The sequence below is a fragment of the Lactuca sativa genome, chromosome 9, assembly GCF_002870075.4.
Source record: "Lactuca sativa cultivar Salinas chromosome 9, Lsat_Salinas_v11, whole genome shotgun sequence".
Taxonomy (NCBI): domain Eukaryota; kingdom Viridiplantae; phylum Streptophyta; class Magnoliopsida; order Asterales; family Asteraceae; genus Lactuca; species Lactuca sativa.
In genome coordinates this window covers 40,413,463-40,485,551 of record NC_056631.2, presented here as the reverse complement: position 1 = coordinate 40,485,551, position 72,089 = coordinate 40,413,463, and the positions used below count along the sequence as shown (strand labels likewise).

Sequence of the window (72,089 nt, the reverse complement as noted above, 5' to 3'; positions counted from 1 at the left end):
GGCCTCGCCCCTACCCCGGGCCTCGCCCGATACAACGGCCCCGCCGCTCCAGGCCCCTCCTGGCTTTGAGCCCCGCTCGGATACAGATCTGTTTCACTTAGGCCTCGCCTGTCACAGGGCCTCGCCCGCTAACATATAATAGCACATAAACACATCACATACCATTACATAAACTAAACATATACTAACAACTCTTGCTCTAAGGCCTCGCCTATCTCTGGGCCCCGCCCGTGTCCTGCTACTGGTGAGTCATGGAACTTCGTCCATACTCCTGCTGATAGTGAGATACGGGCCCAACCCACCCTCACTCCTTTCCTAACTTGGGCCTCGCCCCTGCTCTGCTGCTACTGAGATGTGGAACACCATCCACACTCTGCTATTGGTGAGATACGGGACCTCGCCCTCACTCACCTCCCTACCAGGCACATACAAGTATCACACAGACAACAAGTATAAACTATCACATAAACCATTCCTTGGGCACCCGCCCTCTATCATTGGACCTCGTCCGAATATCATACTAGCATACTGTGCCTAGGGCTAACCCCCGGGTCTTCTACTCATAACTACATGGGCCGGCATTGTGGCCGTAGACCCATTCATACAAAGGGAAACTCACCTGATACTGCTGAACTGCTGCTGCTAACCCTTTTGACCGCTACCTGACCACTGACTCCGAATTGCTGCTCCGCTAGCTCCCCGAGCTACCAATATCAACATAACACTTAGTCTAACTGACCTTCAAAGGTCAACCAAGTCAACTCTGGTCAAAGTCAACGTCCTGGTCAAAGTCAACCTTCCAGGTCAACCCTACTCGTCGAGTCACCCTACTGACTCGCCGATTTCATAATTCCAGAGTCCTTCCACTTGCGACTCTACTCGCCGAGTCAGTCCCTGACTCGCCGAGTCTACTGGTTCCCGATTCCTGTCCTGTCCAACTCACTGAGTCCTGGCTCGACTCGCTGACTCGAGACTTAACTCGAAGGGTTTGGGACCACGCGACCTGACTCGCCGAGTCTAAGAAAAGACTCGCCGAGCACACGGCAACCTTCATCCAACTCGCTGAGTTGTTCATCCAACTCACCGAGTTCATGCTCATCTTCATCCGACTCGACGAGCTGTTCATCCCACTCGTCGAGTTCCTCCTCATCTTCAAGCTACTCGCCGAGTCCACTTGAAGGACTCGCCTAGTCCAATAAGATCCACTTACATGCAGAGGACTTCCGAGTCATGCATGAGCTCCAAACTGTAGATCTACCCTTCCTAAGCCTATTCCCCACGTAAAGTTGCAAACTTTACGTGTAGAGAGGGAGATCTAGGCAAAATGCACTAATAACTAGGGTTTAAGACCAAGAGGCTCCAAAATCCACCCAATGGCTGATACTTTACGGGATTCCAAACCAAAACAAGCATGGATCTGAGGTAGCAACCTCAGATCTGGACCTCAAGTTCAAGATTGATCTTAAACATGGCTTAAAAGCCCCAAAACTCATAACCAAGGAAAATCTGGAGGAAAGAAACGACTTAATACCTTCAAATACTCTGAAATGCTCCCCAAACTTCGGATCCAAGACCACTCCTTGATGCTTCAAAGATTCCCACTCCTTCTTCTTCCTTAAAACCACTCAAAAAAGGCTAAAAGCTTGAATGAACACAATGGAGGCTTAGGGTGCGGCGTTCTGGGGGTGGGAGACAGTAAAGGAGCCCTAGGAAGAAGATTGAGACGTTTAAATAGGCTCCAAGCCCCGGATTTAGGGTTTTCCTCGCACAGACCAGACTCGCCGAGTCCACTTGGCCGACTCGCCGAGTTGGTCACTTACTCCTCGACCCGGATCCCGCTCCGACTCGCCGAGTCCTTCCTTGGACTCGCCGAGTCCCTCTTAAATTTAGGATTTCCTTTACTTTCTTGGCTTTCAAAATCTTGGGTGTTACAGTTATTATGTTTCTAATGTGAGAAGAAAGTGTTCTTGAAGATTTATAAAACATAAGTGAACGAAATAGGGTTCTCAGTCCTTCTACTCATACCGAATAGGCCCTAAGGCAATCTCTCTCTCTCTCTCTCTCTCTCTCTCTCTATATATATATATATATATATATATATATATATATATATATATATATATATACGAACCAAGTTGGACACCAACATGCATTACATAAACCGTGTCGAGGTGTCCATTTTGACTTTGTTTGACTATAGGCTTAAGAGGCAAGTGAAGTCATTTTATTTTCAAACCTTCCAATGTTTATAGAGGTATTCTTAGGTGTGAAATGATGTAACTAAGTCCCTAATTTGGTGTAATAAACTAGGAATCAAAAGGGAAAAACAAGATTGATCTTCCTTTATCTTAGATTGAAGGTAATCACTTACAAATATCTACATTTCAATGATAGAATTAATGAATAATGAGAACTTTTCTATGAACCCTGGATTTGGTACTGGTGGTGCATATTAGAATTGACTATGAATTTTGATGGAATGAATTTTATAAACATGTTTTCTTTCAGTGTGAACATGTTTTGAATTATGATTTTTTGTTATCTTGTGAAAATGTCAAGAATCACTAAAATTGAGTAAATGGATTATGAAATGATATAATTGATGAAAGAACAATGTTATTGATAGAGTTTGTTTATCATTATCATGAATGTTGTAATGAATGATGAAGCATATATGAGGACTTTACTTAATTTAGTTTGTTAATATGGGTATGTGATAAATTGTAGTTTGGATAGTTCATGTTAAGGAAAAAGATAAACATCAACAAGTTTACCAAGTTGAGTAAAATGTCATTCTAAATTCTTACTTATACAATAAATCAGATATAACTGAACAAACTTATAGGTATGATTACCATAATTATGGTAAGTAGAGGTTGAGGGACAAGATACAAATGGGAAAATGTAGATTTTCTAGTAAGGAGGTCATATATAATTTGAATCCTACATGGAAGAAGTACATAAATAGCTATCAACCTTTACAAACAAGTTGTATCGATGAAGTCATATATGGTCGAAGTACATATATGGACTGTAATGTATATAGAAGAATTATACACACACACACACACACACACACACATATATATATATATATATATATATATATATATATATATATATATACTAGGTGTGAGACCTATATATTATACGGGTTGATTAAAATAATATGTTAATATAAATGATTAAATGGAAAATTTATTTGAATTTGAAAATTGAGATAACTGAAAATTATGAGAAAAAAACATGAAAAAAATAAATAAATTAAAATTATGTGTTTAGTTATCAAATTTGTGTACTAAACGGGTAAATTATAACAAAATGCTAAACACAAAGGTTTAAACTGTAAATTTATTTGAAATTAAAATTTAAATTTAAAATTTAAAATTTGAAATTTGAAATTAATAGTTATTATGGTAGGTTTAATTTATGGAAGATATATCTCTATACTAATAAAAGAGTAGCTCTTTTGCTATGTGTCACCATATTAGACATTTTAATTAATGTATTGCCACTTGTCAATCTATTAGTTTTCCATTTTAAATTTATTAAACTTCCTCATTAATGTGATTCAATTTTAAATTTTAAATTATTGTTTTCATTAATTCACAAATAAAAAATATCTAATATATATTAAAAATTAATTTTATATATTTATTTGAATCAATGATTATAATTTCACATAACTAATAAAAAATATCTCTTAAATTAATAATTTATTTAAAATAACTTATTAATAATTTTGAGTTTTTAATATAAAAGTTTGATCAATTTTATAACCGTGGTTCCCACGGGTTATAAACTAGTTAATGATATATTGGAAATAAAAAATGAAGTAAATGACAAGTGGAAAATAAATATATCTCAAAATTATGACAAAATGACATGTGGCCAATTGAATGAGAGAATGACATGTGGTAAAAATTATTCTTATTTATTAGGGTAGATGAGAAAGCTTAGTTAGATTTAGTGTATGCATAAAGTTCTTTAGAACCATTTTCTTAGACTTAAATGAATCTTTTCACAAGAAAGAGTTAGTAACGGAATTTCAAAATCGTTTTACCAAATTATGAGTAGAATGGTTTTATGATAATTATATAATTCTTATTAACTGTTTACTTTTGAAAGTATCAACTTTCTAGGTTCAATCTCTAATAATAAAGGCAAGGAAAATGGTTTAGTCAAAACATATTTTGGATAAATATTTTGTTAACTTAAATTTGGATACAATGTCTTTGGATACATTTGATAAGTATCTTGTACATATTAACTTATACCTTGAATGTGGCATGGATATTAGTAGCACAAACTTATCTTTTGTAATTAGATTTAAGAAGTAATGTTTGCTAGTATAATGGTGTTATGCAACTTGTTTTAAAAATAATAATGTACTTTCAATATAAATACAAATTTTATATTAATAAATAACAAAAAACTCTTTATTTAGTTATTATTTTACTTCGTAAATAATAATATATTATATAGATTTATTATTTATTTTCAAATCCTTTTGTGGCTATTAGTGTGTACTCTGTAGTGTTACACATAATCATTAGAATAGTAAATTATTGGTATCTTGCATATAATTTCCAACAAATTCCCACTTATACCAGGGACAAAAAAAGTCAACTATATAGATAATGTTAAACTATAACATGTCAGTTACCTAGATCATATATGTGTATGTGTTTCCAAAAATCTTTCATTAACTATTAATGGTGAATGCATCGACGTATTTATTTCCCTTTATCTAATACAACTGAACATGAGGCATGAATTTAATCATTCACATATAGGTTTTATATGGGTTTCTCGATCTTCAAATTTAGATAAGATAATAGACTTTGTTTTACTATTAATATTGATTAGTATGGGTATACACTTACATTTGTTTGATTCTACCTAGGTACCCAGCCAATATAACATTCCACTAACTAGTGGGATAAATCCTACTATTGACTATATATGTCCTAAATAAGCTTCATATCACATATGATCGTAGCCTTTATATCTGCATTGATTAGACCATTATTGAACATACATCAATACATTACACTACATCTACTTAGGAGACAACATATATCAAAATTCGAAGGATTGTGTCTTATGTATTATTCTCCTGCTAAGGTAAGACACATGAATATAGTTTTCTTTGGATTCTTTCGTTGGATCCATCATGTATGTCATGTCATATACTAGACCAAATGTCTCATATGCTTTGAGCAGGACTAGTAGATATCAACAGCAGCCTGATGAATATCATTGGATTACTAAACTAATATTATATAATACTTATGAAGGATTGAAGATATACTCTTAGTTTATGGAGGTTTGGTGAGGATATCGTCTTAAAGTGCTATACTAATGTGAGCTTCCAAACTAATCAGGAGATTCTCGATCCATTTCGAATTATGTATCATTATGAATAAAGAAACAACTTACTGGAATAGCTTATGATAGATCATGTTAGTATAGTTTATAAATGAGTCAAAATCATATGAGGAAACTACATAAGTTATCTGGATTTGGAATTACATTGTTTAACTTGACATACTACCAGACATTAGAATACCTATAGAGATTTACTATGACAATTTTGGAACCTTGGTACCTGCAAAGGAAATAAGAATTACTGATGGTAGTCGAAACATTTGACGAGGATTTCATTTTATCCATTACAAATAAAGTTAATGTTCCTAAAGGTCATACAAATAAAACTATCTAAACGGATTATAAACACATGCCTCATGCAAAGATGATGATCATTCCATAGGTGTTGGACTTCTTTATGTTTAGGGATGGCAAAAAACCCCATACCCAATGGGGAACCCGAAACCCGCACCCATTTTGATTGGGGAATCCCCGAATAAAAAAGTGGGGATAGGGATACCCCTAATCCCCAACCCTGGACCCGTCCCCGATATATATATATATATATATATATATATATATATATATATATATATATATATATATATATATATATATATATATAAGTAATATAAAACATATATTTATAGCACAATTTACAATACATACAATTTGATCCAAGTAATATAACTCATTAGCAATTACTTGGTTGAAATTATACTTTTTCTTTTTCTTTTATCTAATTAAAATTCATGTATAATTTTTTTTTATCTAGTTTATCTATTTTACCTCAAATATTAGTATGATGTTTTTTTTACTTTATTTTTCATGTATTTATTTAAATTTGGTAGAAAATTAGTTTATATTTTTATGCAATGTATGACTATTTTTATATTTTTGTAAATTATTTAACTTATGCTGGTAAAATTAAAATTTAGAGTTTTTCTTTATGTAAAAGTTTTCAAATTAAAAGAGAAAAAGAAATCCCCGATTCCCCGCTGGGGATCCCCAGTCCCCGTTGGGGGTGGGGATAGGGGTTTATTTATATTCCCCGATGGGGACGGTGATTGCAATGAGAATTCGGGGATGGGGATGGGGATTGGGGTCCCCAGTATTCCCGCCTCCATTGCCATCTCTATTTATGTTACTAGATCATTTCAATTTTCAAAACATTAAGCAGTTTTGATGTGGGCCCTACCATGGATGATCGATTCATAATGTTTCTAGAGGCCCGTGATCGAGTGACAAAAAAGACTTCATGAAAATGGCCTTAACTAGCCCAAATGAGTTGAAGAGTCTTCATAATTGGCTTATTAAATGCTTCCATAATAGGTCTTTATTTTTTGGAACGGCAAATTTATTAAAAAGCATCCCCCTATCAAGGAGCTAAAGGGAGCCAAAGTTACAAAACATAAAATATTACACAAAATAGAAAGGAGATTTAATCCATTCCCCCCATATAAAGTTTCCTTTCCCATATCTATGCTTGATCCAAACATGAACCATTGATCTAACTCCTTCAAACACCAATTCCGGGGAGATGAATTTTGAGTTAAAGATTCTATCGTTCCTTGCGCGCCATATACCCCAAATTGCACCATAAATGATTGAGAGTAAGATTGACCTGCGTTTTGGGCATTGCCCATACCTGTTGGAATAATTTAACATCTCCTTTATACTAGAGAACATCATTGGTGGAATACCACACCAATCCCAAATCCGGTTCCAAAGATCGACAACAAACGGGCATTTATGTAACAAGTGATCCGATGTTTCCATTCTGGAGACACACACACTACATTGTGTAGAATGGACCTGTACCCCCCTTTGATCAAGAGCAACCGCAGATGGAATCTGGTCCATTCTTGCTCGCCATACAAAACAATTGACTTTGATTGGAATCCATTTGCTCCATTGAAATACACCATCCGGAATCATATGGGTCTTTATTAGTTTAATAATGAGTATTTAATAGTTCTTGAATTACTTTAGACTTTTTATTTTTCCATGAGTTTGTTCTTAGCCCTATGCTTCATGATGTACTTGCAAATAATCTTTCTTTTAAATAATAAACTTCATTTTCCTCCAAAAATTATATGTGTTCGAAACAAGATTTTGAAGCCCACTTTCATGGTATTCATAGAATCAACATGGCTTGGCAGAGATTATCTTGGGTATTTCGTAAGAATCAGCAAGTCCACTGTTATTTCATTTGTATGTTGCATAAATTTTTGTTTAAGTTATGAATTAATATAATTGGTATGCTTGTTTTCGTAAATATTATTGTTTTCTATATTAGTATGTTTAATCCATGAGTAATAGTTGGTGATTTTAAACCTCCATAATCTATCATATTGTGTGAATAACTATGAACTAAGAATAATATAAATGTTAGAAAATATTAATAGTTGATGAATAAGATTTTTTTTTAAAAGCCAAAATTTACATGTATTCACCGGTGGTGAATATTAGATAGACCTGGTCTCAAAATGCCACATTATAGATCAACACCACTGGATAAATCTTGAACATGATTGTGTCTATATATCCTTCGACTTGAGATATATGTTCAATTTGTTAATAAGTGACTCATTATATTTTTTAAAGTAATTAAACAGTGTTGTAAATATGACAAATATTAATGAAACTATAAGATATATTGTGAAGCTTAAATTAAAGGCATATAATCAAGAAGGTGTAATGTTGGAATGTGATATCAATAGGCCTCTTAATGAGTCGAACAAATACGAGTGTTTGATACACCCAAAAGATACTGACAAGTTGGTCAATTAAGTATAATAATCTTATTTGAGTTTACAAATCAAGAAACATATACTAAACTAATATGAGAATGATATGGTCTATATCGCATGTTCAATGATATTAGAACAATAGGACATAAGGGACAAGTCATTTAACATTACAAGTTAAAGTATATTTTGTTGAGACAAATATTCATGTCATTTTGAGGAGTAGTGTGTTGCTACATGTTTAACTTTGGATATATATATATATATATATATATATATATATATATATATATATATATATATATATATATATATATATATATATATATATATATATATATATATATATATATATATATAATTCTTTTTGTTATGTGCATAAGTATGGAGTCTCTTGGATTTATGTGTAATAATTAAATATTTCGATATATTTTTAATTAGATATGAATCTATAGGGTCACCTACATATAGCAATAAAACATCAAATGAATAATATTTAAGTATTACCGTTACCAATCAAAATAAGTAATTAAATAATATGTTTATTTATTATATATTAAATTAGTAAAAAAAATAAGTTTATTTATTAAAATAAATAAAATATTTATCTATCTATTATTTAAAAGAGTTTATGTAATATGTTTAACTAATTTGTTAATTAAGTTGATTAGTTATGGACTTTGAGTATTAACTATTAACGTTTTTAAAGGGAAATTGAGTAATCTAATCATTTTTTGTTTTTTTTTAAAACATTTTTTTGGCATAATAACCACTTTGTCCGGTATCGGTTGTTGCAAACCCGATTTCAAATTCGGATAAACGGATAGTAATTCGGACCCAGTAATCTGGTTCACATATAAATATCATTTAATCCGTTTCGGACTACACTTCGACATCCTTTGTTTCAGACTAAACTTTGACATTCCATTCCGGACACCTTTACAACTGAGAATGTCTTCCGATAGCAGTGAAGAAATGCAATTTTTATTTGTAAGTTTCAAATTTGTTTCTAATTAAATGCATTTATTTGTGATTATACGTTAAAAATGTTTAGTTTGCACAATTATATAGGTATTATAGAGTTTTCTGTGATTTAATCCAGAATCTGAAAAACAAGTCTGGAATGTGAAAATCATGTCTGGAATACAATGAGTTGGGTCCGAAACTTTTGTCTAGATTTTGGTCCGAAATTTATGGTCCAAAATACTGTACCATATTTTCAGATTTTGGAACATACATACAAAAATTCTAATTCTGGAATACAATAAAAACCCTAATTCCGGAATACAATCAAAAACCCTAATTCCACTCTGGAACATACATACACAAATCCCTAACTAATAATTCTTTTGATTGTAGCACAATAGAACATACATAGCGGTTGTTACTACAACCTGCAGACCTAAACTTGGGCACGAAATCATGACGCGCTTACAAAACCGAACAGTTTGCGTGGCAATGTTTAGGCAATCATGTTTTGGTGATTACTTGCATATACCGACGGGTGTCGAATGTCACCCTTTACTATATCACTATCTTAGGTGTCGAATGTCACCCTTTACTATGTCACTATCTTATGTAAAACGACTTCTATTTCCGGTTGGCGACTATCCAGTTTTCTTTGACAAGAAAGCATTCTACTTGGTCACCGGCCTGCAGTTCGGGGATTATTTCCATCCCAAATATGATTTTTCAGCATTTAGAGAACGTGTGTTTCCATTTGTGCCACTTTCACGTTCAGTGAGTATGGATGACCTTACGAATGTGTTCAATAACTCACTTCATCAATTAAGCAATGAAGACGTGGTGAAAGTCTCACTGTTGTATATTCTAGAGCAAGGATTTATGTGTAACCTGGACTTGGAAGCAACCAACGTAACTAACCCATTGAAGTTGATATCACCGGTTATATCTACACCAAAGCATGTGTAATCAAGAACAAGATACTACATATATCCGTAGATACGCTGTCATTGCCCTCCATTAGAAAATGGAACTCGGAAAAAAACCCGTATACGTACTCATTCCGAAACGTTTTTTAAAAGTATCGAATACACAAATATATTAATAACACAAATGTATTGCATATTTGGAAGAAAAACATAGAAAAACCCTAATTTTATCTCTCTGAAACGCCACTCCGGAATGTATGGCCGTTCCGGATGTCAATCTAGAATACGCTTTTCCAGTACGGAAGGTACAGAGTGTCGGATTCCGGACCTCATCCCCACCAACTGGAAACCCCTCTGGAACAATATCATAAATACTCCGGAATATCTTGTTCCGGATCACACATCCGGAACAAAACACCGTACTTCGAAATGCTATGTTCAGGAGCAAGTGGTCATTTTACCAAAAAAAATGTTGGTTATTTTTGTTAAAATTGTCGTTTATAAGGGTTAGATTACTCAATTTCCCTCTTTTAAATGACTTCATGGATTAAAAGTCACCCATGGAAACTAAGTACATAAGAATTCCTTTTAAGGGATGAGGGTGACATTGTAAACAACTCTAATCGCACTCCATTCATTCCTCCCTCCATCTAGTCACACCTTCAGCACCCAAGACCCAATCAGTTTGTGATTTTCTTTAAGCAAGGGTGATCAAGAATGTGGCTTTGCTTATTGACAGGGTCGATCTAAATATATAGTGGACCCAAGGCGAAAAGAAAAAAGGCCCCCAAAGTCATAAATATAATAAAAATTAAATTGAAAATAAACACACCGTTACAAAATTCACTATTATTAAAAAACACAAATGGTCAAAACGTTACAAAAACAACTAATTTAAATAAAATTACTTCTAACAACATTTTTAGATAAGTTAGTTTTTTTCTCTGTATGATTATACCATATACTGTAGGAATTTTGAGCCCCATAGAGACATGGGCCTTGGGCGACCGCCCGGGTTGCCCACCGTCAGGGTTGGGTCTGCTTATTGAGTGGAAGGGACAAACATCATTGGTGTTGTTTTTTGTGTTTATTGAAAACATCCAATTATGGTATTAATACATTAACTTGAGGGAAATTGAGTAATCTAACTATTTTTTGGTGTACTTTTGAAAAAAAAAATCTATAAATTAATTTTTGCAAAATAACCATCGTTTTCGAAATGGGTCATTCCAGAGTCCATATCGAATTGTATTCATAGGCTGGTCGATCAAAGACCTTTCGGAATGCCCATTCCGGATTAATCCCATTTGTTATGGATTTCGATTTACCAAACCATTATTCAACATTTTATTCTGATACATTGTGGATCTCGATTTACAAACCCATTCTGATATATTTCGGGCACTCCTACACATTTCAGAGTTAAGATATGGAACACGATCAGGATAACATGGGTTTTTATGGGTAAGTCCTTTACTTTTACATTTTTAGTAGTTTAATTTTAAGATGTTTGTTCTTAGTAACTTAGTCTGGAAGACAAAGAACATATCCAAAATGCACAGGACATATTTCAGACTTGCAATACATGTTAACATTACATTTAGGACCAACCCAAAACTAGTTTAATAAATATATTAGGGTATTATACATCGAAAATGTGTATTCTGGAACAAAAAACAAAAAAAACCATTCCGGAATGCAAGGAACAAGTCTGGAACCCGAACAACATTCTGAAATGTGAAGAAAATGTCCGGAATGTTCATCACGTTTCATTCCGAAACATGATTTAAACTTATGACAAATTTTATATTTGCAGCATGACAAGAGTTTTGATGCATCAATTACATTGGCTTGTAAACCCGCAATCACTGAGGATATTCTTGTGGCACTCAAAGAGAGACCGACATCGAGACTATGTTCTGAAATACATGTTTTGGGAGGGGATTAAATATTATTGCGGTAGATGGGGATCCTTTACCTCTACATCACATGTTTTTCCACAAAATTATCACCGACCCTCGAAGCAAAGTAGATGAAATGGTTTTTGAGATTGTGGGTTATGAGTTGCATTTCGGGATGAAAGAATTTTATCTTCTTAACGGCTTCCACTTTGGTGACTATTTTCCTGCATCTGTGTCCGGCGCTGCCTTTTGATCCTATGTATTTCCTATGATTGAGAGGAATCTCTCCGTGAAATTGGAACAAGTGGTTGATGTGTTTGAAAATTTGTTTAATTAGTTATTGGACGAGGATGCAGTCCGTATATGTCTTCTATATACATTAGAGAAGGGTTTTAGTGGGCGGTTGTATCGTCAGCCTATGATAGAGGATTATTTCGCGTTGCTATCCAACATTGATGAATTCAACAAGTAGTCATCAATTTATAGTTATCATTACTAATCCTTATTTATATTGGATTTAATTGTGAAATTTTTATGTTGAAGATATCCATGCGAGAGGATAATTTGGGATCAATTATACTCTCACCTACTCACTGTATTCAATAAGGTTGAGTATCTTATACATCCAGTGGTACCAAAACCCAAAAAACCTCAAACAATGACGTACACCCTAAAGAGCAGATAAGAGTCATGTTGAATGGCAGACTTTTAGCTCAGCATGGATTGAGCTCCCAGCTTTAGCTACCATAAAATTTCATAGGCACCTTCTCTAACACCATCACCCCTATAGTCGTCTACCCCTGATCCTTGATAAAAGAATGTATGAATAGATGTTGTGAAAGATTCAAATGCATCTGACCCACCATCACCACCACTACCTACTGTACAATCAACTGATAAGGATTCAACTATTAACGAGTTGCAAAATGATGTTAGTGAATGTTGCGAGCAGTTGAGGGCATATGAGATGCGTTTTGTAGAACTTGAAGCTACGATAGCCATGCTTCTAAAACTTAATAATAAGGTTGATGGAGATGATGCTGGTACTACAAAAGGGGTGTAACATCCTAAAAAAATCATAATATTTTTTAAAAACAACCCATTAACCATAAAGCGTTAACAAAAAAGCCATTGTTCAAAAGTATAACCATAATCAGAATATCCTAAGATCTAATGTCATAAAAATAAGAAGACGTGCACGACCACGCCTTCGCTTTCACACGATCCTATGAAGTACCTGAAACAATAAACTAAAACTGTAAGCCAAAGCTTAGTGAGTTCCCACAAAGTACCATCATACAACATAACAAAAAACAACAAGCAAATATGAGTCTTCGGCCTGACTGGACCACCTCTTAAGGCCTACAACTTATTTGGATCGCTCGATGGGCCTTTGTCCTGACGAGACCGCCTTGCAGGGCCTATAGCTTATTCGGACCGCCCTGGGTGTCTTCGCCTTCAACACAAAGCAGGACCGCCTCAACCCAACCACAATATGTCGACATATACAACAAATAAAAATAAACACATATCAAGAAAATACAGGTAATTGTAAAGATCTACCAATGTATCATATAACCAACATAACATCATCCTATATACCCGGATACAGAATCTCGTGGGCTGGTATTGGTGCCTTTGCCCCACAAGTATAATAAGGAAAACTCACCTCTCAGTTTGAAAACATCGTTGAATAGGACACTGCTCCGAATATTAGCTCCACCGGTTACCTATTTATCAAATAGTGACCAATCTCAAATACAACTCAAAATACCCAAAATACCCTTAGGTCAAACTTGATTAAACCCGGTCAAAGTCAAAATCAATCCATACTCAAAAGTCCCACAATCCACTAGTCATGTCGTGATCCCTAATGGTCACATCGTGACCTAATAAGTCCAAAACAGTCAAGGAATGCAATCCTCATGTTGTGAAACCCTTGTGCTTACGTCGTGAGAACACTCATCAGATGTTCTTAATAAAACTCTTAATCTCATTTTGGCCAAGCAAACAAACGCTCCCTAGTGTTTTATTTACTCCATAACATCATAAAAATCGTGGCTTTTGGACATGCATGTCCTAAACACTAACAAGGGCACAAAAGAAGAAGATGGCACAAAATATCATGGAAGAGTCTTAAAACTCAATCATATTCCAGATATAGAAACTATACTTCTCAAGGGATACTAGAGATCCATAAATTTGGCAACTTTATAGGTTTCAACTACTACATCATCTTAAATATGAAGGATCAAGCATAAAAATTTAGATCTAAGCTTATTGACTCATAAAGCAATGAACTTGAAAATCACAAAAGGTCCAGAAGGTGTGAGAGTGCTTGATGGAGAGACTTGAATGAAGAAATGATGGAGCAGATGCTCTTCCTCTTCTTCTCCTTAGCTAGAATCACCACAAACAAGCTCTAGATCAAATATGGATGCTAGGGGTTCAAAAGGGGAGTGCAAGGAGGTAATGGAGGCTGGGAGTGGGATAACCCTAGCCCTCACTTCCTTTAAATACCGAGTAAAACCCCCAAAATTAGGGGTTTTCTCTCATGATGGTCTCACGTTGTGAGCCATATGTGCTCACAACGTTAGCCTAAATATGATGTGTGTGTTCATTAATCTCATCACGACGTGAGATACATATCTCACGTCATGAGTAGGGAAAAAGCTTTGAATTTTTAATTGACAATTGATCACCTGAACTGAATGTTACAATTCTCCATCACTTGATCTAGACTTCGGCCTCGAAGTCTGTTTATGTGAATAACTCAAGGTAATGCTCCCACATCTCCGACTCGGTTTCCCACGTCTATTCAGAACCTTTCTGATGCTGCCACTGAACCTTGACCAAAGACACCACCTTGTTGCGCAAGCCCTTCGTCTTCCGATCCAAGATTGCCACTGGTCTCTCAATATAACTCAGATGATCATCAACCTAAACATCATTCAAAAGAACAACCGTTGAATCATCAGCCACATACTTCCAAAGCTACGAAACATGGATGGTGATGTGGATTTGATTGAGCTCCTCAGGCAAATCCAACTTGTAAGCTACTTTGCCGACCCTGGAAATTACTCGGAAGTGCCCAATATATCAGGGCACCAACTTTCCCCTCTTCCAACAACGTATTACACCCTTCCAGGGAGATACTTTCAACAAAACCATGTCGCCGACCTGGAAACCCAACTCAGATCGACGTTGGTCGGCACAATTCTTCTGCTAGCTCTGAGCTGTCTGTAGCCACTTCCTGATCCACTGAATAAGCTCTACCGTCTGAAGGGCCATTTCAGTCCTTTCCATAACCCTGTGACTGACAGACTGGAGTATACTATTTCCCCAACAGACTGGAGTATACCATTTCCTCCCATATAGAAGCTCATTCGACGATGCACCGATACTGGAGTGACAACTGTTGTTATACGAGAACTCAACTAAGGGAAGGTAGGAATCCCAACTCCCACCGAAATCTATGACACAAGCTCTCAACAAGTCCTCAAAGGTCTAAATGGAGTGATACCAAGTTCCTCATGGAATTTCTGCCAAAAAACGGGATGTGAACAAAACATCTCGATAAGATACACTGGAGAATGGAATATCATGCCGATCAACGATCTAGTGCACATATAAATCAGCTAGTTTCTCGGCCGAAGAGCTATCCCGAATGATTAAAAAGTGGGCGCTCTTAGTCAGACGATCCACTATAACCCATATTGCGTTGAATCCCTTAGCTGTCTGAGGTAACTTGGTGATGAAGTCCATATTAATATGTTCTTATTTCCATATGGGAACCTCCAATGGTTGCAGCTTTCCATGTGGTCTCTGGTGCTCGACCTTGACCATTCGACAGGTCAAACACCTCTCAACATACCAGACTATCTCTCTCTTTCTCTCTCTCTCTCTCTCTCTCTCTCTCTCTCTCTCTTCATGCGACCACCAATAACTAAGTCTCAAATCCCGATACATCTTGGTGGCTCTAGGGTGTATCGAAAATCTCGGCTTGTGCGCCTCCTCCAACACCTTTTGATCGACTTTTAATTGGCTATCACATGTGATAGCAGGCCAAAGGGTTATGGTGAACACAAACAACAAGTTCGATGGTATATTGGGTACAAAAAAAGGACTAAATGAGAACAAACTCAACAGTTGGTTACCCTCTGATTCATTTTCCCCAAAAAATTAAATGAAAGTAAAGTTGCAAAAGTATTAAAAATTGCAACCTCCTTAGGCCATAACATACATGAAGAGCTTTTCGGAGGGGTAGCTTCGTCAAAACATGGTCTATACTATGCTTACTTTGGTTAGCTGTCAACAGCTCTCTGCAAAAGGATATGATTGTGTATGAAAGGTATATTTATCAGCATAAACGTTTACCTCAAAGTATATTATGGTGATGTGTCTACAAAAGCTGCATGATCTTGTACATATTGATGTTGTATCTTATCCTATGAATTCGATCTTAAAGCCAAGTAAACTCAAAAATCACAACACCTGTGATTCTACTTGTTTGTAGACTTGTACAAAATCCATAATACGATAAATTATTTGATTGGAAATGTAAATATAGTCATGAAATGCACCTGCTCAATCAAGATTCTCCTAATAAATATTCAAGTGCATTACAAAGTTGTACATGTATAGATAATTTTCTTTCGTGGGTTATGTTTTGAAAAGAAGCAAGAATGAATCTCATAAAATCGTTATTCATTAACATGAGTAGGAGATGACGTGCGATTTTCTATAAATGAGTAAAGGGAAAATGACTCGGGAGGGTAACCAACTGTTAAGTTTGTTTTCATTTGATCATTTTTTTATCTAATATATCATAAAACTTGTTGTTATGTTCACCATAGCCTTTTGACCGGCTATCACATGTAAAATACAATAAAGTTTTCACTCAACATTTATACTATTTTGACAAATTTATACTATTTTGACAAAAGAAATGATGTGATCCTAGTGCGAAACATAATCATCAACTATTGAATTCTTGGTGACACCTTAATTATTCATAAACACTCCAACTAATTTCATTATGATGATGTGAATATTTAACTTATTCAATAGTCGAACCAAGAGTATTACATATACTAATTTATAAATCGCAAATTTATACTTAGTTGAAAACTAAAGTCAGGGCCACCGACTTTGGTTTTTAGAAGATGTATAATTAGATCGACCAAGAAAAAAAAAAGTAGGATGCATATTAACAATCAATCTGCAAATATGATACCATCTCTCTTAACATTTCCAATATATATATAACAATTTACCTCCTACAAACTATATCATATAATTATAATATACTTAATCACAGTTAAAAAAAATTAAATCAGTAAATCCCAATCACAACCACAATCACAAATCACCAGCCATTAACTTATGTTGCATTTGAATTGAGAAAAAAATCTTCATCAGCCATTGAACAGGTTTCAAAAGGTGTGCTCTCTTCTTCCTCCAAAACCATATTGCAGCATTATACTGTTGATTCCGAATCACTTTTGTAGCTGCCCGCCAATCAAACTTCTCCATTTCCATTCGGGCAGCCTGCCCGATATCTTCCCGTAACTTAGCATCATGCAAGAGTGGAATCACTTTGTTTAAACAATCTTCAAGATCTCCAGGGGTGTAAAGGTACCCGGTTTTGCCCTCCTGATCTTCAGGTATAATGTCAGGAATACCCCCAGCTCGGGCAGCTACCACGGGCAGCCCGGATGACATGGCTTCAAGGACAACAAACCCTAGGGTTTCTGATTCTGAAGGCATTATAAACACATCACCACTTGCATATGCTTGAGATAACTCTTCACCTTGTAACATCCCTGTGAATACTACTGGTAACCCTATGAATATCTTCTCCAATTCCTCCCTAGCATAACAAAAACAAATATTATTTTATTTGTATTTGTTTTTATAAAGTTACCAATTTTGATTTCTTGATTTTGGAAGTTGGTAAAAAAGTGAATTATATAAATTTGTTTAGTTCATCTTTACCTAAATGGACCATCTCCAATGAAAGCTATCCTTGCTTCCGGGATCTTTTCCATGACACTATGAACAATTAAAAAAGAATTTATCTATTTTCGTGAAAATATATCAGTAATAATAATAATAATAATAATAAAGAATTAAAAAAGATACCTTTTAAGGAAATCTAAGCTCTTCTCGACACCAAGGCGTCCAACATGTACTATTAATGGCCGATGAGGTTCGCCATTTCTTTTTGACAAAATAAAAAATTGCATCAAAATAATGTATATTTTATAAAGATTTTTAAAGTTGAGTGACTAAATTGGAAATTAAGTGAGAGAATTAATGTTGATATTTGTTACAATTTGCAAAAGGTTATAATCATACGTGAGTCTAACTCGCATTTCATGGCAACGAAACTTAGGATGGAAGCTTTCTGAGTCAACGCCCTTATTCCACAGACGGATTTTATTAGCTGAAAAAGTAAAACAAACCCATTATAACACATTTGTTTAATAATTTAAATTCAAAATATTATATGAATTCAAATTCAAGAATCAAGATCTTTAGGGTTTATTTAGCCAAGGCTTACCGGCTGTTACTCTTGCTTGTCGAAGATCCTTTGCTATAGCAGCCGATGGCACTAACGTGAGATCCGCCGCCCTATGAAGAAACTCTGATAGGAGAAGGGTAAATCCGTCATTTCACAAGCCAAAACATTATAAAGACTCCAAAACATAAAGACCACATGACAAATCACAAAACAAACGGTCTCATACTGCATTTGGCATGCATTGGACTGGGACTAAGACAAATGTCTGCATTTGACATGCATTGGATTGAGACTGAGACAGATGTCAATCAGACAAAAAATGCAATTTTTAAGACTCGTTCTTGATCTCTCGTTTGTGCAAAAGACATAAATGCCCTCGTCATCGAAAATATGTAGCAAAAAGGAAGCACCATTACATACTTATAATCAACCACATTGGTTTGACAAGCCAGCTAAAAGTGTATCTTGGTATGTAACTGCATTATCAAAAGAGATTACTAAACATATGGAATGAAAGGTGTATTGAATCTTTGAGGAATGGATGTAGTTTTGCTTACACGGGTACATGTGTATGATAAGACATCACAATAGGAACACACAACATTTTGGCAATAATAAGTGCACCAAAAACCTATAATTCACAACAAAAATGTTATCAATGTAACAATTAACAAATGCTATAGGTTTCAAGAATTTGGAGATACAAGAGTGTGATATTACCATAATACCCGGGGAGGATGCATGGATGATATCCGGTTTAAATTGTTTAACCTCATTGATTATTCTTGGGCTCAATGCAAGAGAAAGTGGCACATTTTGATACCATGGGCAAGGGAAGCTAAATGAGAAAGAATCAAGATATAGTTAATGGGCGTTTCTATTTGTATTTGACTTAATACAGAAAGAATGTCTTAATATAGAAAGTCATAGAAATGAAGCTTTCTCAAATAGGTTTAAACATTATTTATTCGAATAGTACTTTATCCCAATAGCATGTAATGAAAATAAGAAAGAAACGGGGTCATTGAACATTGCAAAAGTTTTCATTTATCGATTCTTGAAGGGCATTTTAGACATCTTTTTAATGGTAAATAAAGTATTAAATGTGTTCTTAAGTGATAAAGTTCCTACCTTTAGCCTAAATTAACCATGAATTCTAACAAATAAAAAAATAAAATAAAATAAAAAATTGAAGGGAGTCAACCTTTTAGAGCCAACCAATTTGGCTCCATAGAACTCTTGAGGCACCCCTTCATGAGTAGTTACAACCATCACCTATACAAGTGAATTATATAAGTTTACTAATTGATTCAAAGCATATATATACTTTTGAAAGATGGTCGATATTTTTCTTTACTTATAGAATACATATTAATTACATCATGTTACTCAAATATTCAACTAAGGTTGCATTTGTCACACTGAAAAATTGTAATTTTCGTGTAACAAACTGGGCCTAACTGAATACCTAACAAAAAAGTTGCACAGGATTTTCGTGAAAAAGAAAGAAATTGACCTCAATCAAATAAAGTTTTAAAGTTACACTCAACTCCATAGAAAGCAAGGATTTTGATATTTTGATGATTTGTATTCTTAGCATTGAAATGTAACAAACAACATAATTTCATGATCTACATCTTACCTCATCCCCCATTTCACGGAGATATCTAATAAAGTTTTGGAATCGATTCTTGTACCCTGAAACATACCTGCAATCCAAAGAGATTAAATAGCTTGACAATATATCCATTAAGAGATGAAATACAGAATGAATTTGATATATAGGAAAAATCAAAACAATAAGAGAAATTGGCATCTACAAATATGATCGGGTTATCCACATTTACAGTTTCACCATTTTATCAAGTAACAATCAAAGCAGAGTACATTAATCAAAATTAATCAGTTCAAGAAACCAAAAACCCAAATTGGAAATATCAATATTTGTAAAATTTTAGAGAGACTCACGCAAACGGAGAGGGCTCAACAAAGAGAGCAATACGCCTAGGTTTAGAACTAATCTCCGATTCAACCTGAGAAGGAGGACCCTCTTCATCATCTTTTCTCAACTCTTCAATTGTACCTTTATTAGCTGAAGAAACTATAATCGGTGTTCTTGTTTGTCGTTTATAATGAAAAGACCGATTCTTGAAGGGGCTAAAGCAGATGGGTTTCGTTTCAAAGGTATTGAAACATGAAATTCTTGAAGTAGTAACAATGGAAGAACAAGATGAGGAAGAAGATGCAGAGGAGGATGGAAGAGAAAGAGAAGGGTGTAACGAGAGCGAATATGTTGGCATGATGGTGGCGAGTAGTAACTAGTGAGTAGACAAATTGGGGGTTTTATTTGGGCGAATTGGAAAGGAATCAAAGAGAATTTATCTGGAATGGATGAAGGGATATTCCTATCGGTAGTGATGGAGAGATTGGGCGAATAATAAGTTGGAAGGTTTAGAAACAGCATATGCTGTTGCAGCTGCTATTGCTAAGGGCTATGGCCCCATATGAAGATGGAGCTATGTATGAACTATCAATCAATCCCATACACGACGGGTTGCCATTGCGATCGATGATGACACATGTGTGTATGTGTGTGTTTTCTTATCGTGTGCAATCCGAACCAAGCCAAGCGGAACAAACGGAAAGGGGCGGAGAGATAGAAGAGTTGACGATATCGGGCTTCACTCATTTTGAAACAAAATATTCTTTTTACAAATTAAAAACAATTATTTCTTTATTTTGTGCATTTGGCTCTATTAGCAATAATAGGTAAAAAAATCAAAAAACCCACTTAACACATAGATGCCACATCAACTGTTCTCATTCTTCTTACATCCATTCATCCCAACCATCAACACATACGAATCCATCTCTCTCATCTGATACAATATGGTATAAAATATAAATATAGAAGCACAAGGTAGAAGTTGAGAGAAGAGAAAATGAAACACCTCTCTTTTGATTTAATTGATTTAAATCATTTCAAATGTTTTTAATTAGATTCAAAACATAATTTGTAGAATTATGATCCTTGTAGTTGCGTTTTATTTACTTTTTCATAATTTATTTAGCATATTTTCATTCATTTTTAGTTAAACCATCATACATAATTTATTGTATATCCTTTTATAGCCATATCGGGTGCTTTCAAGTATCTATGTTTAAATTGTAGATTTTTAGAAGACTCAAATAGAGTGGATGTCAATTGAGAGAGATGTGACATTCTTACGGGCTTAGAACAATTTATTTCAGCTTGGAGAAGTTGATGGAGATAATGGTGGGTATCTACAATTGGAGAAGTTGATGGAGATAATGGTGGGTATCTACAAGACTTGATGATTAATTGGGCTAAGGGATGTGATGATGGACTCTTTATGATGTTTAGGTTTACTTTTGAAGTGTTTTGGACTATATTTTTGGGATAAATTTCTGATCTTAATGATATATGGATGTGAGGACAAGGAATCAAGAAAGATCAAGATGAAATGGACCTCCGCATGCAAGTTAATGGATGGAAAAAATAAAACTTCACACGGTTACATGAGTTTTATGCCTTTATCCCACACGATCTATGTGGCTTAAAAAATGTATTTTTATCTTTTTTTTCTAGGAACAATAAGGGGTATGGTTGGTGTTATTTCTAAAGGATCTCAAACAAACCAGTAGGGGGATTGTTGATGACGGTTTTCTTAGACTTCTTAGAGCTTTGGGAGTCTCTTTATATATATATATATATATATATATATATATATATATATATATATATATATATATATATATATATATATATATATATATATATATATATATATATATATATATATATATATATATATTAAGTATTTATGTTTTGTACACTAATTCCTTTTTTTCTTTCTAAATCATGAGTGGCTAAGTTCTCCTTTAATAAAAATTGGATGTAATCCATAAACATTAGCTTGAATTTGAATATTTTATGAAATAGTGTTCTAGATCCATGAATGTAATTTCTTCTTAAAGTTCTATGTCTCTCTTATGTTTTTATTCAAGCATTCAAATATTTATATGATAATTAATTAGTTAGTTGTTTTTTATAAGCAACAGATCTTCAAAACAATTTGTAGGAAATGGTTTTTGCAGATGTTTTCATTTCATGTTAACACCATGAAGTTATGTTAATTATGTAAATGGTATTGTAAGTTTTTGACTTTTTTTGGATTTGATGATTCTTATATATTAAATCTACTCAATTCTTATGAACCAAATGCTCATATTATTCAAGACCTTGATAAAAAAAAATGTATGTTCAGAGCTTCTCTAGCCACCATATCAATTCAAAAGAATCTAGAGGATTCAAGTTTTAGTTTCTATAACAAAATTATATTAAGTCACAAGTATTACACCATAAATCATAACGATAAATTAGCTAATTTTTTATTTTTTATGTGATGAAATTTCAATGTTGATTACCCCATATTTATTGATTCATATCATTCATTACTTACCATGTTGCATCTTTTACTTGTTTTTTGTAAACTTAAATTTTTACAAAAACAAACCAAAATCCCCCTCTTTTAATTAATAATCATTACAAAATCTATAACGCCCGCAAATTCGGGTTAGATGTTTAAGGTATAATAATAACTATACATTTTATCGAACAATTAAAACTTTTGAATATAGTAATTGTTCTTCATACGCGTTACGAGCTAATAAATATCTATCGTATACATGTCATTTAAACAAATATTAAGATTATATAATATTTGTAGAAAACCATATTATAAAATTTATCGTTAAACAATAAAATAAAGTGTAAAAATAAAAGATTATTCAGGATAAATAATCAGAAAGACGTAGAGGCCGTAACCAAGAGCATGTGGATATAAATAACGCCCAAATCTGACTTCATATGAGTAAATTATGATTTATCTAAATTTTGTGTTCAACCCGATACGAAAATGTGCATCATATAAAGTGAACCAGAGATAGGTTTCTTTTTAGCCAAAGTAAAGTAAAGGAAAGTCGAAGTCCTCATGAATACTAGGTTGTTCATAAAAAGAACGCCTAAATCTGACTTCGTATGACAAAGTTCTGATTTTTCATAACGGCATAATATAGTAGTATGTGTCACAAAGTATGAAATAAAGATCGGTCACTCGTTAGACAAAACTATCTAAACAAAATTTGATATCTATGAAATTACGAATCCGTTGAGAAAACATCGAGAACGGAGCTCATATTCGAAAGATATGAGCGAAACTTGGTCCATACTCTTTAGGTGCGGCGAAATATGTACAAATTTGTAAATTTGAAATAGAATGTGAATTAGTTGACCAAGTCTAAAGGAAAGTTGTATTACTCGTCGATACAAATTCAAGGATATAAAGAACGTCAAAATACAGAGCTTGTATGCAGAAGATACGAGCGTAACTTGGGCGCTACTCCCAGGACGTGGTACGCCCTATGTCTAGAAGTCTATAAATAGTGAGCCAAGCCTCCCTCATTCCTTACTCATTCATGTTTCAGGTTTCTCTCTCTAAAAATTTGGCCTTTTGAGCCCCAAAGTATTCGTGACGAAGTGTTACAACGATGGAAAGAAAGAAGTGTTTGGTATCGTAGGTATGTCCGCGACTTTCCAAGTTTTTCACTAAACAACATGTAAGTTGAGTTATGCTTATCATAGTTTAAGTATAACTTATATTTATGTTCGCAATTGTTATTATAAACTTATACATAAGATTTATCAGTTATACTAATCGATTTACTTACATGAGTGATATCTAGGCTAGATATGTGAGGTGTTTAAAGTGGATTTTATAAACAGTGTATCTCTATATACGAAACGGATCCTACATCTGATACGATCCTATATGGTTGTTCCTTATCAACTATACATCAACATTCCTTTGGGATTATTGATATATATGATAAAAACACTATAACAGTTGAACTTTACAAATACAAATGAACACTATAGCTTAGTAATATTCGTATTTATGTCGTTTTAACGGGAAATCCGAAGTGTAAGTTAGAGAGTTGACTTTCCTGCTAGTCTTCCATCTAAATCAATAGAGTGCATAGTTACTTTCATGAACATGATTTTAGTACAAGTGTGTAACAGCCCAAAAACCAGGTAAATTTTTTCACTTTTGAAAATAGACATCCAAATATAATTAGTCATCCAAAAATCCATTACTTTATATTTTATCAAATATCAGAGTAAAAAATAGCTAAATGCGGAAAGTGCTGGAGAGTGAATGTTGCGCCATCATGTCGGACCCTTCCCTTTAGATCCAGAAGTACCTATTATGTCACAAAAAATCTCACATTCCATCACTATTATGTCACTGATCTGTTGCTAATACAATTGTATATAAACAAATTCGGGCTTTCTAGACGACACCGATCTTGTGTGGTTGCTCTCTCTGCACATATCCCTAACAGTTTGTATAATGCTTGGTATGCGACAATGTTTCTGCTTTCGGGTCGGTAAAGTTTGTGGAAGGTGTTTCCTAGCAAGATAACATTTTTTAAACCCTCTGGTCATTCGGTTCAAGCCAAAAGTGACTTTGGTATGGAGAACTAATGTTCTTATTTAAATGTGGAGACATTATATATATATATATATATATATATATATATATATATATATATATATATCATAAGGAGTTCTTTGCTTAGAGAGTTTCGGTCATATAATGTGGCATCCCCTAATTTCTCGGCCAGAAAAGACCGATTTAATTTATGCTTTTTTTTAAAATAAAAGTAGAGAAATCTTTTTAAAAGATGTTGCAGAATTGGTCCCCAAACAAAATATGATAAAAGTTTATCAAAACCCATCATCAAGAAGGTATATGTTTTCCATATATATATATATATATATATATATATATATATATATATATATATATATATATATATATATATATATATATATATATATATATATATATTAAAACCTCGGGATGTCATGTTCCGATACAGATCAAAAGCATAAACAAGACATTATAAGCCTTTCAACAGTTATTTACAACTACTGGCCTATAATCCAAAAATCTCTCGTTGTCCTCCGACTATGCTCGGGGTCCACTACCTGTAACATAAAAAGCTAAGTGGGTCAGGCTTGGGAGCCTGGTGAGCATATAGGGTTTTCAACCCACAATAATAATAAACTTACTAAGTTCATCAATCAAAAATAACTCTGATTACCCATTCCCGTTATCCTCACTTTATGTCCCTAAACACTTATCACAAGGGACTTAGCCTAAAGAATATCATCGGGATGGACACTATTGCTAAGGGGTTTCCTCAGCCATACATGTCCTAAAGGCAACCATGAGGGGGATGGAGTACAGTGAATGAACACTCTTAGTTCATTAACACCTACAGGTTGCGGACCTGCTAATGTTTCCCACTGGACTGTCTAGAAAGTCCGTGGTCGTCATCCAAACTCCGCTAGATGACTGGATCTCAAAACACATCGATGCCTCTCATCAATTTTATTTTATCACACATCACAATCTACCCATGTTCTACCCAACATATTTGTAGATAAAAATACTTATACAGTTTAAAACTTGTATAAAACATCAACACAACAATTACCTAAAATAAATAATTAATATATTTACACATAGCACGTATTATAAGGTAAATACTTCATATCTATGTGTAAAATGAAAGTGACTATACACTCACTTGATTTGATGATAATCGGGCAGCAATTCGTTTCCTAAAACGATCGTTTCTAATAATACCGGGAGTTTTATTGAGAAACCGAGCTTTGTAAAAGTCGGGCTTCGAAACCGAAAAGATAAATTTTCCGGGCTTCTCGGGCACTTCGTGGGGTATTCCGGGCTTTACAATCGATATCGGGGCTTTGCGGGATGTTAAGATGAAGAAAATATGGGTTTAGGGGTTAAAAGTGGCAATTTCTTAAAAATAACCGAGAAGGCTCGCAGCCTTCTATTTATAGGGGGAAGCTTCTGATCGGACAGTCAGGAGTCTTCTGATCCGACGGCTGAGAAGGCTCGCAGGCGAAGGCTCGCTTGGCTCGCACCTGCGAGGGCTCGCTGGCGGCTTCTAAGTGGACTGCGGCTTACTGGTGCACCTGCGAGGCTCGGACACACGCGGCAGCAGGGCGAAGCTTCGGCTGGGGAGCTGGCTGCTTCGGATTGGGCCTCCTCCTCGGTCGAATCAGAAGAGGACACGTGGCTTCGCATGACTCAGCAGCTTCGGTGACTCAGCAGCCTGATGACTCAGCAGCCTGGTGACTCAGTAGGACACGTGTCACATTCTAAGCGAGGGTGACGTGGCAAAGTGTGACTATGCGAAATTTCTCGGTTTTCGCGCCAAAACTTCTAAAATCCATAACTTTCGCATACGAGCTCCGTTTTTGACGTTCTTTATATGCATGCGTAGCTAAAATTACGATCTACAACTTCCGTTTAGACTTCGTCGGCTATATTTGACTTTAAATTTTATATTATTATTTTTAACAGATCGGGACAGGAAATCCGTTAAAAATTCATAACTTCTTCATCCGACGTCCGTTTTTGTCAGACTTTTTACCGTTGTGCTCCTAATGACGAGACCTGCAATTCTCATTTAGGTTGTGTCGGCTAAAAATCGCTCGATCTAAAATTCGAGTTTTTAGTTGTCTACTGCTACGCTGAAACTTTGAAAAATCATAACTTCCTCATACGAAGTCAGATTTGGGCGTTCTTTTTATCGAACTTCTCGGTTTAATGAATACTACGACTTTCGTTTAGATTATTAAGGCTAAAAAGTAGTTTATCGAAAACTCACTTTTTACGACATTCAGCACCGTGCCGGTTTTGTCGCGAAACTTCGACATGTCATAAATTCTTCGTTATAACTCGGATTTTGGTATTCTTTATATCCCCGAAATCCTTGTTTCGACCACTACAACTTTATGTAAAGATATCGGGCTTATCTCACACTTTAATTTTGACGCTTATTTTTATTCTTAATTAATTAAGCGTAATAATTAAGCATAAAACACATAATTCACATAATATTCACATAATATTCACATAATTCCTTTTCATTTCTTCAAATCGAGTTACAAAGGTTAACCTAGACTATCAACTCAATATAAATGCCTAGGCTAGAAACACGAGTGTTACAATTCTCTCCCCCTTAGGATGATTCCGTCCTCGGAATCACATATCACCAAACAACTGCGGGTAGCGACTCATCATGTCACTCTCCGTTTCCCAAGTGAGATTTGGTCCATTCGTATGTTTCCAACGCACAAGCACTAAATCGACCATCTTGTGTCGTAACTTCATAGTCTTACGGTCAACGATTGCCTCAGGTTCCTCGATCAACCTCTTGTTTTCATCCAACCTTAACTCAGAAATCGGAATTATGTTGGGCACATCTCCTGTGAAATTTCTCAAATAACACACATGAAAGGTGTTATGAATACCCTCTAGTTCTTTCGGTAACTCTAGCTTGTAAGCTTGATTCCTGATTCTCTGAAGAACTTTAAATGGTCCAATAAACCTTGGACTCAACTTCCCTCTCTTACCAAATCTTATAAGTCCCTTCCACGACGAGACTTTAAGTAAAACTGAATCTACAACATCGAAGGATATCGGTTGTCTTTTCTTGTCAGCATAACTCTTTTGTCGATCTTGAGCAGCTAACATCCTTTCCCTTATCACTTTCAACTTTTCAGCAGTCTCATGGACTATTTCAGGTCCCATAAACTGCTTTTCCCCAGCTTCCAGCCAACATGATGGCATTCGACACTTCTCCCCATACAAAGCATGATAAGGTGCCATCTTAATGCTTGAGTGGAAACTATTATTATAGGAGAATTCTACTAAAGGTAAGTGTTCATCCCATATACCTTGGAATTCTAGGGTACATGCTCTCAGCATATCCTCCAATGTTTGAATCGTTCGCTCGCTCTAACCATCGGTTTGCGGATGGTAAGCTGTACTCAAACACAACTTGGTACCCAATTCCTCTTGTAGACTCCTCCAAAACCTTGAGGTAAAACGGCTATCACGATCGGACACAATCGTTAACGGAACACCGTGAAGCCTCAAAATTTCCTTCACGTAAGAATTCGCAAGTTTATCCATAGACCATTTCTCTTTGGCCGCTATGAAATGCACACTCTTAGTGAAGCGATCAACGACCACCCAAATCATGTCGTGACCGTTCCTTGTTTTGGGCAGTTTAGTCACAAAATCCATGGTGATGTCTTCCCATTTACCCATGGGTACGGGTAAAGGTTCTAAACTCCCATACGGTTTCTGATGTTGTGCCTTAACCCTAGCACAAGTTACACACTCGGCCACATACTTAGCAACATCGAGCTTCATCGTCGGCCACCAATAATAGGGTTTTAGGCCCCTATAAATTTTTGTACTGCCGGGATGAATTGAGTACATGGTCTTGTGAGCTTCTTCCATCAGAAGATCTCTTATTCCGCCTATCTTAGGTACCCAAATTCTATCTTGAAATACCTTCAACCCTTGGTTGTTTGTGCCGAACACTAACGTTTTGCCCAAACGTTCTTCCTTTCGGTCATTTTTCTCTAAAGATTCCTCTTGAGCTTTCTTTATACTTTCCACAATTGTCGAGACAACTTCAATTCTCAACGCTCTTGGCCTTTTCTTTTCAAGGTTTACCTTCCGACTGAGAGCATCAGCAACCACATTTGCTTTACCAGGGTGGTAAAGTATCTCACAGTCGTAGTCCTTGAGTAACTCTAGCCAGCGTCGTTGCCTCATGTTCAATTCCTTCTAATTAAAGAGATACTGGAGACTCTTATGATCAGTGAAAAGTTTACACTTTGTGCCATAAAGATAATGCCTCCATATCTTTAGGGCGAATACTACCGCTGCCAACTCCAGATCATGAGTAGGGTAGTTCTTTTCATGTTCCTTCAATTGCCTCAATGCATACACTATCACTTTATCCCTTTGGGTTAGAACACAACCTAACCCAACTCCAGATGCATCGCTATAAACTGCGAAGTCATCAACTCCTTCGGGCAACGAAAGAATCGGTGCTTCACACAGTCTCTTCTTCAACTTCTCAAAGGCTTCCTTATGCTTCTCATTCCAAGCATAAGTGGCTCCTTTGTGGGTCAAAGCTGTTAATGGAGTAGCAATCGAAGAAAAGCCTTGGATAAACCATCGGTAATATCCAGCTAATCCTAAAAAGCTTCGAATCTCCGTAGGACTTTTTGGTTGTTCCCACTTCATTACAGCTTCAATCTTTGCTGGGTCAACCATTATTCCTTCTTGGTTAACCACATGACCTAAAAATTAGACTTCTTGAATCCAAAATTCATACTTGGAGAACTTTCCATATAGCTTCTCCTTTTCAGGACTTCTAGCACTTCACGTAGATGCTTTTCATGCTCCTACTTGCTTTTCGAATAAATCAAGATATCGTCTATGAATACTATCACGGATTTATCTAAGAATGGTTTACAAACCCTATTCATCAAATCCATGAAAGCTGCTGGGGCATTGGTTAGTCCGAACGACATAACCAAAAATTCATAATGTCCATATCTCGTTCTAAAAGCAGTCTTTTCGATATCCTGCTCTCTCACCTTTAGTTGATGGTATCCCGACCTAAGATCGATCTTCGAGAAATAGCTCGAACCCTGCAACTGGTCGAACAAGTCATCAATCCTTGGCAACGGGTACTTGTTCTTTAGCGTCACTTTGTTCAGCTCTCTGTAATCGATGCACATTCTCATGCTTCCATCTTTCTTCTTTACAAATAACATAGGGGATCCTCAGGGCGATGAACTAGGTCGAATGAAACCTTTGTCCAATAACTCCTGAAGTTGTGTCATAAGTTCTTTCATTTCGGTTGGCGCTAATCGATAAGGTGCTTTCGCTATCGTCGTTGTTCCTGGTAACAAGTCGATACGAAATTCTACTTGTCGATCAGGGGGCAATCCGGGAAGATCTTCGGGAAAGACTTCTGGATAATCACACACCACCGGAATATTCTGCACCTCCTTCTTTTCCATCTTGGCATCGATCACGAACGCTAGATATGATGTACATCCCTTGGCCAAACACTTTCTGGCTTTCATTAGGGAAATGATTCTAGAGTTTACTCTGCGTTTGTCTCCATACACCATAAATGACTCTAGCCCTGGAGGGTTTACTTTAACTATCTTCTTTCTACATAGTATTTCTGCATCATTGGCGCTAAGCCAATCCATTCCTAAAACTATGTCGAATCCATTTAACTCGATAGGCAATAATTCCTCTTGGAACTTATTCCCATCCAAGTCAATAAGGATGTTTTTCATACGATGGCTAACAGGTACAAACTTGCCACTAGCAATCTCGACTAATAAGGCATTAACTAGCCTATCTACAGGCAAATCTAGCTTTCTACCAAATTCATGCGATATAAAGGAGTAATTGGCTCCATAATCAAACAAAATTTGGGCAGGCAATTCGTTTACGAGAAAGGTACCTGAAGCGACATCGACTTCTTCTTTTGCAGATTCAAGAGTCATCTGAAAGGCTCTCGCCTTCGGCTTTGGTGGTAGATTGGGCTTTGCGGCATCCTTCCTCTTTGGACAGTCTTTAAGAACATGCCCTACTTCATGGCACTCAAAACATACCCTCTTGTTGGACGGACACACGTTGGCATAATGCCCAGTCTTTCCACATTTGAAGCAAGTCACCTCCTCACTACATCTCCCAGAGTGCTTTCTCTTGCACTTCTCACACCATTTCACTTCACCTCCTCCTCCTCCAAACTTCTTGGACTTAGAAAATTTGCTTTTCTTGTTGGAACCCGAAGTTCCTTCAAATTTTCTCTTTCCACAAACTTCTGCCCTCTCCAAACCCTTCTCTTTGATCTGAACCTCGACATTCTTAGCAGCCCAGATGGCGGCTTTCAAAGTGGTTTCTTGCTTAACCATCGCACCAAAGTCCGCTGGTAACCCGAGGGCAAACTTGTTGACCTTAGAGAGTTCAGTTGGAACTAGATGAGGAACTAGCTTCATCTTTTCCATAAAACTAGCAGCGTATTCAGTAACGCTCATCTTTCCTTTCTTTAAATTCTGAAACTCATTGTTGATTTCCAGAAGATCCTGCGCAGAGCAGTACTGCAATGTCAGTTGTACCACAAATTCTTCCCAAGACATCTTACTAGCTTCACCCTTGGGCATCGAATCAGCTAGTAACTTCCACCAGCTCAACACACCAGACTTTAACAGAGGAATCGCAAGTGCGGTCTTTTGTTTGTTGTTGCACTCGCAACTTTCAAACATCGTCTCCATTTCGGAGATCCAATTCATGACTTCCATCGATGTCGGACTTCCAGATAGACACGACAGTTTAGATGCCATGAAATCTTTGTATTTGCATCTGCGTCCATCAACTCCTCCATCCTGGTTGTTTTGTCTAACTATCGGTGGGTTGGCTTGACCAAGAGTCCCACTGTAGTTCCCTCCTACTGATTGCCCTTCATTGAATACGGGCTGTTCAACAGACATCGTAGTCTCTTCCCTATGTAGTTGTAGTAATCGCCTTGTCTCCTCCATTTGGCGATCTAACATCATTTGCACCATTGCTTGTACCCCTGTCATCGTCATTGGCTCAGGTGCAGCTCCTACAACAGGTACTTGCTCAACTACCTGAGGTTGAGGCTGTTGATCCCTGTTTCCTTTTGCATTTGCAGCTCCACTACGAGGTATGGCCATTACAATCTATATAACGAATAAGGCGAATTTAGGTCTTTATCCTTGTTAGACATTTCAATTCCCTTATCACTCCGAAACGTTTACATGTTAGTTCTAATCTTGTAATCATACGCTTAGAATCCTACACACATAAGGTTTCCAGATCCGGTCGGTAACAGACCATAGATCCGAACAAATAATGGCACACATGGCAAACACATAGCATTTAGCACATAAGGGCATTTTAGGCATCTTCCCTAAAATAAACTAGTGCTCGTGTCTAAAATATGGTAGACACTCATCTCACAATCATCACTTAGCATTCTAAGTTCAAGTCTAGAAATTCTACAATTTCTTAGTTCACTTAAACTAATGCTCTGATACCAACTGTGACATCCCCTAATTTCTCGGCCAGAAAAGACCGATTTAATTTATGCTTTTTAAAATAAAATTAGAGAAATCTTTTTAAAAGATGTTGCGGAATTGGTCCCCAAACAAAATATGATAAAAGTTTATCAAAACCCTTCATTAAGAAGGTATATGTTTTCCATATATATATATCAAAACCTCGGGATGTCATGTTCCGATACAGATCAAAAGCATAAACAAGACATTATAAGCCTTTCAATAGTTATTTACAACTACTGGCCTATAATCCAAAAATCTCTCGTTGTCCTCCGACTATGCTCGGGGTCCACTACCTGTAACATAAAAAGCTGAGTGGGTCAGGCTTGGGAGCCTGGTGAGCATATAGGGTTTTCAACCCACAATAATAATAAACTTACTAAGTTCATCAATCAACAATAACCCTGATTACACGTTCCCGTTATCCTCACTTTATGTCCCTAAACACTTATCACAAGGGACTTAGCCTAAAGAATATCATCGGGATGGGCACTACTGCTAAGGGGGTTCCTCAGCCATACATGTCCTAAAGGCAAACATGAGGGGGATGGAGTACAGCGAATGAACACTCTTAGTTCATTAACACCTACAGGTTGCAGACCTGCTAATGTTTCCCACTGGACTGTCTAGAAAGTCCGTGGTCGTCATCCAAACTCCGCTAGATGACTGGATCTCAAAACACATTGAGGCCTCTCATCAATTTTATTTTATCACACATCACAATCTACCCATGTTCTACCCAACATATTTGTAGATAAAAATACTTATACAGTTTAAAACTTGTATAAAACATCAACACAACAATTACCTCAAATAAATAATTAATATATTTACACATAGCACGTATTATAAGGTAAATACTTCAAATCTATGTGTAAAATGAAAGTGACTATACACTCACTTGATTTGATGATAATCGGGCAATAATTCGTTTCCTAAAACGATCGTTTCTAATAAAACCGGGAGTTTTATTGTGAAACCGGGCTTTGTAAAAGTCAGGCTTCGAAACCGAAAAGATAAAATTTCCGAGCTTCTCGGGCACTTCATGGGGTATTCCGGGCTTTACAATCGATATCGGGGCTTTGCGGGATGTTAAGATGAAGAAAATATGGGTTTAGGGGTTAAAAGTGGCAATTTCTTAAAAATATCCGAGAAGGCTCGCAGCCTTCTATTTATAGGGGGAAGCTTCTGATCGGACGGTCAGGAGTCTTCTGATCCGACGGCTGAGAAGGCTCGCATGACTCGCACATGGCTCGCACATGGCTCGCACATGCGAGGGCTCACTGGCGGCTTCTAAGTGGACCGCGGCTTACTGGTGCACCTACGAGGCTCGGAGTCAGGCTATGCGAGGCTCGGACACACGTGACAGCAGGGCGAAGTTTCGGCTGGGGAGCTGGCTGCTTCGGATTGGGCCTCCTCCTCGGTCGAATCAGAAGAGGACGCGTGGCTTCGCATGACTCAGCAGCTTCGGTGACTCAGCAGCCTGTTGACTTAGCAGGACACGTGTCACATTCTAAGCGAGGTTGACGTGGCAAAGTGTGACTATGCGAAATTTCTTGGTTTTCGCGCCAAAACTTCTAAAATCCATAACTTTCGCATACGAGCTCTGTTTTTGACGTTCTTTATATGCACGCGTAGCTAAAATTACGATCTACAACTTCTGTTTAGACTTCGTTGGCTAATTTTTAATTTAAATTTTATATTTTTATTTTTAACAGACCGGGACAGGAAATCCGTTAAAAATTCATAACTTCTTCATCCGACGTCCGTTTTCGTCAGACTTTTTACCATTGTGCTCCTAATGATGAGACCTTCAATTCTCGTTTAGGTTGTGTTGGCTAAAAATTGCTCGATCTAAAATTCGAGTTTTTAGTTGTTTACTGCTACGCTGAAACTTCGAAAAATCATAACTTCCTCATACGAAGTCAGATTTGGGCGTTCTTTTTATCGAACTTCTTGGTTTAACGAATACTACGACTTTCGTTTAGATTACTAAGGCTAAAAAGTAGTTTATCAACAACTCACTTTTTACGACATTGAGCACCGTGCCGGTTTTGTCGCGAAACTTCGACAGGTCATAACTTCTTCGTTATAACTCGGATTTTGGTATTCTTTATATCCCCGAAATCCTTGTTTCGACCACTACAACTTTATGTAAAGATATCAGGCTTATCGCACACTTTAATTTTGACGCTTATTTTTATTCTTAATTAATTAAGCGTAATAATTAAGCATAAAACACATAATTCACATAATATTCACATAATTCCTTTTCATTTCTTCAAAATGAGTTACAAAGGTTAACCTAGACTATTAACTCAAGATAAATGCCTAGGCTAGAAACACGAGTGTTACAAGTGGCTACTATACGATGAGTACAAGAAGGCAAAGGAGGAGAAATATAGGCAAAAGAGAAGAGGTTTCTATCAAAAGGAGGAGCCGGTGCAAGAGAAGAAAATGGACTTTGAAGACATGCTCTCACGATTTGTAACTGCATCCGAGAAAAGACACAATGAAACCGATGCGGAGATACGAGAATAATAGGCAATAATGAAAGAGCAACAAGCGTTAATGAGAAATCAACAATCCTCTATCCTCAACATTGAAAAACAACTAGGGCAGCCTGCAAAGCAAGTCAATGAGCAGACACCAGGCGAACTTCTTAGCGACACCGAGAAAAATTCGAGAAGTGCACACATAATTATTGTGACGACTAGGAGCGAAAAAGTAGTCACTCCTCTGACCCCAATCCCGAATGAAGATTCTAAGGAGGTGCTAGAAAAAGAGAAAGAAAACCTGAATTTGCAAACAGTCGACCAAACTCCACGAGTTCCAGAGAAGAAATCGATGAGTTCTGCGACTGAAAAGAAAAATAAACCTCCAATTGAACCGTATCAACCTCCATTTCCATTTCCAAGCAGAGATAGACAAGATAAGCAGAATGAAGACTATCAAAAGTTCCTGGAGTACATCAAAGCCCTTTAAATTAACATTCCTTTCATCGAGGTGGTTGCACAAATGCCTAAGTATGGCAAGTTCTTGAAGGACCTTCTCACAAATAGGAAAAATATGGAGGGGGCATCTAAAGTGGTCCTTAATGAGCATTGTTCAGCCGCAATGTTGAACAAATTGCCAAAAAAGATGGGTGACCCAGGTAGTTTAACTTTTCCATGCCAATTCGGGAATTTAGCTACTAGTTATGCATTGGCTGATTCGGGGACAAGTGTGAACCTTATGCCATATTCATTTTTTAAGAAGTTGAACCTTCCGGAGCCGAGACCGATTCGAATGGAAATTCATCTAGTAAACAAGACGGTGACATTTCCAAGGGGGATATGTGAGGACCTATTGGTGAAAGTTGATAAGTTTGTATTTCCTACGGATTTCATAGTGCTAGATATAGAAGAAGACCATCAAGTGTCGATCATTCTTGGAAAACCTTTCTTAAACACCACAAGCGCCATAGTGGACATAAGAGAATCCAAACTTACCCTTCGGGTGGGAGAAGATTCAGTTACTTTTGGAGTTGATCGAGCCATGAAGCATTCTAAGTTTAGTGATGACACGACCTTCTCGGTGGACATTTTGGAAGAATTAATGGAAGAATGGAAAGAAGACAAGTCAAACGATCCACCGTTACCTTTAAAGATGACTTTGATGTTGAAAGAGACCTAAAAGAGATAGGAAGATTACTCGAAGAAAGTGAATACGAAGAATTAATAAGAAGTTCTGAAAATTCAACTCAGCGAGTTGAAGAGATAAACTCGATGAGTTTGGATGAAAAGTCATGATCAGACGGGAAAACTGGGCACAACTCGACGAATTTGGTTTCAGGACTCGACGTGTTCAGTGTTCAAAACTCAAATTTAGAGCTGGAAACTTTTCCAGAGAACTTAAAATATGCATTTTTAGGAGAGGGTGATCAAAAACACGTGACCATAGCCTCTGATCTTACACAAACCGAAAAAGAAGAGTTAATGAAGGTTCTAAAGAAAAGGAAGAATGCCATAGCATGGAAAATTACCGATATAAAACGAATAAGCCCTTCTTATTGCTCTCACAAGATCAACCTTGAAGAAGGCACGAAGTCGGTAGTGCAACATCAAAGGCGGTTGAACCCGAACATGCAAGAGGTGGTCAAGAAGGAGGTTGTCAAGCTCTTAGATGCTGTGATCATATATTCGATTTCCGATAGTTCATGGGTTAGTCCAGTTCAAGTAGTGCCAAAGAAATGAGGGATGACAGTTGTGACGAACGAGAAGAACGAACTCATACCTACACGAACGGTAACCGGTTGGCGGGTGTGCATCGATTATCGAAAGCTAAACGATGCCACTTAACGACCACTTCCCTATTCCTTTTTATTAATAAAATGCTTGAGCGATTATCTAGCCATTTCTATTATTGTTTTTTAGATGGATTTTCATGTTATTTCCAGATTCCTATTGACCCAAATGATCAAGAAAAGACGACGTTCACTTGTCCAAGTGGAACATTCGCCTATCGATGCATGCCTTTTGGGTTATGTAATGCGCCAGCGACCTTTCAACGATGCATGACAACGATATTACACGGCATGGTGGAAAAATTATGGAAGTATTCATGGATGACTTTTCTGTTTTTGGCTCTTCTTTCAATGATTGTCTTACTAACCTTGATTTGATGCTTGCTAGGTGCAAAAAGACCAATTTAGTCTTAAATTGGGAAAAATGTCATTTCATGGTGAAGGAGGGCATTGTTTTAGGCCATAAAGTTTCCAAAGCGGGGATCGAGGTGGATTGGGCAAAAATTGATACTATTGCTAAATTACCCCCACCAACTAATGTGAAGGGTGTTAGGAGTTTTTTAGGTAATGCAGGTTTTTACCACTATTTTGTTAAAGGTTTTTCTAAAATAACTAGATATTTAACTCAACTACTTTTGAAAGATGCGCCTTTTATTTTTTCTAAAGAATGTTTGGATGCTTTTGAAAATTTGAAAGAAAAATTAACTAATGCCCAGATCATTATTGCCTCGAATTGGAACTTACCCTTTAAAATAATGTGCGATGCGAGAGATTTTGCCTTAGGAGTTGTACTTGGTCAAAGGGTTGACAAGTACATTCAACCGATTTACTATGCAAGAAAGACCTTAAATCTGACCCAAGAGAATTACACCACAACTGAAAAGGAATTATTGGCCGCGGTCTATGACTTTGACAAATTTTGTCCTTACCTTATTTTGTCTAAAACTACAGTTTTTACTGACCATTCTGCTATCAAGTATTTGTTTGCCAAGCAGGATGCAAAGCCTAGATTGATCCGATGGGTGCTTTTACTTCAAGAATTTGACATCGAGATCAAGGAAAAGAAAGAGATAAAGAATGTAGCTGCCGACCATCTATCTAGATTGGAAAATCTAGAAAGGGACAAGGTGGACAACAAGGGTATTAGGGATAGCTTCCCAGAGGAGTTCTTAATGGTGATCATGGGGGAAGAACCATGGTATGCTGACATTACAAACTTCTTTTCTGGCAACTTTCTTCCAGAAGGGCTCACTCACCAGTAGAAAAAGAAGCTCTTTTCATAAATCAAATATTATTTTTGGGATGAGCCCTATCTTTTTAGGAGTTGTGCAGATGGGATCATTAGTAGATGTGTATTTGGAAGAGAGACTTGTGACATTCTAGAGCATTGCCACAATGGGCCAGCAAGAGGACATAATGGGGTACAATACACAACTAAAAATGTGTTTTATGCAGGGTTTAATTGGCCCACTATCTTAAAGGATGATGCAACCTATGTGAGAGAGTGTGATGCTTGCGAGAGGTCGGGTAATATTTCTGCATGGAATGAAATGCCTCAAAGGAACATCCAAGTGTGTGAAGTATTTGATGTGTGGGGTATGGATTTCATGGGACCATTTCCATCATCTAGAGGACACATATACATACTTGTAGCGGTGGATTATGTTTCAAAGTGGCAGAAGCCCAAGCATTACCAACAAATAATGCAAGGGTCGTGGTGAATTGTTTCTAAAAAGGTTATTCTCTAGGTTTGGAGTTCCAAAGGAATTGATAAGTGATAGGGGAACCCATTTTGCTAATGATCAACTAGCAAAAGTGTTGCAAAGATGTGACATCCCCAAATTCACGGCCAGAAAAGACTGATTTAATTTATGCTTTTAAAATAATTCAGAGTAATCCTTTGATTAAAAGAGTTGAGAAATTTGTTCCCAAAACAAAATATGATAAAAATTTATCATAGCATTTCTTAAAGAAATGTATTTTCATTATATAACAAAATCTCGGGATGTCATATTCCAATACAGACCAAAAGCATAAACAATACAAAATAGACCTTACAACAGTTATTTACAACTACTGGTCTATAATCCAAAATATCTTGATAAGTCATCCAACTTATGCTCTGGTGCCGCTACCTGTAATATAAAGAAAACTGAGTGGGTCAGGCTTAGGAGCCTGGTGAGCATATAGGGTTTTCAACCCACAATAAATAATTATATTAATTTCATCAACCAACAATAACCCAATTACCCATTCCCGTTATCCTTACATTACGTCCCTAAAATAACTATCACAAGGGACCTAGCCTAAGGATTTTCATCAGGGTGACAACACTGCTTTGGGGGTTTCCTAGCAATTTATGTCAAATAAGGAAACCATGTGGGGGATGGAGTAAAACAATTGAACACCCAAGTTCAATAACACCTACAGGTGGCGAGCCTGCCAGCGTTCCACTGGACTGTCTAGAAGAGTCTGTGGTCGTCATTTAAACTCTGCTAGATGACTGAATCAACAACAACATCGAGACCTCTCATCATTTTATTTAATCACACATCAACTATCTACCCATATTTCACCCAACATATTTGTAGATAAAAATACATCTACAACGTAAAATGTGTATAAAACATTCATTCAACACTTATCTCAAATAAACAAATAATATATAAACACATATCACGCATTTTATAGAGAATACTTCGTATCTATGTGTTAGAAGAAAAATGAATATACACTCACTTGATAAGACGATGATCGGACAGCATTACAACTCGTAAAGTAATATTCTTCAATGAAACCAGGATGTTCTCTCAAAAACTGGGCTTCACGCGGGCAGAGTTTCGGCTCAAAATGTAACAGCCCAAAATCTCAAGTATTGCTAAATTGCATTTTGGGGTGTTTTAAAGGGGAGACTCGGCGAGTTGGAGCCAGACTCGCCGAGTAGGGTCGCAGAGTTGGTCGCGGGTTCGCGACTGGACTCGACGAGTCCAGGTATGGACTCGGCGAGTCGACGCTGTTCAGTGGAAAACCCTAGCCGTTCGGTTTGGGAAGTATTTAAGGGATCTTATGCCTCCATTGTTCGCCTTTTGGCCGACTGAGAAGGACCCTTAATCGTTGTGGACGTCTAGGGCAGGAGAGGGAGCTTTTAGAACCTTGAAGAATTTGTTAAGCAAGAAGAAGAAGAGTTTTGGCCAAAGGAATATCAAGAGGATCGAGTTCTGAGGTTTGGAGACACAGAGAGGGTATTATTCAGGTAATATTTCGAATTATCCTCTGCTATGTTGATGTGTTATGGAATTAGGGTTCATGAAACCCATTTGGTGATTTGATGGATTAGTATGTTGTTATACAAGAGTTTATACCCTAGTAATAGGATGATTAGAGGTCCAGAAGTCCCATGAGTGTGTATCTCGGGAAAAACGTATCTCAGGAAGCAGTTGGATCGACTGCATGGCGTGGACTCGCCGAGTCGGATGATCAGACTCGGCGAGTAGCTTGAAGATTCACTGGGACTCGCCGAGTTGTTCTTCAGACTCGGCGAGTGGAGTCGGGGTGGCCCCGCGATTCTTCCAGGAGTGACTCGTCGAGTCAAAGAGGATACTCGACGAGTAGAAGGGGAATCTCAGAGGATTGAAGGACGACCAGACTCGCCGAGTCGCCAGGGAACTCGCCGAGTCCAGTCGAGCTGACATTGGACTGTTGACCAGAGTTGACTGGTGTGATTCTTAGGGTCAGTTAACGTGGAAGATAGAAGTATTAAATAAGGGATATATGATGTTACAGGGAGCTTGTAGCTCGGAGGATCAAGTGCAAGAGGTTTCAGGAGTTGCTATCTTCCAGTGTCCGCGAGGTGAGTCTTCTCACTATACCTCACCCGGAAGGGTTTGATTGTGTGACCGGAAGGTCAAGTATGTTGTGTGTTATGTTTATATGCTATGAATGGAAAGTTAGCTGCTACGTGTGATATACATGCTTATATATGGGCCGGAAGGCAAGGTATTATGTGACAGAAAGGTCAGGTATGATATGTGATATATGTGCTTTATGTGTTAGAGTATTTGTATTATGTGTTATATATGTGTACGGGCCGGAAGGCGATTATCTTGTGGACCGAAAGGTCCGGGCCGGAAGGCAATGTTATGTGGATCGAAAGATCCGGGCCGGAAGGCGATGTTATGTGGATCGAAAGATCCGGGCCGGAAGGCAAAGTTATGTGGATCGAAAGATCCGGGCCGGAAGGCGATATTATGTGGATCGAAAGATCCGGGCCGGAAGGCGTATGTGCGTAAGGTATATTGGGGAACTCACTAAGCTTCGTGCTTACGTTGTTTATGTTACGTTGTTTCAGGTTCTCACAGTAACGCGGGATGGCAACGGTTCGATTGTACACACCGAAGAGAGAGTTGTGTTTTGGAGGATCCTGGTCTTCTATTATAATGAAAATGAAACCATGTTTTGTAATTCGAATGTGAATACGATTTTAAACAAGTGTTTTTAATATTAAATTGATTATTTAAATAAAAATTTTGTTTTTGGAAATCTGGGTGTTACAAATTGGTATCAGAGCCTTGGTTTGAGGGATTCGGACGCGCCTACGGGTAAATCTGGACTCAAACTGAGGAAGTAAGAAAAAGTTTTCCAAATAAATGGTTTTCTAAAAAGTGAAAAAGAGTTCAAAGAGAAAGCAAGAAAGAGCAGTGTGTACAATCAGCCAGAGCCAAACGGTGATTTCCCAAAATACCCTTACTTTTGTATTATGGAATATCTATTATGCACTTTATGAGACATTATTGCATGCTAGAGACAGGCTAGGTACTTCACATCTTAGGACTAGAGTGGCCTGATTTGTGATGCCTTAGTCTAGGGATTGCTGTTATATGTGCGTTATGCTTTTGTGTGTATGTGATGAGTGAGAGTATCTAGTTAGAACGCACAAGGGGTAAAGCTACGGAGTACAGAGGTACTTCCGAGGATGAGTCGAGAAGGTGGAGCTACCACAGATGGGGAGTCCTATGTATGCTTCAATGCTCGAATGCTGCTTGCTTTGTGCTTTGTGGAGTTATCGATGATGGGAGTCAGCTACCAAGTGAGTATGACGATACTCAGGAGGTAGAGGGCTGGCATCATTGGGAACTCTTCAGCAGCTGATAGCAAAGAAGTGGGAGGACAGCGGAAGGGACTAGGGAGTAAACCTAGCCAGATGAGTGCGCTGGTAGAGTAGAGGATTTCGCTGGAAAGCGAGCACGCGCGATGAGATTGGTGAAAGAGCAGGTTTATCAGCTACTTAGGAACTCTGGAATGGTCCGTGTGGAAAGTATGGGTAGATGTGGCAGGTAGTATGGGCCCGTACTACTGAAAGCAGAGGACCCATACTTGATACAGGGGGCATTCTGAAGGTCCTAAGGAACAGATTGAGGGGTGATGTTATGGTTCGGATACCATACATCGGAGCGGATACAGAGTGATGTTATGGTCAGGGCACCATACATCGGAACAGATTGAGATAGATGTTGTGGTTCGAGTGCTATACATTGGAGCAGGTTGAGGAATGGTGCTATGGTTCAGGTACCATACACCGAAGCATGTTGAGGAAGGATGTCATGGGATGAGTACCATGGTTCGTGGTGGATGATGCTTGTGGCTATCTTGTTATCCGGTTATCGATCGGACGAGCACGAGCGAGCGGGATGCGAGGATTCGCGAGATCCGGCGTGATGAGGTTGCTGCATTGTTGCGGGTTGAGTCGCCAGAATTGTTTGGGTCGATCAGGACCACTATGATTGAAGTAGTTTGATGAGCGATATGCGGCTTTCGCAGAGACGGCTGCCGCGGCGGTTACAGCGGCTGTAGCAACGGCAAAGAAAGGGACTAGTCGGGGTTTTCAGTATCGGGACTTCTATTATGCGAAGCCTCCCACATTCGATGGAGTTCAGGACTCGATTGTTGCTATGAGATGGTTACCAGACATGGAGGGGTGTTTCTCCACGAGTTTATGCCCTGCTAATCAGAGGGTGGGGTGTGCTCTGAACCTATTGAGGCTCGGGGCGAAGGATTGGTGGAGGTTGACCACGAGGTCATTTTCCGATGCGCAGAGGGCTGCGGTTTCATGGGATCAATTCAGAGGGATGTTCAGTACTCGCTATGTTCCGCGAGATGAAAAGGAGAGATTGGCTCGGGGATTCCTCGAGCTGAAGCAGGATTTGGAGTCGGTGACTGAGATCACCAGGATGTTTATTGGGAGGGCGATGTTTCGCCCTGAGTTCGCTCCGGAGCAGGCTCAGATGCCCGATATTCGAGTAAGCTCAAGGGGGTATCAGACAGTTCGTGTCTGCGTGGAGGTGCGAGACCCTGTTGGAGTTGCAGAAGGCCGCCATGTGGCGTGAGTTAGAGGTTAAGTTGCAGTTGCGTGAGCTGGGACAGGCCCCGATGCAGTCGCAGTCGGCGCCGAAACGGTTCAGGACCGTAGACGTTGAAATGGGGGATCGGAGCGGTCACACTTGTGGGAAGTGAGAGAGAGATGGCACCGGAGCTTGTTGGCCCAATGATGCATGCCGCGAGTGCGGAAAGGAGGGGCATGGTGCACGGGGTTGTCGGCAGTCAGTGCCAATTCGGGATTCCAGGATTTGTTATCAGTGTCGGCAGGTTGGACATTTGAGGGTCAAATGTCCACAGCTTCTGCAGAACCGGTGCAGGCTCTAGCACCGGCCACCTTGAGGAGTTCAGGAGGAGGACAGGATGGAGTGGAGCCCAAGGGCTCAGGGTTGTGCTTATCGGCTTGCGGCAGAGGGAGACGGAGCAGTGCCGGAGGCAGCTGCGGGTATGATGCTGTCTTGATGTCTTGATTAGCTTGCGTTGTTTGTGGCGTATTGTTTGTGCGGGTAGTGTGGATTTCGATGCGGTATTCGTTGTTTCGCGGGATTGGCATGGTTATGGATTGGTGCTTCAGGTTTCGCTTTGGCATTCGTTGTTCCCTGATGGTTTGGTATGGTTATAGCCTGGTGTTTTAGTGCCGATAGCTTTGTGCGGTTTACGATGTGGTGTCCATCCTTCGGCAGATTGCGGGTTTTGGTTACGGATTATTGTTGAGAATTTCGTTGGTTATCGTTGGTGGGGGTTGTTAGTGGAGATGCGGCACTGGGTTGAATGATGGGTAGCATCTGCAGTTGTGGAGTGGATAATTGAAAGATCGGATTCTTTTGAGCGGATTGATCAGGGAGGAGAGGTGTTTTGCTGAGGGTTGCTTATGCTTGTGGGAAGCAGTCAGAGGGTAAATGTTCTCTTTGTGCAGGATAGTTCTGAACGGTCGTTAATGACGATCGGTGGCAGTTAGTCAGTGCTTTAGTGGGGGAGAATTGTAAAATTCTCCGGGAGATCGATGAGTATGTGAGGGTGCTTAGCTGTTGGGATTCAGCAGTGTTTGTCAGCGCAAAGTATAGGCCGACGAGAGCGAGTGTTGGGTATGCGGGGCGAGATACAGACCTAGGGCATTTGATTGTGGAGGCCTGAAAGGAGGTCGGGATCAAGCTTGAGTAGGTAATCGGAATGTCGCGATCAGAGTATTGGTACGTTTGAGGTACGTGATGGGTGGTACTGCATTAATCCCACGGGATTATGTTGTGCATGTTTCTAGAGCTGGAACCGGAAGGTTCCCAGAGTTAGAACCTGAGGGTTCGCAGAGTTTGGGTGTACGGACCCACAGAGATATAGCCTCGAGTGGCTAGTATGTGTTATGAGAGTCGGTCCAGTCATACTGGAGACTCTGTTGGTATTGCTGGATTAGTTTGAGATTCGCGGATCGCGTATGTTACAGTGTGATTGCATTGGAAGGTCTGGCCCCGGGTTAGTGATTGTGGATAGCGGAGGCAGTGATTTTGATGAGTGGAGAGAGTGCATGGGATTGAGAGCCCCTGCAACGAGAACCAGAGTATGTGGATAGCGGTTACGCAAAAAGGGTGGTGTCGCTTGGGGCGAGCACCGTGGCACCGGTTGGGGTGGCATTATGGCCAAGAGGGTTCCTTGGAAAAAGGAAAAGAGGAAGGTGTGTAACTCCGAAGGGGTGCAAGTTCCCGAAAGTGAAAGCTGCAGAGCAGAGTTATGGGTAGAGTATTTCGAGTATGGTTTTGAGCATTGTGTCGCGACAGAGGAGGAGGAACCCATCCGGTTGGGATGTCTGTTGAGGCTCAGAAAGGATGCAAGGGAATAGAGGATCTGGAATTCTCAGTGTGATTCTGATCAGGGTATAGGACGGATATTAGTGGTTCGTCTTGGGAGATGTTCGAGGATATCATCAGTGTATCGGGTCTTTCCACCTGCGGGTGTTGGGACTAGTTCAGTAGGTGTAAGTGATGGCAAGAGGGAACTTGTGAGAGTTGATTTGAGAGGGAGGATGGATCTCTCAGTCGGTCCGGAATGGGCAAAGTGGGCTTTGGATCGGGGACCCGGTGGTTCAGGGTTCCTAACCCTTATGGGTTGAGTGATCGTTGAGATTTGGAGCAGAGTGCATCTTGGGTAATTTCCGATTGCAGAGAGTGATGAGCAGTTCAGAGTTCGTGCTTTAGTTGACAAAGCAGACTCAGCAGGTTAAAGAGAGTTAGTGATTGTCTAGAGTTAACAGGAAGGTTATGCAGGCAGACGCCGTTACGAGTATGTGATTCAGGTCAGCGACTTCGTATTTCTGTCGGGTGCTTCGATTTAGGAAGAGGGGTAAATGGGGGGCCCCGGTATGTTGGGTTTTTCGTGAAGGTGCGAAGGTAGGAAGGGTGGCCTATCGTTTGGAGCTGCCAACGGAATAGGGACGGATCCATGACACTGGTATGTGTCGCAGTTGAAGAGGTGTATAGCGGATGAGTCAGCAGTAGTTCTACTAGAGAACGATTAGGTGGATGCGAGCCTGTGTTACGTCGAGAGGCCAGTGGCCGTCGGAGATCGGAAGATCAAGGTTCTGAGGAACAAGGAGGTACCTCTGGTATTGGTTCAGTAGCGGCCTCGGGAGAGATCGGTAGTGTCTAGGGAAGCCGAAACGTGAGATGCGGGAGCAGCAGCCGGAGCTATTTTCAGGGTGAGACTTCGAGGGCGAAGTCTAATTCTAGTGGGGGAGAATTGTAACAGCCCAAAATCTCAAGTATTGCTAAATTGCATTTTGGGGTGTTTTAAAGGGGAGACTCGGCGAGTTGGAGCCAGACTCGCCGAGTAGGGTCGCAGAGTTGGTCGCGGGTTCGCGACTGGACTCGACGAGTCCAGGTATGGACTCGGCGAGTCGACGCTGTTCAGTGGAAAACCCTAGCCGTTCGGTTTGGGAAGTATTTAAGGGATCTTATGCCTCCATTGTTCACCTTTTGGCCGACTGAGAAGGACCCTTAATCGTTGTGGACGTCTAGGGCAGGAGAGGGAGCTTTTAGAACCTAGAAGAATTTGTTAAGCAAGAAGAAGAAGAGTTTTGGCCAAAGGAATATCAAGAGGATCGAGTTCTGAGGTTTGGAGACACAGAGAGGGTATTATTCAGGTAATATTTCGAATTATCCTCTGCTATGTTGATGTGTTATGGAATTAGGGTTCATGAAACCCATTTGGTGATTTGATGGATTAGTATGTTGTTATACAAGAGTTTATACCCTAGTAATAGGATGATTAGAGGTCCAGAAGTCCCATGAGTGTGTATCTCGGGAAAAACGTATCTCAGGAAGCAGTTGGATCGACTGCATGGCGTGGACTCGCCGAGTCGGATGATCAGACTCGGCGAGTAGCTTGAAGATTCACTGGGACTCGCCGAGTTGTTCTTCAGACTCGGCGAGTGGAGTCGGGGTGGCCCCGCGATTCTTCCAGGAGTGACTCGTCGAGTCAAAGAGGATACTCGACGAGTAGAAGGGGAATCTCAGAGGATTGAAGGACGACCAGACTCGCCGAGTCGCCAGGGAACTTGCCGAGTCCAGTCGAGCTGACATTGGACTGTTGACCAGAGTTGACTGGTGTGATTCTTAGGGTCAGTTAACGTGGAAGATAGAAGTATTAAATAAGGGATATATGATGTTACAGGGAGCTTGTAGCTCGGAGGATCAAGTGCAAGAGGTTTCAGGAGTTGCTATCTTCCAGTGTCCGCGAGGTGAGTCTTCTCACTATACCTCACCCGGAAGGGTTTGATTGTGTGACCGGAAGGTCAAGTATGTTGTGTGTTATGTTTATATGCTATGAATGGAAAGTTAGCTGCTACGTGTGATATACATGCTTATATATGGGCCGGAAGGCAAGGTATTATGTGACAGAAAGGTCAGGTATGATATGTGATATATGTGCTTTATGTGTTAGAGTATTTGTATTATGTGTTATATATGTGTACGGGCCGGAAGGCGATTATCTTGTGGACCGAAAGGTCCGGGCCGGAAGGCAATGTTATGTGGATCGAAAGATCCGGGCCGGAAGGCGATGTTATGTGGATCGAAAGATCCGGGCCGGAAGGCAAAGTTATGTGGATCGAAAGATCCGGGCCGGAAGGCGATATTATGTGGATCGAAAGATCCGGGCCGGAAGGCGTATGTGCGTAAGGTATATTGGGGAACTCACTAAGCTTCGTGCTTACGTTGTTTATGTTACGTTGTTTCAGGTTCTCACAGTAACGCGGGATGGCAACGGTTCGATTGTACACACCGAAGAGAGAGTTGTGTTTTGGAGGATCCTGGTCTTCTATTATAATGAAAATGAAACCATGTTTTGTAATTCGAATGTGAATACGATTTTAAACAAGTGTTTTTAATATTAAATTGATTATTTAAATAAAAATTTTGTTTTTGGAAATCTGGGTGTTACACAAAAACTCTTTTTCTCGGGATCTTCAGGGCTTCGGGACTTGCTTCGGGGCTTCGCGATGATACCGGGACTTCGAGGGTATTTCTTGCAAAGTAGAAGAAAGTTTAAGGTTGAAAGATGGAAAATTAGCAACCATAAACGGTTGGCCTCGCATCCTATTTATAGGAGGAGTCTGGCCTTCGGTACCATGGGAGTTCCTTCAGACGCAGGGCGTAGGAGCAGGGCGAAGTCCTCTGTCTGATGCTAGCTTGTGTCAACGACGACGTGGCTCATTTGAGGCCGAGCAAAACGAATGTGGGGCGTTCCCCTTCTGAACGTGGGGCGTTCCCCTTCGGATAAGCTTCAAATTTTTATTTATTTTTTTTTTAAAATTTAAAAAATCATATCTTTTGCATACGAGCTCCGTTTTTGATGTTATTTATATCCACACGTGGGTGAGACTATGCTCTATAACTTTCATTTAGACTTCGTCGGCTAATTTTGACTTTATTTTTAAAGTTATATTTTTAATAGGTCGGGACAGGAAAACTCCATTATAAATTCATAACTTCTTTCTCCGACGTCCGTTTTCGTATGTCTTTTTACCGTTGCACTACTATTAACGAGATCTTCAATTCTCGTTTAGATTTTCTCGGATAGAAATCACTCGATCTCATATTCGAACTTTAGGCTGCATACTGCTAAGTCGAAACTTCGAAAAATTATAACTTCCTCATACGAAGTCAGATTTAGACATTCTTTTCATGCATGCTCTTGGTTTAACGTATTGTACGACTTTTGTTTAGATTGCTAAGGCTAAAAATTACTCTATCGTAAATTCACTATTTAAGTCACGTAGTGTCGTACCGGTTCTGTCGCGAAACTTTGACAGGTCATAACTTCTTCGTTATAACTCGAATTTCGTCATTCTTTATATATCCGGAATCCGTGTCATGACTACTACCTATTTATGTATAGATATTGGGCTTATCTAATATTTTCATTTAACACTCATATTTATTCTTAATTCATTTAAGTCACACAATTAAACATCAAACACATAATACTCAAATAATACATTTTTATTATTTTAAAACGGTTTACAAAGGTTAACCTAGAATATTACATCATCATTAATGCCTAACCAAGAAACATGGACGTTACAAAAGATATGGGGTACTCCATAGGTTTTCTACACCATACCATCCACAAAAAATGGGCAAACCGAGATTACAAATAGGGCGCTCAAAAGAATCTTGGAAAGATCGGTGGGTAGCAATAAGAAAGATTGGGCGGATAAATTAGATGATGCACTTTGGGCATTCCGGACTGCATTCAAGACACCCATTAGAACCACACCCTATAGGTTAGTCTATTGTAGAAACTGTGATCTATCGGTGGAGCTTGAACATAAAGCTTATTGGGCTTTGAAAACATGCAATTCAAACCAAGTGAGTTGTGTGCCAATCGACTTTTGCAAATGAATGCCTCATAGGAATTGAGAAACGAGTATTACACTAACTCGTTGATCTATAAGGACAAGACAAAAGGGTGGCATGATGCAAGGTTGAAAGGTAATAATGAATTTGAAGCTAACTAGAAAGTTCTTTCGTACAATTCAAGACTAAAGCTCTTTATGGGAAAATTATGCACTCGTTGGTCTGGGCCTTTTATGATTAAGCATGTCTATCTATACAGGGTGATTGATTTATGGAACAAGGATGGGTCAAGTTTCAAGGTTAATGGGCATAGGGTTAAGTGATATGAAGAAGGAATGTCAAGTGAAGAAAGAATTGAAGAGGGATTGGATTTGGAGAAAACCGCTGCAGCATAGAGCGAGAAGGAGTCCAACTAAAGACTCCTAAAAAAGAACCGCTTGCGGGAAGCAACCCGTTGTTTGAGTTTGCTTTCTTTTACCTTTCCTTTTTTTTCATTTTTTGTCTTTTATTTCCCTTATTTTTGTGTGTTTTATTAGGACTTTCACTCTAAGTCTTCTGATTTGCTTAAAATGATTGTTTAGGACAAGCAAAGTTTGAGTGTGGGGTGTGGTGAAATTTATTTAAAGATAACCATTTTTTTTAAAACACAGTTAAAAACTTGCCGAGTTCGTTTTAAAAATCGTGACATTTCGTCAAAACTTTCTTCTACTGGACGGGTTTGGGACCCCCAACTCGACAAGTACATTTTATTTGCCGAAAATAAATAAATTGGTTTTTAACTCAGTCAATTAAGGTTTTTACCCTAAAAAGTAAAGTTTTGACGAAATGTCATGATTTTTAAAACGAACTCGTCCATTAAAGTTTCGATTTTAAGTGTTTGATGGTTGCATTTTGTGAAAAAGCCCCGATTTTGACTTTGGTATGAACACTAAGGTTTTAATTTTTACCAAATTCGGATATTTTGACTAGTTTTTCTTGTGAACTAATGTGTGTTTTACTACCCTACACCAACCCCTAGTATGATTTTGTATTTAAGTGGTCGAATTTGATGAAATCAGAAAAAAAAATTCGCAACCTTCATCAGACTCGTCGAGTTGTTCTTGGAACTCGACGAGTTGCTTCAACAGATCGCCTAGATTTTTGATTTTTGACAATTTTTGTGTTTTGTTTGGTTATTCTTTGGTGTTTATTTTGTAGAAAAATGAGTAGAAACAAAGGCCAACAGAAGATTCCAAGGAACCAAGGGGACTTCCCTTGGTTTAATTTTCCATATATTGGCTCTCAAAGAACATTGGTTGGGTGGAAGAAGAAGCTTGAAACACTGAAAAAGAAGGAGTTTTATTTACCAAACAAGTTGAACTAGGCATGGTTAGAACAAGTGAGTTTGGTGGAAGCCATGAACCCATATTTGACAAAAGTCATCACAAATAATGGGGTGCAAATTACTACACTACACCAACCCCTAGTATGATTTTGTATTTAAGTGGTCGAATTTGATGAAATCAAAATTTTTTTTCGCAACCTTCATCAGACTCGTCGAGTTGTTCTTGGAACTCGACGAGTTGCTTCAACAGATCGCCTAGATTTTTTATTTTTGACAATTTTTGTGTTTTGTTTGGTTATTCTTTGGTGTTTATTTTGTAGAAAAATGAGTAGAAACAAAGGCCAACAGAAGATTCCAAGGAACCAAGGGGACTTCCCTTGGTTTAATTTTCCATATATTGGCTCTCAAAGAACATTGGTTGGGTGGAAGAAGAAGCTTGAAACATTGAAAAAGAAGGAGTTTTATTTACCAAGCAAGTTGAACTGGGCATGGTTAGAACAAGTGAGTTTGGTGGAAGCCATGAACCCATATTTGACAAAAGTCATCACAAATAATGGGGTGCAAATTACTTGTGATGCATGGAGGAGGCTATTTCGAATGCATGAACCAGTCTACCAGGAGATGTGTTTGGAATTTTATTCTACATTTGCGTTACGGGGTGGATATGATTATTATGACACAAACGCGTTAACTTTTTGTATTTGGGGTGAATTTAGAGACTGTAGCATGGCCGAGTTAGGTTGGAGGATAGGTTTATATGACCAATTGGTGGTCATGACTGCAGCTTCTTGTACATTTTTTGATAATTGTCACAAGGTCTTCCCAGATGGAGTGAATGGGGCCAATTGGTGGTCGACAATTGCGAATAATGTTTATATTCCATCAGCTGCACAAGAGGGAAGCATTAGGTCTCCAATCCACCACCTAATCCACCGATTTATTTCAAGTTTCATCAATATGCTAAAGGACGATGATAAAGTGCCAAGTCTTGACGTGTTCTATTTATGGCGCATCATTATGCCCAATACTTTCTATAACATCCCTTATTGTTTGGCAAAATACTTAGGTGAGGGTGGGGGTGAAAGATAGAAAAACCTCAAGAAATTTTGCAGGTATGTTTGTGAGTAGATTGGCGAGATCATATGGTATTTTAGGAGGGTGAGACTGAGACAAGGACACATGCATGAAGACCCACCCATGGTCCCGGTTGATGATGAGCTACCTATGCAACCATATAATGTGGAGTTGAGGGCATACCAAGATGACATAGGGCGTAGCTTGAATTACCATCATATGACCGTTGCACATATGATGCATCACATGAACATTCCCCGAATGAATGATGTTCCAGACTACCCTTACATTAGAAGTTGGGAGGAAAGATGGAATTCTAGAAAAGTGGGGCCGGTGGTAGTGGAAGTGGACTTGGAGGAGGAGAAGATGGGGACGACGAGTGATTATCCTTTGTGCTTTAATTTATGTTTGAAGTTTGAGACAATTTTCTTTTATTTGTTTGTGTTTTTATTGGTTTTGGTGTGTTGATGATTTAAAACTTCTAGTAATTTAGGATTTTAAGTGTGTTTGTTTTCCTTTTTATTATGTTGTTTGGTATCTTTGATTTTGCAAAAAATTAGGGTAAGGGTTGAGAGAAAAATAACAAGAATGAGGGAATTAATGTAAGCATTCGAGTTGCTTATTAGAATATTGGAAGATTGAGAGATTCGTTGAGTCCGACGTTTTTAATGGTTGAAAAAGAGTCCAGTAGCTGAAGAAAAATGAGGGGGTGTATTACTTTAATACCCCCCCCCCCCCCTTAACTAGAAAATCAAAGTTAAAGCAGAAAGAGGAAATTGATCAGACAGAAAAGAAAACTCGTCAAGTACATAAATAGAACTCGACAAGTCCAAGTGAAAAAATGTGATTTCTGCCAGTATAGCGATTCAACTCGACGAGTCTCCATATAAAACTCGACGAGTTGCTCATTCTTTTATCTTCGAGTCGATGATTTGATTCTATTTGACGCGTGTAATACCCATAAAAAAATCATGCCAAATTTAAACTTTTAAAAAACATTTCAAATCTTTTAACCATTACAAAACTTGTTTTCAAAATGTATCATATCAAAGTATCCCATAAACAAACTCATAAAAAGTGAGGAGTTGTACGATTACGCCTTTTCCTTGCCACGATCTCCTGATGTAGCTGAAACAATAAAATGAAACTGTAAGCCCGAAAGCTTAGTGAGTTCCCCCAAAATACCCATACCCATGACAATACACATATAATCATAAACATCATACTATGGGTCCAGTCAACCATCGGGTTGGAATACCCAGGCCTGCAACCATCCGGTTGGAATGCCAGCATAATACGAGTCCAATCATCCTCGGGATGGAATACTCATGGCCCACAACCAACATGTTGGAATGCCCAGGTCTATTGGCTTTCGCACAAAGTAGATAAGTCTCTACTGCCAAACAAACATGTGCACATATAACAGATAACCACATAATAGTCTATAGATAGAAAACCGATCTAACAGATCATAACTGCACATAACATCCTACCTACTAGGATACTGATCTAACAGATCATACAACACATACCATCCTATCTACCAGGATAACAATCTAACGGATCATAACAACACATACCATCCTATATAACAGGATACTGATCTAACGGATCATAACAGCACATACCATCCTATATACCAGGATACTGATCTAACGGATCATAACATCACATACCATCCTATATACCAGGATATGGATCTAACGGATCATACAACACATACCACCCTATATACCAGGATATTGATCTAACGGATCATACAACACCCAAGCATATAACACATCAGGATGACAATCCAAAACGGGTCGGCCTTGGTGCTTTAGACCCTTGAGTATAGTGAGGAAAACTCACCTCGAATGCAGAAGCTTCCTGAAAGATATCCTTAGCCGATTCCCTGGCCACTTCCTGAGCTATCAATACCGATTAATATACCCAATTAGAAATTGGGTCCCATACTATAATCCTTATTACATGCATGAGGGTAAAATGACCATTCTACCCCTGACCCGGTATGATCCCAAAACCAAGGCCCAAACCAACAAAAGCCCAACACTATAATGTCCATAAATCCATCAATGGCCCAATTTTCCAAATTGGGCCCAAACCTCTACGTGGGTCTTACCATGAGGCCCAAATCCTTCTTTTCAGTCTAACCTATCTAGCATCCCGATGGTCTAATAATAATCCAAACACTTAAGCCCAAAATGCTAAAAAAAACACTCGTGGCCCAAACCATGGCCCAAGTTTCTAAATTAGGACCAAATCCTTCTGGGGCCTTTTCCCACATCATTTACATCCCACACCCAGATGACCCAACGTGCCTAAGATAAACAAGCCCAACAGTTGGCCTACACCGAAGCCCAATAAGTGAAACCGAAGTACGCAGCATATACTAGGTTCGTGACTTGTACGCTGCGCGTACCAGCTTGTACGCCCAACGTACTCCTCTGTTAAGTCCTTTTTGCTATTAAGCACATAATACTTCAAACCAAGGGACCAAATTACAGATTTGGGTTCTACTTAACGTCTTAATCCATAAAGTCATTGACTTGGTGACTTATATGGCCCACATGAACCTAATACTCAAAGTATAGCAATCTACTTCCATGAAAATGGCCATATCTCTTGCATGAACCCATTTAGACTTCCAAGATGGCAACTTTCTGCCTTTGGGACTCAAATAACACCAAGGGTGGCAACCCTAAGCCTAAGAATCATATTTGAACCATAAAGCTTCATCCTTGGGATCAAAAAGGGAGCAAAACCCTAAATGGTAGATCTAAGAGATGAATGATCAAGTTCAAAGATTTATACCTTCATTAAGCTGAAAATGAGTCACAAAAGCCAGATCCATAAGCTTCTCCTTGATCCCCCGTATTTACATAAACTCCACCTTCTTGGAAATGGACCAAATACTCCAAAAATGGACTCCATGAGCTCCAAAATGTCACCATGGATGATTAAGAACGATTTTTAGGGTTTAGAGGGGTTGAGGCTAAAGATATTATGGTTAGGTTATGATATAAGGTGTTTAAATAGGGTCCAAGACCCTAAAATAAGGTTCTTATCTGATTGACGTACGCCCAGCATACTCCGAAGAACATTCGCGACCATCCTGGTCAGTATGCCCAGCGTACTCTAAGGTATGCCTAGCGTACTGCATTCTTCACTAGTACGCCCCGCGTTCGCTTTGTTTACGCCTCGTGTACTCGGCTAAGCCTGAAAACCATGAAACTTCCGAAGGCCATAACTTCTTCATTATAAATCTGATTCCGACGATCCTTATATCCACGGAAAGGTAACGAGAAGCCCCACACTTCAATAAACTTTATTTAACCTGAAACCCAATCGAACTAAAATCCAAAATTCATAAAAGAAGTCTGAAACAATACATTCCCATTTTACCCTTGACCCCAAAATGCAAACCGAGCTATCGGGTCACATACCTACATTACCCACATCCAAATGGGCCTAAATCTTCCCTTTATAAAAACCCTGATCCTTACGATGACCGCTCTTCGGGACACAACCTTGATTTAGGACTTTATTCTAAACGGGGCGTTACAACTCCCCCCCCCCACTTTATTTAGATTTTGTCCTCGAAATCATGAATCAACAATCCCGAAATACCAACAACCTGAGCAACACAGCTACAACCCGAGAATTCCACAACCTTCCCAAGGCAACTAAGACTAATCCCACAGGGTTCTAAAACCCGAAGATGAAACGAATTCCTTGCGATATGATCACATTTACTCAATCCGAAATTTGAAGTCCCGTGATGGTATGGCTCCCTAACAGACTGCCCACGCTGGATCATTGCTGAATCCCATTGCACTTACTCCCAACTGGCTACTCAACTTCTGATAACCTGAGGTTCCCACGAGAAAAACAGAATCATAAATCACACACTGCTACCGTAGCTTTACCAATGTACCCCCCCTTTTTCTGCACCAGACTTTTACCTTCCCTTCCAAGACGGCCCTCGGCCTCTCTACTTACTTTCGGCATGCATCAAATTGAATATCCCCCAATGATACCACAACATTCCCGTCCTACCCGCACTTTAGCAACTTGCGATTGATGGGAATTACTATAACCCGGCTAAGTTCCTCCAAAAGACTTAATCTATCTGCCAATTTGCCAATCCTAGCAATAATCCCGATGACTCGAAGAATCGAGGACTCAACTTTTCCCCTCCATGAAACAAACCCCTTTTGTGCTGACAGGATGATGCGTCCTTCAGCTCCCAAAATATTATACATAATCAACCCACCAATAACATGAACACGCATGCCTAAACCAATTAGCCTTAGGCTGGAATACCAGGCATGCCTACGGCGGGTCCATTCATCCCTAGGATGGAATACCCTCGTTTCCCCACACATGTTTGGCCCACTCAACCCTCAGGTTGGAATACCAAACATATCAGGTCCAATCAATCGTAGGGTCCGGTCATCCTCAGGATGGAATACCCTAGATTGGAATACCTCCATGAACATAACTCGGGTCTAATCATAACTTGGGATCCAAGGATCTATCCTTGCATCTCCTCCAAAATTCTCTAATTCGCCACAACCGAGTATAGCTCACCTGAACCCCAACACTACATCCGTTCCAAACGCGCTCCAACAAGAGACCTAACCATCATAATCTCTATGCACATAGCCTATGACTGGAATACCCTTACATGGTCCTCAACATAGGTCTATATTGCCTCTGAGCCCACAATATGAGTCTGGTATGCCCTCCCCAGCCCTCAGCTCATGACTGGAATGCTCCTGATAACCTATCGAAGCTGATGTTGTCACTTTAGTTGTCTCCATCTTGGAGGTACTCACCTCCCCCATTTCCCAAGAAGGCCTAATCAATGACCTTCACAACACCAACAAGTGGCACAGTGCTAAAACCTCACCCTACACTATCCACTTGCAAAACAAGTTGCTACCCCCATAACATATATATACTCAGAACCAGATCATATAACTAACAAAACCCATACAAAGTCTTCAGCATACTCCATCACCATGTTCAATACTTGGGGACAGACCTACTGATTGCTATAGCATAGCAACATACTCAATGCCCACACATAGATCTACAAACACATATAGAGTCTTCAGCATGACTGGACCGCCTCACCAAGCCTTCACTCTATCTGTACCGCTCTAAAATGTTGAGCATCACCCTGGACCACCCTTTATGGTGATCATTCCCATGTCGACTGCTCTCACCCACTTAGGGTTCCGAAGTCCTAATACATTCCGTGGACTCTAACCCCGGCTTAACCGTAGGCCTCATGTCGATCGTCTACCCTCTCGGAAATCCATGGTCTATTTCCTCGACCTGCGTATCTACCACATACACTAAATAACCCGCACACCTGTGCTGAAAGTACTGCTGAGCCCTGGCAGCTAACAAAATCCTCAATCTATCGATCCAAAACCCTCAAAGTCGAGCACCCCTCAACCGAATACTCGAACGGAACTCAACTAGAATTCCAACCTGATTTCCCAACTTCTGTTATCAACAACCGAGAAGACGTGATACACCTGCTGGGGATTTCACCGAACTCCCAACCCACACAACCCTCAAACCAAACTGCCACTTGGATTGTCTTCCTTCCTGACAACGATGCGTAACTTATCCCATTTTCAACACCACTCACGCGTCTGTATCTTGGGACGATTCTCCCCCACTTAGATTCGACTAAGTCTTCACAATACATGAAAATTGGAAAATTCCCAATCTTTCTCACTTTCCAACGATCGATCCGATAACAACCAACTCTTCTAGCTAGCGCTCCAATACTAGCCAATCCCAACTGATCACACACTTCTAAGAACCAGATGAAAACTTCCTGAATCCCATAGAAACCAACAGTGCCTAATGCTCGAATGATCCCACACCCAAATATTGAAGTCCAAAGATAGATGCTCCAACTAATGTCTCAACAACGAACAACTTCCCTTGGCGCTTTCTTCCGCTAGTCAATAACGATTACTAAAACCACTAATTCCTAACAATGATGAATAAACATCATGTGGAACCCTTTCCGCAGACCTCCCACCTAACACCCTTCTTCCTAAGGTGCTCCCAACAAGTCTCCCGCTCTCGGGCTCTAGAAATCATTCCATTCAGGGTTCACACACAGACTCACTCACCCACTCAAACGTCCATAGCTGAACTACAGTAACTGAAGCAAACTCTACCGTAAACTGGGCTACAACTACTCCCCACACATAACTTACAATCCCAATGGTGAAATAGGTTGCACAATCAATCCTTACTGCTCGATACAAGAGATCCAAGGCAAACCGAACCTCACAAATACTTATGCCACATCAACCCACCTGCGCTCACCGGCAATGAAACTATGTTGCCTATCCCTGCCACCAATTGACCCAAGATGGAACACAACCTAATCCTAGGGTCCTAATTCTGCTCACTCCTTCGAGCTCGAAAACTGAAAGGACACAATCCTTGACCTATAAAACGACATTCCAATTCACCAATTAACCATTTTACTTCCAGCTGCAAAACCCCAACTGAACATAATCATCACTCCTTTCTGGAGTCCTCGCGACTCACATTCCGGCCTCGAGCAAAACCCTTGAAGCCTCAAATATAGAACTCATGTGCTAGACTCTCCCGCTCAACCCGCAGAATGTAACGAGTACATAATATCTCCATGATCCTAGATAACTGCAGCCCTCTACTCATCAGAAAATGTACCAGCAACAAGTCCCGGTGCTGGAAAGCTCAACCAGCTCCTCTCCCTACCGTCGTCTTAATCAAGGGCTACATTGCACTCGTAGAAATACTCAACCATAGCAGTCTTGAAAGACCCACACATCTCCGGAATCTGTCCCCGAACGATCTCGATCACCCCCCCCCTGATGATCTCCGTGACATGATCCTATAATATTACTGGCCTATCCTGGCTGCTAGCTCTCGATCCTGATCCGTATCTGGTCTCAAAACGTCTCGGATAATCCATATGATAATAGGGAACCAACTTCCAACTAAACCCCAAGGGTTGTGACTTCATTGCTACGCGTATGGGTCATGTGCTTTCAGTAGTATGGGCCCATACTACCTTCCACACCTACCCATATTTGTCTCAAGTATCACCACAACACCCTAACAATATATATGCTCATGGTGGTCACTCAACCTCACTCCTAGAGGAAGGCTAACTATCTCACAACTGACCTGCTGGTCCCACACAACCCACCCATCCATGAAACTTCCACCAACCCTGCAACACTAGTGTATGCTAACCATACATAACGTTGGACCCTATAGACTTTAAAATATCTGATCCTACCCTAAGCCCTAATCAGAACATAAGGCTAAATCAAACATTCTCGGGCTATAAGATCTTAATTATGTACAGTCGTGATACATACACAAGTAACTATAGTAATGATGTTAATCTCATATAAGGAAAACCCTAGGCGAGCAGGCATCATGTAATCATGCAATTCTATCATGCAATTCCTGAAAATCCCTAGCCTAGTACTAGCATGCTGTTCTAACATGTCACATAATCAAATAACTGTATGGTATTTTGGGGTTTACTTACTGGCTCCGGCTCATCGTACACCTTGCATCCTCCTTTACTTATTTTGAAAACAATTTAAAACCATTTTGAAAATCTTTCCTCGATTTGAGACTGGTTTCACACGAATGTTCCTACAATTCACTCAAACCAAGGCTCTGATACCAACTTGTAACACCCATAAAAAATCATGCCAAGTTTAAACTTTTAAATTTTTTTTCAAATATTTTAACCCTTATAAAACTTGTTTTCAGAATGTATCATATAAGAGTATCCCAGAAACAAAGTCATAAAAGTGAGGAGCTATAGGATCATGCCTTTGCCTTACCACGATCTCCTGATGTAACTGAAACAAAAAACTAAATCTTTAAGCCCGAAAGCTTATTGAGTTGCCCCAAAATACCCATACCCATGACAATACACATATAATCATAAACATCATACTATGGGTCCAGTTAACCATCAGGTTGGAATACCCCAGGCTTGAAACCATCCGGTTGGAATGCCAGCATAATACGAGTCCAATCATCCTCGGGATGGAATACTCACTGCCCGCAACCAACAACAAAGCAGATAAGCCTCAACCGCCAAACAAACATGTGCACATATAACAGATAACCACATAACAGTCGGTAGACAGACAAACCGATCTAACAAATCATAACTGCATATAACATCCTACCTACTAGGATATTGATCTAACGGATCATAACAACACATACCATCCTATCTACCAGGATACTGATCTAACGAATCATAACAATACATACCATCCTATATATTAGGACACTGATCTAACGGATCATAACAGCACATACCATCCTATATACCAGGATACCGATCTAACGGATCATAACAGCACATACCATCCTATATACCAGGATACTGATCTAACGGATCATACAACACATACCACCCTATATATCAGGATATTGATCTAACGGGTCATACAACACCCCAAGCATATAACACATCAGGATGACAATCCAAAAAGGGCCGGCCTTGGTGCCTTAGACCCTTGAGTACAGTGAGGAAAACTCACATCGAATGCAGAAGCTTCCTGAAAGAATTCCTTAGCTGATGCCCTGACCACTTCCTGAGCTATCAATACCGATTAATATACCCAATTAGCAATTGGGTCCCATACTAAAATCCTTAATCCATGCATGAGGGTAAAATGACCATTCTACCCCTGACCAGTATGATCCCAAAATCAAAGCCCAAACCAACAAAATCCCAACACTATAATGTTCATAAATCCATCAATGGCCCAATTTTCCAAATTGGGCCCAAACCTCTACTTGGGTCTTGCCATGAGGCCCAAATCCTTATTTTCAGTCCAAACCACCTAGCATCCTGATGGTCTAATAATAATCCAAACACTTAAGCCCAAAATGCTAAAAAAAAAGTTGTGGCCCATACTGTGGCCCAAGTTTCTAAATTGGGACCAAATCCTTCCGGGGCCTTTTCCCACATCATTTACAGCCCACAACCAGATGACACAATGGGCCCAAGATAAACAAGATCAACAGTTGGCCTACACCGAAGCCCAATAAGCGAAACCCATTCTGACTGAGTACGCAGGGCGTACTCAGCTGTACGTAGCGCGTACTAGGTTCGTGACTTGTACGCTGAGCATACCAAATTGTACGCCCATCGTACTCCTCTGTTAAGTCCTTTTTGCTATTAAGCACTTAATGCTTCAAACCAAGGGACCAAATTATAGATCTGGGTTATACTTAACGTCTTAATCCATAAAGTCACTGACTTGGTGACTTATATGGCCCACATGAACCCAATACTCAAAGTATAGCAATCTACTTCCATGAAAATGGCCATATATCTTGCATGAACCCATTTAGACTTCCAAGATGGCAACTTTCTGCCTTAGGAACTTAAATAGCACCAGGGGTGGCAACCCTAAGCCTAAGAATCGGATTTGAACCATAAAGCTTCATCCTTGGGGCCAAAAAGGGACCAAAACCAATAAATGGTAAATCTAAGAGATGAATGATCAAGTTTAAAGCTTTATACCTTCATTAAGCTGAAAATGAGTCACAAAAGCTAGATCCATAAGCCTTTCCTTGATCCCCCATCTTTGCCTCAACTCCACCCTCTTGGAAATGGACCAAATACTCCAAAAATGGACTCCATGAGCTCTAAAATGTCACCATTGATGATTAAGGACGATTTTTAGGGTTTAGAGGGGTGGAGGCTGAAGATATTAGGGTTAGGTTATGAGATAAGGTGTTTAAATAAGGTCCAAGACCCTAAATAAGGTTCTGATCTGATTGGCATACGCCCAACATATTTTTTGTACACCCAGCGTAATCCGAAGAACATTCGCGACCATCCTGGTCAGTACGCCCAACATACTGTCTTCTTCACTAGTACGCCCCACGTATGCTTTGTGTACGCCTGTTTACTCGGCTAAGCCTGAAAAGCACGAAAATTCGGAAGCCCATAGCTTCTTCGTTATAAATTGGATTCCGACGATCCTTATATCCACGGAAAGTTAATGAGAAGCCCCACACTTCTATAAACTTTGTTTAACCTGAAACCCAAACGGACTAAAATCCAAAATTCATAAAAGAAGTCTGAAACACTACATTCCCATTTTACCCTTGACCCCAAAATGCAAACCTAGCTATTGGGTCACATACCTACATTACCCACATCTAAATGGGGCTAAATATTACCTTTATAAAGGCCCTAATCCTTATGATGGCCGCTCTTTGGGCCACAACCTCGATTTAGGACTTTATTCGAAACGAGGCGTTACAACGCGGACATTGATTATATATTTGAAGATCATTCCCAAGCATTTCCAAGAGCTTTTTTTCCTCTATATTTGGAGCTGTACCACACGAGATTTTGACACCCAAGCTGTGGATGAGTTGTTCCCATGCCTAAAGTCAGTCGAAGATGGATCTTAAAAAAAGAATATCAACCTCACAACTTCTATCCCAGAGAGTTTGTTTCAATTCTGATTTTACTTTTATGTTACTTATCATGCATAACATGCAATGGGGACATTGAATAAGTTAAGTGTGGGGTAGGGGGTTGGTTACATCAGTTAAATTAGATTCCCTGGTTTATTTTTTTAAAACAAATTTGCATAAAAAATTGCTAGAGTTAAACTAGAATTTTTTTTAGTAAATGCAATTAGGATTTCGTGCCAGTATTATGTTTGATGATTCTATAAGGACCTAAATGTTTAGTTGAGCCTATATACATTATAGTGCATTTGTGGCTCCCTTTATTCTAGTGAAATCATGGGAAAAAAGCACAACCTCACTTAGTTTGAGGGACACAACATGTTTAGCATCGTGTACCAAAAATGTATCCATGAAAGCTTAAGTAGTCATTGCACATAAGACTAATGCCTTTAACCAATAAAGGATGAAGTTAAATCCCCTTGTGTAAGCATATGTTTTTCTAGGTTTTTAGTTTGAGTGAAAAAAGTTCGATAAAAAAAAGAGTGATGAAATGTTTGAAAGAAAGAATCTACAAAGCTATGAAGACATAGAAGAAATATAGAGAAGAAAAACTACAAATTATTGAAGATGTTCAAGTTATCAAGTATTTTTATTTTTATTGTAATTTTATTTTCTAGGTTATTTTTCTGTATGTGTGCTTGGGGGTTTAACCAAAAATGAGTTGAGGTTAAGAATGTTTTCTGGGGATGGATTTGGAGGGATGCATAAAATGTGCGTTGTTCAAAAGAAGTGGGCGAGTGTTTATGAGGATTGTAAGCATTAAGGATTAGGGGGTCTTTAGGAAAAAATTTAGACACAAATGCATATGTTGCGGTCTTGGCATAATGGCTGGGTTTGATTGGGATTGTCTTATGTGATGCTAGTGTGTTAAAATTCAGTTTTGCTTGTGGGCAAGGAAAAGTCAAGTGCGAAGTATTTTCATAGGTGCATATTTAGTCATATAATTCATATAATATCTTAATACTTTTTACTGTTTTTGTCTCAATTTATGAACAAAAGGTGTTTATTAGCTTAATATTTCAATTTTGTCAATAAAGACATGCTCGGGTGAAAAAGGGAGTGGAAGTAACAATTGGAAGCTTGGGAATTGAAGTTTGAAGAAAGAAGGCTTAATTAAGGATGAAATCGACGAGTTGGCCATCAACTCGACGAGTTTGTTGGAAGATTCCCGATACAAGAATGCCTTGCTGTACACGTGTATTAAGTAAAAAACTCATCGAGTTAGGTCTAAAAACTCGATGAGTTGGAGTTGAAAATTGGAATATATAAATAGAATAGATTTCTCTTGAAACCCTAACATATTCTGGAGGCTTTTGGCGACTTTTGAAGATCAGAAGAGTTCTTGGGAGCTTTGGTTTTTGAGAATTCAACCTAGAAGTCAATTTTGAAGAGATCAAAGGCAAACAAGCAAAACTTTTATCTTACTCTTTTGTGTGAACCATGTTTGAATCATTAGATTTCGATTTTATGATGATATTTGTTGTAGTTCTGTGCTAAAAGCTTCATACTTTTGTTTAGACTAGATGATCTTAAGAATATGGTTTGATTGAGTGGTTTGGATTAATTTGATTGGATTATTTAGCTTGTTAAGCTTGTTAAAAGAACCTTGCATGTTAATGATAATTATTTTCTGTTAAGAATCAAGTTTACTGAGTTGTGTAAATATCTTCTTATTTTCTTGAATCGTATACTTTTATGAAAACAAGATTATATGCCTAGTAGTAGTAAACATGAACCTAGGGTTAACTAGAAAATAAATAAGTTAATTGTGTGAGCATGTGTGATGAACAACCACATATGAGTTGATTGAATTGACAAATTTAGTTAACTAATATTACAAGTCTTACTTGATTCGAAATGAACACTAGGAAACTTGTTAGTTTAATCAATTGGCCAATGTTTGAATTGACTTGTTTGCTAAAGGATTAGTAATAGCGAACATGAATCTAATCACATTAGAAATCAGTAATCATTAATATATTAATCTATTGCACTTGCCACGAAATCAACCATAGGAATAAGTGAATCGGATCTAAACAAAAGTCTCTTTAAATTGTTTGAATCTAGTTGTCTTTTTGTTTCTCCTTAGCTGCTAATTGTTTTTGGTTTAAGTGTTTAGGAAGTTATTTAAGTTTCTAGTCTTGCAAAACTAGAGAAAACCCCCCATTTTAATTAATTGCTTTATTTAGGTAATACTAGTATATATTTTAATTGCTACCGTTCCCAGTGTTCGATAACCTACTTGCTTGAACTATATTGCTAATCGATAGGTACACTACCTTTCGTGTGTTTGTTTTGTGTCTAAATTAGTAGGATTAAAACTAGTACTATTTCACACGTGTCATGACCCATCCTTTTTTACAAACAGGATCGGTGCCCCCCACAGGGAACTACTCGAACGAATAAAACCCTTGTCTAACAGCTCCTACAGCTGCGTAGACAACTCCTGCATCTCAGGCGGAGCTAAGCGATATGGTGCCTTGGCTATTGGACCCAGACCAGGTATCAAATCAATCAGGAACTCAACCTGCCTCTCGGGAGGTACTCTAGACAACTCCTCTGGAAAAAACATCTGGAAAATCATGCATAATCGATACTCTGCTCAACTCTGTCGTGGTCTCCACCCTCATATCTGAAACATAAGCCAGAAACCTAGAATAACTCTGCTGAAGAAGCCACTAGCCCTTGCAACTGAATAGAGAGCTGGCCCATGCGAAGCTCCGTGTCCATGAATGACCAGTTCTCCCCCACTTAGGGTTCAATCCCTCACCAACTGGCGCTCACATTTGATCACAACTCCATTGGGTCCCAACCAATACATCCCAATGATTACCTTCAACCCCCTTAAAGGAATCAATACCAAGTCGATAGGAAACCTCTCGTTGAACATGTTCAGAATACTCCTCCAAAATACACTCGCACCGCTCACAGTACGGTCATCCATAATCTCCACCTCAATAGGGGAATCCAAAGTCCTCGGAGCATCTCAAAACTTCTTGTTAAGCGCAAGAGATACAAATGATTGGGTAGCCCCCGAATCAAAAAGAACATGAGCCGAGAATACATTGAACAAAAAGGTCCCTATACAAAATCATGACAACATAAGCATAACAAGAAAGCATTAAAAGAAAAAGATAAGACACATACCCGTAACAACATCCGATGCTACACAGGCCTCATCAGTGGTCAACTAGATCACTATACTCTTCTCTGCAGGAGTCTCCATCTTACCCTGGTGTCCATTAGTAATCCTCAAGGTGGCTAGCATAGGCTCCACCACTGCCCCACTAGAAAATCTCGAGCAATCAACCTTTTTATCGTCGGTCTGGTTCCAGTGGAAGCAAAAATCAAGCCCTTCTTGGGGCACTCCCTGCTTATGTGGCCCGGCTGGCCACAAACATAGCATACCGAGCCTGCTACCCAACAGGCTCCACTATGCAACTTTCTGCACTTGGCACAATGGCCCTGGCCCTTTTGGCCTCTGCTAGGAGGATCAAAGGTCTTAGGCTTCTTAGCCCGACCCATTGCTATCTGAACCTGCTCTTGCTTTCGCTTTATCCAGAGCTCCAACTCGATTTCTTTCTCACGGGCGTTCTTAATCATGTCATTCAGGGCCCTGCACCCTAAGAAGCTCACAAACTCCCAGATATCATCCCTCAGCATAGCATGATATCTCGTCTTCCTCATCTCCTCATCTGCAGCGTACTGTGGGACCAGTAGTGCCCTCTCCTTGAATTTGGCGGTAATCTCCCCCACAGACTTAGTAGTTTAGTGAAGGTCCTGGAACTCCCTCACCAACTGTTGCACCTCAATGGTTGGTGTAAACTCCCGATCAAACCTCTGAACAAACTCCTCCCATGTCATTAATGTCACACCTACGGACCCAACCTCTTGCGTAACCTCCTCCCACCAGTCTCGCGCCCGATCCCTCGCCCGATCCCTAAGCATACAGGACGTGAATCCCACCTTTTCCGCCTCGGGGAAAAAGTTCATGCGCTGAGCATTCTCCATGTCAGCAATCCAGCGTTGACTAGTGATGAGGTCCTTAACCCCACAGAACTCAGGTGCTCCACATGCCTTGAACTCCCAAAATGAAGGAGTTTGAGCCCTAATCTAACCCGAAGCAATCTCGGCTCAAGAAGACCTCATTCGCTCCTCCATAATCTCCAGGATCCCCTCCTTGACAGTACCGAAAATCACCGAGGTAGCATCAAGGATGCCGCGTGTAACCTCAGCTGCAATATGCTCGTGCAATCTCTCATCCGTCGACTCTGCACCAGAGCCTGAAACTGATCCTGAACCTGAACCTCTTCATGTAGTCATCACCATCCTCAACTGAAAATACAACATAAAAGCAATTGATAAGGATGTAACATCCGGGAATTCAGGTATTATATTTATTCCATTTATTTCAAGTTTTGTGGAAGAGCTCGGCAAGTTGGTGCGTAGACTCGCCGAGTAGAGACGCGAATCATTATCTGGGTGGACGGATGGACTCGGCGAGTCCATGCTGTTTAATGAAACCCTAATTCCTCGGGTTTGGGGCCTATTTAAGGGGCCTTATGGTCGTCATTTGCGGCTACCAGACCCCAAAGAGAAGCCCTAAGTGAGCTAGAGCGATTGTGAGAGGAAAGGCGCCATTTCTTGATACTTTGTTGGTGTTTTTGCAAATAGAAGAGGACCAAGGCAAGAGGAGACCGAAGAGGGTGCTAATCCAGTGATTCCAGGGCTTAGAGACTTCATTTTGAGGTATTCATTCGACCCTTCTTCAGTTTATGGTGTAATTCCTAGAGTTAGGGCTTTTTAGCCCCTTTTAGAGGAAGGTTATTGAGTAATTGGTCCCTTCTTGTGTTGGTGCTATAGATCTGGACCCAAAGAGGTCCAGAGACCCTTTTCCCTTGAGCTTTATGAGTGTTAATGGGGGTTATGAGTTTTGGATGTCATTTTAGTGGTCATATCTTCAAATAAGGCCTTTAAGCCTTTGCATGAGCACCAAGATGTTAGCTTTACGTGATTATCATGCTTGGGGAGGCCAGATCTATGATTGTATGGGACGGATCTGACCTCAAAAGTTGTTTTGAGAGTGTGCATGGCATGAACTCGCCGAGTCCCAAGAACAGACTCAGCGAGTAGTATGAAGGTTTCCCATTAATCATTCAGTGAGTGAACTGCCGAGTTGGGGGATGACTCAGTGAGTCAGAAGGGGATTAGAGGACTGAAGTTCAAGACTGTACTCGCCGAGTTGTTCTTGAAACTCAGCGAGTTGAGTCGGGGTGGCCCCGCGATTCATATCTGATGAGACTCGTCGAGTTTAGGGCGGGACTCGACGTGCCAAGCGGGACAAAGAGTTAGGAGTCACGTGTGTACTCGCCGAGTCACCAGAGTGCACTCGGCGAGTTGGGTCAAAGTTTGACCGTTGACTTTTGTTGACTTTTAGGGTTTGGTCAACAACGGAGTCCTTGAGTCGAGAAGGGGGTAAAATAGTCTTTTACCCTTCTGAGGGTGACAATAGAGGGTCGAGTCTAGCCTTGAGTGTTATATTGATGAGGATATTTACTTTGTGTGAATAGGCGGAGGCTAGGCAATACTTCTACCGAGTCAGGGATTTACGAGAGTCCGAGGTGAGTCTTCTCACTATACTTTACCTTGAGTAGGTAATCAGAGTTATGTGATACAGTGTTGTATGCTATATGTGTGTTATGTGTTTCATTGCATTATTCTATGTGATTTATGTTGTGCATGTTACAGAGTTAGAACCGGAAGGTTCACAGAGATAGAACCTGAGGGTTCGCAGAGTTTGGGTGCACGGACCCACAGAGTTATAGCCTCGAGTGGCTGATATGTGTTATATATGGTATTTTGGGGAACTCACTAAGCTTCGTGCTTACAGTGTTATGTGTTATGTGTTTCAGGTACCAACGAGGATCGCGGGAAGGCGCCGGCCTGATCAGTACACACACAAGACTTTTATGTTATGAGATCTTGGGATTGATATATGTTATAAATTGAGTTTAAAACAATGATGTTTTTTATGAGTAATGAATGAATTATGTTTTTATAAAATGCGAATTTTTTTTTTGAAATTTACGGTGTTACAAGTTGGTATCAGAGTCTTGGTTTGAGGGATTCGAGTACACCTTCGGGCGTATTTGAACTCAAACTGAGGATTTGAGAAATATTTTCAAAAGAGACCATGTTTTCTAAAAAGAGAAAGATTTTTGGATAACGCAGAGCAGAGTCGTGTGTACGATCAGTCACCGCCCGAACGGTGATTTCTATGTTATATGTTTATGAGATTGATATGATGTATTCTCGTGCTAGAGAGAGCTAGGTATTCCTATTAGGACTAGAGTGGCCTGATTTGGGATGCCTTAGCCTAGAGGGAGGAGAGCTGCTATGTGATGCTTGAGAGTGAGTAGGTAGCAGTGAGGAGCTTATTAGAGATCTGTTAGAGAATGGATTGTGCATAATAGAGTACTTGGGACTTGGGATCCTAGGAGGAGGACTTGGGGTGTATACCGACACGGTGTGGACGGTAGTATTGGGCGCGTACTACTGAAAACACCGGGACAATGTACAGTTCAAGTAAGAATCTTCAGGATGCCAGGGATCAAGGAGGGATGATTTATCGAGTGCGAGTATGCTCGAGTGAGTTTCTAATATATCGTATGTTGTATTTCAAAGGTAGATCATGGTGAGGACACGTCATGCGCCAGAGAGCAGCAAGACTAGTGATGAGGAGATCCGCCGGATCATCCATGAGGAGGTGGCTGCGGCCATCAGGGCAGAGATACTAGAGATGTTCGGGTCTATCAAGACCATGCTGATTGAGACTTTTGACAAGCATTATGCCGCTCTTTCTGAGGCTGTTGTTGCAGCGGCCACCGCAGTCGTCGCTGCTGCTAGGCCGCAGGGGGGTGACTCGTTGTTGTTCAGGGAGTTCAGCAACACGAAGCCACCAGAGTTTGATGGGACGCAGGATCCCATTGCAGCGATAAGATGGGTATCTGGAATTGCGGGGTGTTTCTATACCTGCTCGTGCCCGGAGCACTTGAGGGTTCGGTTTGCACTGAACCAGCTTCGCCTTGGGGCGAAGGACTGGTGGAAGTTCATGACAGCACACTATTCTCCAATAGAGCTTGCTGTGGTGACCTAGGAGAGGCTCACCACCATGTTTCGTGATGAGTACGTTCCCTCGGTGGAACGGGATCGGTTGGCACAGGAGTTTTTGACCCTCAAGCAGGGTACGGAGTCTGTTACGGTTATCACCAGGATGTTTCATGAGAGGGCGATGTTCTGCCCTGAGCATGTGTGTAACACTCGTGTTTCTAGCCTAGTCATTTATACTGAGTTAATAGTCTAGGTTAACCTTTGTAACTCATTTTGAAGAAATGAAAAGGAATTATGTGAATATTATGTGAATATTATGTGAATTATATGTTTTATGCTTAATTATTAGGGCTTAATCAATTAAGAATAAAAATAAGCGTCAAAATTAAAGTTTAAGATAAGCCCGATATCTTTACATAACGTTGTAGATCATAATTCTAGCTACGCGTGCATATAAAGAACGTCAAAAACGGAGCTCGTATGCGAAAGTTATGGATTTTAGAAGTTTTGGCGCGAAAACCGAGAAATTTCGCATAGTCACACTTTGCCACGTCACCCTCGCCTCGCATGTGCCACGTATCCTGCTGAGTCACCAGGCTGCTGAGTCACCGTAGCTGCTGAGTCATCTGAGCACATGGCCCTATCCGAAGTGGTCCAGTGAAGATCCGACGCGTGCCTTCTCCCTCGTGTCCGAGCCCTCGCAGAAGCCACGAGCTTCCCTCATTGGATCCGGACTTCGGTCCAATCACAAGCCGCCAGCAGCTCCTTCGCACGTGTAGACCTCATGCGAGCCTCCCACCCTGCGAGCCTTCTCAGCCATCGGATCAGAAGACTCCTGACCGTCTGATCAGAAGCTTCCCCCTATAAATAGAAGGCTGCGAGCCTTCTCGGATAATTTTAAGAAATTGCCACTTTTAACCCCTAAACCCATATTTTCTTCATTTTAACATCCCGCAAAGCCCCGGTATCGATTGTAAAGCCCGGAATACCCCACGAAGTGCCCGAGAAGCCCGGAAAATTTATCTTTTCGGTTTCGAAGCCCGACTTTTACAAATCCCGGTTTCTCAATAAAACTCCCGGTTTTATTAGAAACGATCGTTTTAGGAAACGAATTGCTGCCCGATTATCATCAAATCATGTGAGTGTATAGTCACTTTCATTTTACACATAGATATGAAGTATTTACCTTATAATACGTGCTATGTGTAAATATATTAATTATTTATTTGAGGTAATTGTTGTGTTGATGTTTTATACAAGTTTTAAACTGTATAAGTATTTTTATCTACAAATATGTTGGGTAGAACATGGGTAGATTGTGATGTGTGATAAAATAAAATTGATGAGAGGCCTCGATGTGTTTTGAGATCCAGTCATCTAACGGAGTTTGGATGACGACCACGGACTTTCTAGACAGTCCAGTGGGAAACATTAGCAGGTCCGCAACCTGTAGGTGTTAATGAACTAAGAGTGTTCATTCGCTGTACTCCATCCCCCTCATGGTTGCCTTTAGGACATGTATGGCTGAGGAAACCCCTTATCAGTAGTGTCCATCTCGATGATATTCTTTAGGCTAAGTCCTTTGTGATAAGTGTTTAGGGACATAAAGTGAGGATAACGGGAACGGGTAATCAGGGTTATTGTTGATTTATGAACATAGTAAGTTTATTATTATTGTGGGTTGAAAACCCTATATGCTCACCTGGCTCCCAAGCCTGACCCACTCGGCTTTTTATGTTACAGGTAGTGGACCCCGAGCATAGTCGGAGGACAACGAGAGATTTTTGGATTATAGGCCAGTAGTTGTAAATAACTGTTGAAAGGCTTATAATGTCTTGTTTATGCTTTTGATCTGTATCGGAACATGACATCCCGAGGTTTTGATATATATATATATATATATATATATATATATATATATATATATATATATATATATATATATATATATATATATATATATATGGAAAACATATACCTTCTTAATGAAGGGTTTTGATAAACTTTTATCATATTTTGTTTGGGGACCAATTCCGCAACATCTTTTAAAAAGATTTCTCTGATTTTATTTTAAAAAGCATAAATTAAATCGGTCTTTTCTGGCCGAGAAATATGGGGATGTCACAGTTGGTATCAGAGCATTAGTTTAAGCGAACTAAGAAATTGTAGAATTTCTAGACTTGAACTTAGAATGCTAAGTGATGATTGTGAGATGAGTGTCTACCATATTTTAGACACGAGCACTAGTTTATTTTAGGGAAGATGCCTAAAATGCCCTTATGTGCTAAATGCTATGTGTTTGCCATGTGTGCCATTATTTGTTCGGATCTATGGTCTGTTACCGACCGGATCTGGAAACCTTATGTGTGTAGGATTCTAAGCGTATGATTACAAGATTAGAACTAACATGTAAACGTTTCGGAGTGATAAGGGAATTGAAATGTCTAACAAGGATAAAGACCTAAATTCGCCTTATTCGTTATATAGATTGTAATGGCCATAACTCGTAGTGGAGCTGTAAATGCAAAAGGAAACAGGGATCAACAGCCTCAACCTCAAGTAGCTGAGCAAGTACCTGTTGTAGGAGCTGCACCTGAGCCAATGACGATGGCAGGGGTACAAGCAATGATGCAAATGATGTTAGATCGCCAAATGGAGGAGACAAGGCGATTACTACAACAACATAGGGAAGAGACTATGATGTCTGTTGAACAGCCCGTATTGAATGAAGGGCAATCAGTAGGAGGGAACTACAGTGGGACTCTTGGTCAAGCCAACCCACCGATAGTTAGACAAAACAACCAGGATGGAGGAGTTGATGGACGCAGATGCAAATACAAATATTTCATGGCATCTAAACCGCCGTGTCTATCTGGAAGTCCGACACCGGTGGAAGTCATGAATTGGATCTCCGAAATGGAGACGATGTTTGAAAGTTGCGAGTGTAGCAACAAACAAAAGACCGCACTTGCGATTCCTCT

The 72,089-nt window shown here is 39.3% G+C and overlaps 2 protein-coding genes across 2 annotated transcripts; one reads left to right on the top strand and one right to left on the bottom strand.

The window, feature by feature from the left end:
• Positions 1-17,135: 17,135 nt before the first annotated feature.
• LOC111906767 (sulfoquinovosyl transferase SQD2) lies at positions 17,136-21,106 on the bottom strand. Its single transcript, XM_023902539.3, has 11 exons — positions 20,408-21,106; positions 20,082-20,148; positions 19,644-19,714; positions 19,160-19,277; positions 18,997-19,070; positions 18,860-18,915; positions 18,479-18,562; positions 18,274-18,361; positions 18,058-18,135; positions 17,911-17,967; positions 17,136-17,785 (listed from the first exon to the last, which is right to left on the bottom strand). The coding sequence occupies exons 1-11, from the start codon at positions 20,737-20,739 to the stop codon at positions 17,275-17,277; spliced, it is 1,536 nt and encodes a 511-aa protein (XP_023758307.1). The 5' UTR covers positions 20,740-21,106; the 3' UTR covers positions 17,136-17,274.
• Positions 21,107-35,603: 14,497 nt separating this feature from the next.
• On the top strand, positions 35,604-36,209 carry LOC111906743 (uncharacterized). Its single transcript, XM_023902514.1, has one exon. It carries the CDS (start codon positions 35,604-35,606, stop codon positions 36,207-36,209), a length of 606 nt encoding a protein of 201 aa, XP_023758282.1.
• The last annotated feature ends 35,880 nt before the right edge of the window (positions 36,210-72,089 follow it).

What these genes read in the sequence shown, in the direction of transcription:
- LOC111906767 (XM_023902539.3), bottom strand. Translation starts at nt 20,739, where the DNA reads ATGCCAACATATTCGCTCTCGTTACACCCTTCTCTTTCTCTTCCATCC. An exon ending in TCCGTGAAATGGGGGATGAG is followed by an intron (nt 19,715 to 20,081) that starts GTAAGATGTAGA and finishes TCACTTGTATAG; the next exon opens with GTGATGGTTGTAACTACTCA. An exon ending in ACAAGCAAGAGTAACAGCCG is followed by an intron (nt 18,362 to 18,478) that starts GTAAGCCTTGGC and finishes TTACTTTTTCAG; the next exon opens with CTAATAAAATCCGTCTGTGG.
- LOC111906743 (XM_023902514.1), top strand. Translation starts at nt 35,604, where the DNA reads ATGGAGGGGGCATCTAAAGTGGTCCTTAATGAGCATTGTTCAGCCGCA.